We start from the raw sequence: 60,794 nt of genomic DNA, 5'->3' as shown, positions 1-60,794 counted from the left end.
TAACATGACTTAGACAGAAAGTTCTGTCGTTAAACACTACCGAACAACAAGGAAATAAACATCAAATTTTTCGACAAAGAAAAATAGCAATACGAAACACAAGAGAGTACATTTCTGATTCAATTAGGGAGCCGTCATTATTTATGGCCTGGGGGGGTCGGAGGAATCTGAGGGGGGTCACTCAAAAAATCGAAAGCTACAAGGGGGGGGTTGCTCAAAGTGGAGAACAAGAAGGGGGGGGCTACTCAATTTTGTTGACATGTATTGAAGCATTTAGTGGAGTTACGAATTAATACAACAATAATAGTAAAGATATGTATATTCATACCCGGTATTTGTGTACACACACACACATAATATATATATGTGTGTGTATATATATATATATATATATATATATATATATATATATATATATATATATATATATATATATATATATATATAAATCAATAATACAGGTGGTTTCAAGTAGAAACTAAAATCTCATTACACTTTGTGTTTCACGTTATTGTGATCTTCAGACGAGAATGATCAGCTATTCGACGTGGCAAGGCTTATGTTAGAGGCTAGTACTGAGTACATTTTTCAGTATTTCCTGATTAAAGATTGATATACTTGCCTGATCATTAATGAGAAACGTCTGCTTTCTATATTCTACATTGTATAGGTTACCGATAGGGGAAAATGTGTAAAGCAAGCTTATTCTGATGCTATAAAGTTTAAAACCAGTTGAATGCCTTGACAACAATTAAAACCCATCTTTTATTGCAGGAAAATAATAATAAATAATAAATGTGAATAAATGTATGTCTGTCGCTATTTTTTCGGTTTCAAAAAATATGGTTGAAATCAGTGAACTGAAATATAAGTTTTGGAATACTGTCTCAGATTTATTTTCCTTTGAGTTTTTTATACGAAAAAAATACTCCCCAAGTGCCACCAAATAACACCATTTTAATCTCTGTTACTGTTTAGATATTTAATTTTCCCAATTTTTTTGGGGGGAGGGGGATCACTCAAATTTTCTGTAGCAGAGAGGGGGGTTACTCAAACACGTCATGGTTGGCAGGGGGGTTACTCGAAATTTTGGAGTTTCGAAAGCAATTCCTCCGACCCCCCAGGCCGTAAATATTGACGGCTCCCTTAATGCGACATAACAGTCAACTAAACCAACGGAAACTACTGTTTATAGATATACACAGTCGACACAGATATGACGAACGCAAAAGTACACAAATTATGCACCTGCCAAGATACGTCTTCCACGGGACTTTTCAATAGAGGGACATACTTTTTTAGGAATATGGGAGAGGGTCGGACGAAAGCATCCCCTATTCACAAATCAAGGACAGGCACAGTCATATAGTTGCTGAATAGAGTGATCAGATTGTTTTCAATATTAGGACATAAGCGTAGAAAATGATCATATGTTGTCTTTACACTCTAACCTTCATAAAAGCCTGACGCAATTTTATAAGGTTTTGGAAACAGATTGCACATGGTGACGCCATTGTTTAAAACAACGTTAGTTTTCAATTTAGCGCTGGCATGATTGTAGATCTCGGAATATTATTTACCAGGTTACAAGGGGATTCACATTTGAACAGTCGTAAATTTTTATTTTTCTGACCGTTTTGACCGTGATGCCGTACACAAAGACTATTTTTGTGATTAGAAGTAGGTATAGCATCCCAGCAAAGAGAAACATTGACCTAGCCCCCCTGCCCCACACTGGTTTGAAGCAGATCTGAAATAAAAGCCTAATTCTCTTGTCAGTTTTGCGGATTTGATTTTGTAATCCTTTCATGGGTGAGAGTTTAAAAATACCCCTTTTTGTTGGCACTGATGATGAGCAAAAACACAGCCCAAAACAATTTCTGTGAATTTACGAACACTCACATAGACCCGTTTACACGACAAGTTTACGTCAGTGACCTTGACACTGAAGGTGAGTCGTCAGAATCAAATGATCGTAGGCAAAGTGTCACCAACACAAGTGTACATAATAATATACCATTGCATTTGCAGTACGCTTGTTCGTTAAAACTGACCTATTTCTATTCATCCATTGAAACTTCGTAATGGGCTGCATCTGTATTGTTACAGTTTGTGAACCGCTGCAGTTGTATTATGTTCAAATTATATCAAAACATAGATTGTAAAATGCTAAGGATGTATCGTATCATTTCAAACCTGCTTTTGTTTATGCAGAGTTCATACTATGCAACGTGTTATCAGGCCAGTGCATAAGTGCCACAGTAACACCAGACGTCATTATCTGTTATCACATTCGACGTTTTAAAACACTGGCATTTGTTCGGTGGGCTGTATCAGGACAGAGGGCGCCGTTCTGGGTAGAATCCTCATTGTGTTGTTTATAGAAAGGATATTCTACTTATACAGTATTGTCTCATATGGACGTGTAAACCTTTCGGTCAATTTGTTGCCATAGCAATATTTCCCAACAAATTCTGAGTGAAATATAACCTTTCTACAGCCGCTTTATAAAAATCACCCCAACCCCTCGGATTTCCAATAAGGCCTACCTTCACCGTAAAGAATGGGCACAACGACAGTCTAATAAAGGCCACAACTACTAACGTCCTTTTTTGAAGAACAGCGTTGACTATATCAGGTATGTATACATCAAAATAGCTGAGATGATATATGAAATCAGGCTGATGAAGACACTGCATATTGAGTCTCAAAACGCTCATCACAAGGATCATACATTATAAACCTATTTTCACACTACAGTCCCAGGGCGTTCCTCCATGGTATTTAGAAATGCCAGACAAATATACACAATAACAATATACATACGACGTAAAGTGACCGCTTCAAATGAGACTTCCCGCAACGCAAAATTATTTTCAATGTATTTAATGTACTTTAGGTCACAACAGGTCGTAGTCCAGCAACACGCATGTCGCAGTTTGGAAACTTGCAGGTCACGAGGGTTTTTTTCACAACACATATGTCTAATGCCGTATGTATCGGCCATCTGCCATATTTTGCTATATTACAAGCACACCCGGAAATGATGCGTTTATATTAATATATTCAAATTTTATACGACAGGATGTCACTTGATTGGTCACAGTGTACCTGCAATTGCCTAGGGTTAAAACCGCAGAGAGTGTTTTGGTTCGAAAGAATTGCTTTATATACACGCTAAAGAGGACTCTGTGGTCATATAGTTGAGATCTGAAAGTATGAGTTCTACATGTATTTGTTGCCATTTCGATATTGACGAACATAATGAACCTTACTGGCTATGCAGATCCTGTATGAGGAAGTGTCACCGATGGTGCATCATTAAGATGTATATGATGAATGTTGTATCACCAACATGTCCGCACTGTGGCATCCTCATTCCACCAGAGGACAGGCAATGGTTCATAGAGTTCATCCATTTCAATATGTTAATACTTGCAATGTTTCTGTTTCCAAATTCCGTACCAGCCGGTTGACTACGCTATCGCCTTTAGAAAAGAAAGGAACAAAAAAAGGATAAAATAGCAAAAGAACAAAAAAAGCATAAAAACCCAAAAGAACAAAAAACATCATATCTCAACTAACTTTTTACATATCTGTACTTTGACACTTATTTACCGCTAAGTGCCCCCTTCTTAAAATCATTTTATTCAGAAAGCAATGATCACGATTGAAACTAATTTGGGGTAATTTGATTTTTATATTTTGCAAATTTCACAAAAGTGTTAGGTGCCATATAGCTGAATGTTACAATATTGCAAATTACTCTTAAAAACAAGTGTGTAATATAAAAAGAAAAGCAGATGAGATAACATTTGCAGATTAAATCGACATTAATTCACCATCCAATTATCCCAAATTATTTCCAATCGTGTTAATGACTATCTTTTCAGCATTCTTCTTGCTCTCTCAGACTCTCAGCCATGCTAGGAAAGGAGATCGTTGAATAGATTTAAGTCGTCTGATTAAAATGAGATTTACGATGCTGGCGGATTCTTGCCAACAGCTAACAAGAACACTACAAACGAGAAATTTCGCCATCTTTACATCTGATTCAAGATTGAGTCGCAACAAGTAGAGCCACACATAGTTTCAGCCAGGAGTATTTTTAGAGTATGCATCTGCAGAAATCGTTGTCATTTTTAAAGGTTAACCATTTTTGCAAAAAAATATCAGAAGGGCCTGTGAAAATAATGCAAAACTGTATTATATAACGAATATTCTGGGCATCGTGACGAAAAGTTGCGGGTCTCTTTCAGTCCTGCTGCATTGTTTTAAAGTTTCACTTTGAGGCTTCGTGTAATGGCAACTTATTTGAATAAATAAGTTGTCGAGCTGCAACGGGAAAATGGTTTAAACCGGGTATTCGGGCAATGTTCTTGTCAACTAGTCATTTTCGACACCACCATGATCAACCCATGACACGTTCAAACCTTGCAAAACAGACAGAGAGGGTTCGTTTGTTGTAACCTCTTTTGCTTCAAATTTCACACTATGACGTTATAGACCTGCAAGTAATGAGTATATGACGTTGCATTTGACAACCATGGCGCATGACCAATGTCTTTATCAGTGTCATTTGTATTTTTGATATTTTCGATTTTTCCGAGTAGGCTTTGGATGGCATGGTAAATCTAACAATAATAACCAACTAATCCACACTACCGTCATTACCTCAACAAAGTATGAATGCTTACATGCAGAGGTTATTTTGCCAAGCGGCAAGAGCTACATCTTTCGGAACAACACACCAAAACCCAGATATTACATTCTGCATGCGTTGCAGTTCGTTTTTTCTAACATGAACGTTGTGGGCGCTGACAGGCTAGGAACAGACGGGAAGATCGGCAACTTCATCAGCGGGTGGGGAAAATTCATTCCTATCGTGTCAAGTTTCTTGTATATTTTCTTGTATCGTGTCAAGTTTCTTGTATATATCTTGTATATTCTTGTATATTCTTGTATATATCGTGTCAAGTTTCTTATATATTTTTTTCTAACATGAACGTTGTGGGCGCTGACAGGCTGGGAAAAGACGGGAAGATCGGCAACTTCATCAGCGGGTGGGGAAAATTCATTCCTATCGTGTCAAGTTTCTTGTATATTTCCAGAGAAAGTTCTGTTCTGACATTTATCTAATTCAGTCTTCTATTTCGTTTTCCCTGTCACTCATCTGACAACTTGAAAAAAAAACCTTAAGCGTGCTAGAGGTAGGTGGGACAGGACTAGAAATCGGTTGTTTTGGGGAGTTTGCTGATACTAGCAGTGGAAACGTCTACTTGTTAGGGGCAATTTTTCACTTAGGAGAGCGGCTTTCTGACGTCGACGCAGAAGTTGGGAAACTAATAGGCAGGAGGCGATAGTTGTACCTCTGTTGGGTCTCTTTTATAAAATGGCAATCGAGAGGGGTACATTCGCAGTTTTATGAAATACTACATGCATATGCCCAAGTGATTGCATTCACAAACAATAATATAGGAACGTGCAAAATCGATCAGTTCAATCTGCTGTCACGTAGTCGCTTTAAATTTTGGTCCGAAGACTGTGACGTCGGTGAGTTTAAGACCATTTCTAAATCATTCGAGGAGCAGATAGAAAAAAGGTTATTGTTAAACTGTGGATTGATCAACTTTAAATCGCGAGTCACTGCCCTACTCGGGGTATACTGAACACGAAGCAGTCTGCATGGCCCATTCTTTCGATTGCTTTTCTACTGCAATTGTTACCTAACGAATCAAACCCAATTAACGGTCACGTGGTACAACATAAGTTATCATTTAAGCCAGGTATACTTCAAGTCCAAAATGTTTCATGATTAAAGCTGAAACAAAGTGCAATTTTCTTTGCTAAGCAATTTGCAGTTTCGCTCCATTACCATATACACCGTAGAGGTTTCAAAGCTTTACACAAGCGGAGGTACGTGTCAGTTTGTGTTGAATGACCCTTTTTGCCCCTTAGAAAGCACTTTTTACTGAATCTATTGTCCTTCATCACTGAGTAGAAAGGTATGCAATGCCAGGATAGCAAAAGCCGAGGAACTCCCTAGACTTTGAATAAGATGTGTCTCGTCAAATAGTTCGCATGGTAAGGCTAGCCAGACATTTTCGTCTCTGTTATGATTGTGGTCCAGGAATCCAGCGCATGACAAGTATAGTGCTATCAACGACGGTTTTTTCTCGGTGCTTTTGTTACCCAGAAACGAATTATGTATATTTGACATATATGTTCACTGTCCCAATATTATCCGTGACAAAAGTCAGTTATTCCTCCTAAGCATGTTATGCACATTGTTCTATGAGCAACAATGTCAATCAAAATATGCTTAATGTGCAAAAAAGTAACAAATGCTTAGCATTGTTCTACTTCTTCTGGGTTCAAATGTTTGATTTTACCGCAGTGTCAAGCATGGAGGGCTATGGTTTTATTTAAGCATCCAGTAGAGAAGCCTGAGCAACTTCAAGCTACCCAGTTCAAGATTTTTACTCCCAGGTTGAATTCAGTTTTAGCTCAAATGCTAAACTTTATATACCTTCGGGCCACTTATTATTAATGTTTTACCTTATCAAATAACGGATCTCAATTCTGTGTTCACTCGTTATTGTTCTTTAAATTAATTTTCTGTCTTTACAAATTAAGTTGATCGAGAAACCAGTAAGTTTAAACGTTAAGGAGGGAGTGTGATGTTGGTGGGCGTCATCCCGGGAAAGATCATATCAAGAGGGAGTTGTTTTGAAAGTTACCATTACAAGTAGGCATCATCTCGAAAGAAAAGTGCAAGATCATAGCAACATGTCTTTTGTTAACCAAGCATCAATATCAAAGGTATTAGACCTAAAAATGTTCATTGTAGGACTCCTTTATACTGATTGGAGCCATTTGTACCTTAAAAGACTGTGTGCAGATGTATACGTAGATCAACTTTGCTATTATTACTTAAAACCTAAAGCTTGTTACCGTTCGCCTAGTGACAAATAAGTAAAATATCATAAACAAAAGCATTTAATAATGATATTAACGTAGCAGTGTGAGAGGGTCTGATCACGCATGTAAATAACCACTGTATGTAGGAGGTGTCTTTACGAAGAGAAAGACAGAAGGCATAAGGTAGAAAATGGAGGGACAACACCTGACAATATGTAACATTTATGTTTACGAAATAAATGGTGATGTCTATGGTGGAGAATCCGGGTATACAGAGCAAGCTTTTACTGGAAAAGTTAACAACGAGCAGAAGAAAGTACAGAAGGATGGATGCAGCCCAGGACGAAAAGGCAGACTTGCGGTTCAATGGCTGCAAGTCCTCCCGTGAACTACAAACAAAATATTAATGAGTGATGAGGGAATGCGACGGGTACAAAGCAAAATGCGCAAAAGACATCTAGAACCACCAACTACGATGACGACGACCAAAGATCCAAATACAACGAAATGATTCTCAGGCCTTGACTTAAAGTTTAATGGACTGAAGCGAGGTTCTAATATCATCAACTGACAGAGCGGCTTAGAACACCGACGACGTGGCAGTGACAGAATGAGAAATTCGATCGTAAACCAGACAGCGGAGACAAATCCGACACAGCGGGGTGTGTACATCATCGACTTCTTCAATGAAGAAATGAAGATATTTGTAAGTTCTAAGCATTAGGGACTCTGTGTACAAGCAGAATACTGAAAAACTTGCCACAAATTACAGCTTATGTTCCTTTAACGACTACTGTGTTTTTGAAGTCGATAAATATTTACATGTAAGGTAAAAGTAATCATTTCGGGCGTTCAGACGATTGTGGCAGAATAATTGGTATTCCAAGAGAATTATCTTTTCTTTCCGTAATCTATCTTATTGCAAATTTAAAAATGCTTCTTACTTATTTACAAAGCAAATAAGAAATGCCTCAATTAAAGTCATCAGGGGGATGGATTCACGTGTATGAATGTAATGGGGCAGGCTCAGTAGAAATGAGTGTGTGTATGGTGTAATCCTTATTTCTTCGCATGTAAACTGCCATGTTCCTTTAACGTTGATGTAGCGTTTATATTCTACGGAATTATTTCAGAGCGAAACGTATTTCAGTGATTGGTGCATTGTCTGTGTAAACAGAACTGGAAAAGGAAACCAGAAATATGTCTTAGCATTTTCTATTTATTAAGAAACTGAATTTTAAGAGCCTTCAGAGATTCGAAGGGGATTTTATAATCTTTTGTAAAGGTGACCCATTCTGAACCAAGTTTTGGAGAAAATGTTTGAAACACGATTTAATATGTGTTACTTTTATTTGAAGATGTAGATTTTCAAGCATCGACATAGAGCAGCTGAAGCATTGTTGATTTGAGTGTGGTATATAAGAATATATGAACCAAGTAATAAAGACTTTGCCTGACCAGTCATATAGGTATAGAATTATATAACACATTGCCGTCGATAAGTTGTACAGGTATTCACGTGAGTGAACACGCTACTCTAACTGACATGTTCTAGACCATGAGTCTACGTTTCTATCTAGCAAATTTATATAGCATCGAATACCTCAATTAAACAGTGCCCAGTGGCACTCTGAGTGATAATGAAAATGCTCTCTGAAACATGTGCAATTTAAGCCTCTTTTGAAAGTGTTAACATTGGGAAAGGTTTTATGTCCAAGGTTAGAGAGTTCCATGGCACAGGAACTGCTGAGAAGAATGAGTGGCGATCGTAGGAAGTAAAATTTCATCCGGATGTATGCAGGTGGTATTTGCAATAGTCCTGCTTTGAAAGTACCATAGCATAGACGAGAGTGATACAGTAATCCTGAGACGGGTACTTCCTGATGAGGCGATATGTGATGAAGGAAGTGAGCGGTACAGCAGATGGTACTGATATGTTGTTCGAATGTATGATTATCGTCAAAAATAATACCAACGTTCCACGCAATTGAAGCAGGCACGATAACACATAAACGGATGTAGATGTAAGTGATGTGAATGATCAAACTTACAGTTCATGTATTAAAGATGATGTATGGTGTACTCTGAACGTATAATTAAATTTCCTCGCCATGGTAGTATTCATTATTAAAGATATGACATCACACATTTTCCCACCATGATGGCATTCTAGTTGGCTATGCTTGTTTTTCAGCAAATCAACTTTTAAATTCAGAGTAATATTGATAATTTCCTCTGTCATTTGTTTTAATCAGGTGTATTATCACGGTGGGCAACCTTACATGGCAAACCAGCCAATGGCCCCCACTGGACATGTTGCCCATGCGCCAAACCAGCAAGCCGCCAAAACTGGACAATAGTGTCCAGAGACCCACCTGGTGGTGCAAACGGTATGCGGGAAGGACTTTAATCCTTATATTACCTGGGCCGATCTCAGTACCCATGTTTACTGGAAATGGGGTAAAGAGTCACATGGAAATGGGGTAAAGAGTCACATGGAAATGGGGTAAAGAGTCACCTAAATAACCTATAGTCAGATTGATATATGTCATGTGCACTTCTAGGTAGAAGAAGAAATGTAGACCGTGTGACTTCAGTATAATACCCAATCGAGTTACACTTTCAAAGTGGGAACGATGGTCATAGCGCCGCCAGTGTTTGAAGTGTGTTAGTGGTATTCCCACTCACCAGTCACTGTGAGATCATGGGACTCAAATTTCTCATCGGAAACAGAATTGTTCTGTGATGGATGTAGAGGTTGTGTTGTACAGTAGCTCGATGTTTTTGCTAGGGTTGAGGGTCGGACGGCATGATTTCACCGTCCGACCAACAACTCTAAGCAAGCTCGAGCTACTGTACAGCAATCATGTTATGGTACGCTTGCTGTATAGAGTTCAAAAAACAATTGGGGTCAATGGTCATCCATGATTGCGGGAGAGATGTTTGTTTGTTGTTGTTGTTGTTGTTGTTGTTGTTGTTTCATTTAGGCTGATGCCAGTTTTTTTGTACTAAGCTGATACGACGACTGGGTTATCACTATATTAACCCTTTAGTCTGAGCTTCGAACCACAGAGGCAGACCCTCCATGTTCAGATCTGAGCAGCCATAACGTAATTACAGTGCAGTGATGAGGAGAATGATAGATGTATGGTACCGAAAAGGGATATGTTGTTAAAGGTCTCCATGTATACGTATGTATTAATTAATTTGTGTACCGCAGAGTTGCAAGTCAAGAGCTGAACAGATCAGCCGCCAATAGTTGAAAGGTATCATGAAACTGAGAAACGAATCTTGAGAGAAAGTTTACATGGACTTGTGTTTTCAGAACGTAGAGGTAAATGCAACCACACGGATTCATGATCAATAATCGTGCTTACCTCAAAATGAGAAGAAACTTATCCGGGCGAGAAAAGTTCAATACTTTTTTAAAGACAAAAGAAATAAAAGTGATAGAAGTGTGAGCAAATATATATGATTTGGTGGGCCTCTAGGAGCTACTTACCACTTCAACCTTTGTATAGGTGAGGACAAACCGCTCCCTACGGTGACTTTATATTAAAGGTCCTGGAGTAATGATCAGAAGTGAAAAGGCCTACTCTTACACACAGTTAATAACTGTAAAATGTATACATAACCTGGCTGTACTCTACCCAGAGTTTCATTATTTGTTTGAGCAGCAGTTGGCGCTTGCACGAGCATGCTATATGTTTGGGTCATGAGATATAAGATACCACGTGACAGGCATAGTATAGCAATTGTGTGTTACGCCTCATAGACATACACTGAAACGTGCAAAACTTGCAAGTGTGATGTTTTATCTGTAAAGCGAAGACTCTGAGACTTCAATGTAACGAAAAGTCTGCATAGTAAAGCTGCACCTGTGACCTTTAATCATGCTTCTTTGACCGCCTTGGCCTACGTTTTTTTCACTTTTCGTCGCAGACACAGGTAAGCGATTTTGCGCTATTTTGACTATGTTGGAAATATTTTCGCAGTACTCTGAAGTCTCAGAGGCCTCGCTGTCTAGATGGGATGTCTCACTTGTAAGTTTTGCACGTTTTACTGTATATTACTGAGCCTTTACATAATTTTCTATGTCAGGCCTGATCTAGTCTAGATCTCTTTCTTCTTTACCTGTCTTTAAGCCAGGTCAAAGGTATTTTCGTCACATATACTTTCACTGTATTTGACCATGCTTTTTTATCCAATCATGAATAGAAATCAGGAATCGCCAAATGTAGGACAGAGAAACAAACTAAAATATGCATATATTTGACATTCAGAATGACCATCAAGCCCTGTTGTAAATCTATGGGAAAATATCAAATCTTTTTCTAATATCAAATCTACTAGAACAGGACGGTGGAACTTAAGTTACTGAAGAGGCTATCAAAATAATTCCACAAATGTAGCAGACTAGAATAGTTGAGTACAAATTTCACAGTCGAATATCTGTTTCCGATACCTGGTACCTTCCACATGAAAAGGTTGAATGGGCCAATCCACTTACGCCTTCTCCTTCACCCTCGTTGTGTTCGTGAACCCTGTGACACTGATTGCAGTGAAACCGCTTTTCTTCCGTGATTGGACTGCTTTACAGCAATCACTTTCAGAAAAAGGAAATTGAAACCAGTGCCTCGGAAAGGTCACTTAATAGTTCTAAGGTGAACGTGTACTCGTTCGCTTCGAAACGATTTCCATCACTTCACTACAGAAGGGGGTTCATCAATATCGATGTGACTATACAGCTGTAATAACCTGAACTATACCGTGATCGAGCAGAATGCTCAGCAATTAATGGTTAAGAAATACAGACAAACATGATTGGAAATATCTCTTTTTATTCCAGGGTGATCAAGATAATGCATATTAACTGCAATACTGGTAAATTGCTAGTCAACCTGATTCAGTTTCGCTTCTCAATGATGAAGCCGTTAATGTTGGCAAGGTCGACTGTAAATTGCGAATCTTACTCCAAATCCAGAAATGGGCTATTTGTAGGTCTTATGTTTGAGTATCCATTCCGATACACAGGAGTTTTAAAACAGAGAATGTCCACGATAGGATCGAGACATTCGATGACTCCCCTGGTGTTGTTTGGAAATGCACTGAGATAACCAAGGGACAATAATATCTTAATTATTTGTTTCGTGAAAAGTAAATTTGCAGTTTTTACACTTTTTTACATGATTTCATCTAAAAGAGTCAAGTATGAGCACAAGGAATGATACATCATAACAGTTAATGATGATTAAATTTCAAGTAAAAAAAGTCAAACTTGCTGTTATCGACCTATTTACTGTAAAAACACTTTTATTAAAACTGCATACAAATACGCCTGAGAATAACACATGTCCTCGTGTATCGTACAGCGCTAAACACTGTAAATAGAAGAACACATTTCGAGTTGAATTACATCACAAACTCTGATACCTGAAATTGTGATGGGAATATTTAAATTGATCAGACAACAATTCTAGGTATAGTAGTCATCCCTTTCTAAACCCCCTCACGAAAAATTTAAAATCTTCGTCAAAGTCTGTATACACCGTTGAGGGCGTCGAATCACATCGGTACAATAAAGGTACTACATGCACTACGAAAACGTCAGATGACACCGTTCGTTGACGCAGACAAGTTTATTTAACACCAGTTTCTCTACTATCTTAATTATATATGCTATCGTATTGAGTCAGCCTCCGGTTAGAGACAGTATGAGACAGGTTTGCTGTATTTCAAAAGATAAAGATGGCAAAATATTACTCAAAGCATAGTACAATTATCAAGAAAATGATATAGCAGCTTAGTTGAAATTATTAGATATACTCTTGCTATCATAAATGATACCCAATACGTAATACAGAGAAAACGCAGATATAATTCACCTAGGATAACTAGAGCGGATATTTCTCTTTAATGCGACTATTACAGCAGTGGAGTTCGAACGATGTTCGCAGGCGACTACAAGCTAGTTACGACTAGTAATCATGATACGCAGGTCTTTTGCGGGAAAACATAAAATCAGTGCCATACCGCGAGCTGGACAGTTTCGATCTCTGTGTAGTTTGCGAGGATCCTTCCGCACTGAAGAAATACTGTAACTTTTTGTGTTTGCTATATTTATATTTCACACGACGATATGTTGGGAGATCACTCGCTTGTCCCAGTACACATCATATGGCTTGAAGGAATACATTTGGTATAGTCAGTTTCCTGATTGGCTTCGTTCGTTCACTGTGCTCGCTTGCCGACTTTTCAACTTTGTGTTCATATCTCATGTCCCCGAAACCAGAGTCTTGCTGTCCGAGTTTCTGTTTAGACACTTCAGTGATGACTGACTCCTCTTCGGAGACAGGAGTAAGACCCGGGTCATTCTTGCTTTCTCTGTGATTGTTACCGTCGACGTCAACTGGGCTCCTTTCCTCCGACTTTGAATCAGACTCCTCGAGTATCGGCGGAGGCGGTTTCTCGTCTCCTCGGACATTCTTGCCGAAGAGGAAACTGCTGTTGCCGAAGTTGTCTCCGAAGTAGCTGCTGTCCCAAGTCTCCTCCATGTGCACATCTTTCTGGTTGCCAGGCAACACCGACGTCTTATCCAGGACATCACCGAAAAAGAAACGAACCGTCTCCGATGGCGAGGTCGTCGGTCTGGGTGGCGGAAGGGGCGGTCTCGGAGGCAAGGCTGGGGGTTCAATGGCCTGCGGCAATAAAAAAGTAGGTTAATGTCAATAGAAAGAGGACATGTTTTGACCTTTGCGTGGGAGACATAAGATCAATCAGTGTTTAAGAGCTGTCTTGTGTCGTACTAACATTCGATTTTATACTCGACTTACTTTATATAACCACAGCCTGATAGCCGAAGTTATTTATCTAACATCGCGTTACCAGGCGCACTTAACCGATTTCACTCTCAAATTCTACAGTTCAAGATATCGGTGATAGGATATTTATGTCATACTTTTCGGCGAGACGTTCATGAGAAAAGGTGCATGACCTTACCGTTATTGAGAGTAAACATGGCCCGAGCTGAGATTTGTGAACGCAAAATTAAAAGAGTTTTCCTTGGGGGCTCTTTGTATTCTATCCTGAAATCGAAACGCCTTACTCCTCCTTATGTTACAAGGGATTTGTGCAAAATTCTGTGTTTACTTATATTCGCCCTCGCCGACAAAATAAGCGCATATAGAAGTATGTTTATGAGGTTCAGAAAGCGCTTCGGGAACAGAAATTAGGACTCAATTTTTTACAAAACCTTTCTGATCTACCACTTGTGTTGGTTCATGTTGAAGCTCCTGAAGTGAATACAATTTGCGCATCTTATTTATGTGAAAATCGAAAATTTCTGTTATCCCGTACCGATGAATTTCAAATGTCCGTAAAATTCTGGTAACTTCTCTCTCTGGTACCAAAACTTCCACCACACGGATGACCCCTGAGTTCTATTCTCGATTTTGAAAGACAAGAGGTCAAAGTTTTCTTGTTGAGTTGAGCAAAAGTACTTTCGAGGCGCAGATTACCTTTTAAGATTGAACATCTAACCGATATTTGGCGCTTATCACATGAACAAGGACCCTGATCTCTTTTATTACAGAGCACCGTTGCAGATATCGTTTTACAGTTAGGACAACGACCCTTCCTGTCGTCATTCATAGCACTTCATGACCGCGCCAAGGTAACACAAGCCTCGAAACTGTTAGATTCAAACGTTTGCTTGAACTTTTCTGACTGAATATTTAAACCATTCTCTTTTAAAATTAGATCTACACAAATCAAGAACCATGACGCCATGCAACATTTTGAACTTTGAAATGCAAAATGGCCGCTGACCCTGTGTTCACTCCATGGGCAAAATAATCTGAAACATCTTCCCAAGAATGTCATTCTCAGCAAGAAAATACTAAAGTCCTTTCCGCTCAGCCGTATCGAACGCTTTTGAGAAGTCTTGAAGCATACCATAAAAAAGGCCTTCAAGGAAAGTGAGCCAAAACAAGCAGCCTCGTCGACAAGAATATTATGGTTAAAAAAATGAGTCCGTATATTCGTACCTGAGGCACATCGTACCGTAATGTACCTGTCATGAGACTTGATACATGAATGCCTAGAAACACTATTTAAAATAAAATACAACGGTAATCTTCATAGATAAAATTCTTGAGATATCTACAAAGACAACTTATTATTAAAATAACCATATATCGGTCAGGAAAAGGTCAAAATAGCTATGATAAACTATCTCTCGGCTTATCGTCCACACGGATGAAATATTGATTCCTTCATGAACGTGCTATATCATTGTAAAAATGTAAGTCCCAGTGACTTGAAAACGCCAAACAGTGCGAAATATCATTATTTATTGCACAAGCTATGACTTCTCTGTGGTATACACTAATCTTCCCCTATTAATGACGTATTTGCCAGACATCGTTTTATATTAACAATTAAGCGGACAGAAACGCAACTACATATTATAAATATGCTTCCTTGTCCTTTAACCTGTTTTCCAGGTGGAGAATTTTAGCTCTGACGTCTGTGTTTCTGATTTGCTTTATAGCCTATCGCACATAGTAGACGAAGTGGTAAATACGACAGTAATAGGGTGGGTTCAATTATTTTCCTGTCAGTTCTGCTGCAATATATTATGGCAAAAGGTAATAATATATCATTAAAGTGGGTCCGGCAACTTGGCGCTAACCATCTATGTGGGTCAAGACTTTCGTCGCCTGAATGTACACTTTTCCCCAATAGCCCGAATACAAAACGTCGTTTTCATGTGCAATAATATACATGTGCAATTCAGTACAAAGTGGAAGTTTGGGAAGCGAAAACATACCGTCTTATTGCCCATCTTTGTGACGTCCCTAGCTGGGAGATGAACGGTCACTGACTTCCTACAGGTGTCCCGTCTATCACGTGCATTTGAAGAGTCTTCGGCAGGATCGCCTCCGTCGCTCAGTTCCATCTCCTCATCCGACGCTTCTGGTGTGATTAGATCGACGACTTTGTAATCATCAGGATAGAGAGGTTCTGTACTCCCAAGGGGCACGAAGGGGGGATTGAGGGCGGCCTCTAATTCCAGATAGAGCGGCTCTTCCTCGGTTACCTCGACGCTGTTCGTATTTCTCCCACTCAAGAGTGTCCCTTCGGAGCTTTTCGATGCAGTGTCTTCAAGCTGCTTGATGAAGGAGCTCACGAAGCCGTGCTGGATTTCTTGAGGCTTTATTTTCTCGCTCACTTTCTTGTCACCTGCTTTTGACATGACAGACTTCCTCTGTGGTTCAGGCGATGTCATGAGGTCGCACTCAGACTCACAGCCATCGGAATGCTCGCTCATCCCGTCGTCCCTCTCGCACTGGCTTTTCCATTTTGAAACTTGCATCGGGTCGATGTAGATATCCTCATCGTCCGAGTCAGCAAGGTCAGTATCGCTACCGGAGTCGAACCCTCCTTCTTCTGGTTCAAGAACGGCTATTGTCGCCACGGGATCTGACTCGCTGGCAACTTGGTCCGGACTGTGAACATCTGTGCGTTCTTTCACCTTGTCACTGTGTCTGTGTAAGATTCTACCGAGAAATGCCTTCGCCTTGACTTTGATGTCCTTGAGCCTCGTATGGTCATCCTCTGTGGGGTATTCCCTATCCCTTACGAAGTCGTTATTGCATAATTCAGCATCACATGTTGCTGATGGCGTATCGTGGTCGCTTTCTGTACCAGAGTCGACGCTGATTTGATCATCTTTAATTTCAGCTGGGTCAGTCCTGTTGAAGGAAGAGTCACGGTGAACTAGGCAAGCTTCCTCTGAGGTCGAACCCCTCACATCCCCTTCAATGTCAACGCTGCATAAATTGTTCCCGTCTTCTCCTTCCTCTTGTCCGTCCGAATCGCCCTCATTATAAAATTCGCCTGAAACTTTCACTTTGTCAGTATGATTGTCATTTTCCCTGCCAAGTGTTGGGTTCTCGTCGGCATTGACTTTTGAGTTTTGCAAAAGAGGCCTACAGGTTTGTACTTTTGGCTGATCAAGTTCAGTTGCGTCAGTGTCACTTTTGTGTTCCGTTTGTCGACGCAAGGTAAAGCAATCAAGATTCTGGGCAGAGTCTTTTGAATTCATTCTCCTCAGAATCTTTGTTGGCTTGATATGCGACGAGCTTGAAGTTTTCGGCGGCAGATCGGTACTGTGAGCAATCTCTGCAAGTTCACTGGATGGCGGTAGCTCAATGTCTGGTTCAATGTCAGCTATTTCTTTATCTGTGAAGATGCTCTCCTTACATTGGGTTTCAGTTCCCTCCCTGAGATCGTTTCCCGCCGTAAGCCCTGATCTTTGACGCCTTGAAGGGGGCGCGGCTTCCATCATAGCTTCCAGATCGCTCATGATGTCATTCACTGTAATAAAGAAAACATGATATTAGACACTTGTAAGTTAGGATCAGGCATGACTGCAGAAGTCTTGGCCCTCATCGGTCAAGTTTAAAACTTAGCATATCCAGTTGTGGTATAACATCATACCCGTTTTTTTCCCGTAAATGAAGTAGACTGGGCACGGTGCTCAAAAACCAAATCTATGCGTCACAGGCAATTTCGTCCATTAAAGGCACGTGTTTTGTAAAAATGAGTGACAACAGCATCGGTTTCCGTTGTATATTCAGATTGTGCGTACGTCGTTTTGCACACTAGAGGTCAAGCAAATCTAGATTAAAATTTCGAAAGCGATTGCAGTAAAACTGCACACAGGCACAGTCCCTCCGTGATGCAGATACCGTGACACACTGTAAGATACCGTTAAGGGATGGACCATTTGATATCCTGGGGAGTCTGGAAGATTGATGTATTATTTTTGTTACCTGATCAATGCACACTTGTTTTTCCCACTCTCTCACCTTTTTTGTCAAGCCTTCTCTGGCTGATTTCTTTTTCATTGACATTTGCTGGGAATCTTTTTTTTTCGAAAATGTTTCACACCCCCAGGATATCAAATGGATCACCCCTAATGCTCTCTCGTACATCACAATGAACAAATTGGCAACATATATTTACGTAGAATTTACGTTACAATTTAATTGCCGTGCATATACGTCTGTTGTGAAAATTTGTGTGAGTCATTCGACATAAAGTCGGTTCTGTTGACCATTTATTCATTCAGATAACGATCAGGAATCCGAAGAAAAAACCTTAACAAAGACATGAATGAAACACGAAGGCAGTTTGATGAATTGGCTTCTGCACGGGACGATAATATTATTATGATTATATAGAGCAACTTAAAGAGTCTGAAACTGAGACAATTACGTTGCTGATTGGCTGTTCGGAACTGATTCAATAACGACAAGTTTCAACCAATTGGCTAAAAGCTTCCGAGACGCCATACGTTGCCAGAACAAGAATGCCTTTGAAGTTCAAAGTTCGCGTCAGTCTTATTTTCATTTAATAGGAACTTTCCATCTGGTATCTGACTATTCAATGCCTATAATATGTCTACCTTATCGTCCAATAAAGTCTGTCTGTTTCTCCTTTGCGAACTGTCACCCTCTGATGGCTAATTACCCGACCGTACATAAAACTTAGACAGGGCAATTTGCAGACGGTCGTATTTATGTCAGCAATTTAATGGGGAGAAGGTAGGCATGTTTGTTCTGCGGCAATTATCGCGATCACAAATCACATAAGAACAAAGTAAATCCGAGCCGCAAATCATTCAAGGGATGTTAGCCGTGCTAATCTTGTAAATTCGGAAATTTATCTCCTAAATAAAATTTACGTAGCATATCTATCAATGAGATCTGGCAACTTGTGCCGTCAATCGCAATGTCACCGAAGATAAGCCATGCTCTTTTTTAAATTCTGCCTCAGTTCAACAGCTAAATTATTCAGTGTTCATTAACTGTAGGCGTGAGGGCGGACATCACCTGTTGTTCCACTGGCGTTGTGAAACGGCGGCGGTGGCAGGTAGACGCTGTCTCTGTGCCTTGTGCTCGCCTTGGACATGAAGTGGTGTTGGCCGTCGACATTGAACTCGTTGAAACCCGTATTTTCGATTCCAGCATCATCTTGTCTCCTACAGTGTTGGAAAGGAAACTGAAATTAAGTCCCCACTGATAACAAGCCTGACTTGCACACAAAAACTATCTCAACAAAAACACTCAAAATAGGTAAAAACACTACATTTTAATACTTAGTGCAGATAAGAGGAGAAAATCAACCTGGTTTTCACGATTAAAACCGTGAAATAAACAAGGGATTAAAAACACTTGAATGGGTGGAATAAAAACAGAGAGACGTTTCGGGTACAGTAGTCGTCGGTGTGTTATCCCTCGATCACTCGATCACTCACAGAGTTGTACCCGAAACGACAATGTTTTATATTATTGCCACAATTTAAGTGATTTTTTTATCTCGTTTAACACTGATTTAACGATTTTAATTGTTAATCCCCCCTTTCCAAGTGTCCCGGTCTCCCTCTTTGCCGCTTTTCCCCTCCATATCGATGCATGTCCATTTCATCGGAAACAGTAACTTCCCCATCAAGTAATGCGCGTTTGCTTTAAGAAGAGTTTGGGTTAGGACGAGTTCACTACAGCCAAATGACACAAATGGATAATATATTGCGTCTTTATTTATTAATCACACCACAGTCCCTCCCCATCTTGATAAGTCAGTTTATCGTTTATCGTCAGTTTATCATGAGCAAAGTTGTCGGAAGACAACCGTTTATTTGAACAATTTGTAATATGACCATGCGGATCCTGTGTGCGATCCATTCAACCAATCAGGTGCTTCAGTTTCTTTTTACAAATCCACTGTGGACTAGAATCTCCCGCCAAGCTAACCTTCTGTTTGGAATCTTCTATCGCGTTCGGTGCAAGCATAGACCTTAAAAACGGATAGTCTATGGTGCAAGCCACTTTTAGGCGCGTTATAGTTTGTACACTGTGGTTCAGTTTCCACTTTGTCACTGCTCACAGTGGAATGAACCTGCGGAGTTCATCAGAAATAAACAATTCCAGTAGTTAAGGCAGGCTTAAGTTTGATCTAGAACCCCATATCACAACGAAAATAAAAGACACCATGTCCTCGTCAACTTACAAAGATGTGCCATTAATCATTGTTTCCTCGGAATTGTCCCTACCGGGGCCGTTGGGTCTCATATTGTGACGTTTTCGAGATATTACGATATACAAGCAGGTCACCATCAGTGCAGCCAAGATGAGAGAGAGGGCAGCCACGCTGGACACCAAGGCGATTATCTCAGACTTGCTCAGGTCGCCGAATATCCCTTGAATTCAAAGGCAGGAAAAAAGAACCATTAAAACAACAATTGAACACATGTTATATAAAGGTTAAGTGTACTTGAAAGACCAAAAGGTGCCCAGAAATTAAGTCCTGAAAAAAATTCGCAAAACTGCAAATTTGCGCATCGGGTGTTGAAACAACGGAATAAATATTGACCATGAGGTCTGTTTGCATCTAAAAGTCGTCCATTTTGATCCGGTAAAGTAAAGATATTGTGATTTGATAAGGAGACTGAGATTCACCTTGGGTGTAAGGGTCGTGACATGCCGTAAGAAAGCAACATAAAAATGCAAACAAAGCTACAAATAAATAATTTAAAAGCAAAAAACGCGTTCTCAGAATCAGCCGCGAAGCTGTGGATTTTGCGGGCATTAAGCTTGGCATTCTCTACACGACGTTTGTTGGACTGGGCCCAGAGGTGTGCACATAATTGAGTACATTGTGGTTTAATGGACCCAGCACGTACCTTCAGACTTAGGCTTGACTCGGTCGCACTCGGTGACGGTTTCAACCGTCGGACATACACAAGTTTCTGAAGTTGAAGTTGATAGTGAGCCTAGTGTAGTTTCCTCGTTTGTGGTTATCTGGGACGATTCGTTCAAGTGCGGGTTGGTGACGTCAGGCACAGTGACATTCTCGTCGCTGGTATTTGCAATTGAGCCACTGTTAGTTGGAAAGGTTGACGTTCGGTTGTACGGAAGACCAGTGGTTGTCGACGCCTCGCTCTGAAAACTTCCGTTAAATCTCTCTGTCACATTTTGAATTTCAGTTTGTAGATGGCCATCGGACGGTGAAGTAGTGTCCGTATATGATGAATTGTCTGTGGTCCTGAGCACTGTACTGTTTTCATGGGCCGAGCTGTGATTCTGATATGACTGTGTCGCATTGATATCAGGGGACTCGGAGGAAGAACCACTGGGAGCAAAGGCAGTACCAACCGATGGGGATGCCACTGTACTCAGATCTTCCGTTACGTTGTCATATGACGCCGTACTTTGAGATAGGGGAACCTCAGTTGCATTATAGGAAGTCGTGTTCCCAGGATGAACTGTAGTGAAATCGCTCTTTACAGTGTTGCTAAGTGTCGTTGAATTCCCTTTTGTCGCACTGTCGTTGTAGTGTGGAAATGTGCTGTTGAACTCTGCCGTGGCTGGGTGACCATCATTGGGCGTTGCCATGGTTCTTGGAGATGATGTAGATACCGTAGTATTTATGGATGATGCATTGCGTGTTGTTACTGGATAGGTGTTATTTGTGTAGCCTACTGTTTGCAATGACTTTGTTGTTCCATGCGGATACGTTGTCATGCCAGAAAGGGTTGTAGTTTCTAATGTTTGCTTATACCAGTCTGTAGTTGTTCTCGGGATGGCTGACTTCGAATTATGCGTGGTTTCGTTATCCGTGGTTGACGAGGCAATAGCTTCTTTTGTTGAGGATTCGAAAGTCACTGTGGAAGGAGCTGTAGAGAATGGGTATTCAGTAGTTGTGGATTCTTGTGATTTTGTAACCGTGGTAGTCGAAGTATCTGTCGCCGGGATAACCCCTGACGTGGCGCCAGAATGATTGGTGACTGGAATGACCGCTGTATTGTCTGATTCTGCAGTTGTTTGTGGTAGAGATGGCGACACAGAAAGCATGTCTGGCGTCGATGTAGCAGAACTGTCCGTGAACGTCTCGTATGACCCGGTTGTTGAAGTCGAACTCGCAGTCGTTAAGGCTCTCTTCGAAGTTGTCGTTTCCGATACCGAGCTGGTACCATCACTTGTCGTTGTCGATGCGACCTCTGTTAATACACTAGAGTTTGTGGTATTTTCCTGTGTGGGTTGGAAAGAACTGGACGCCGTCTTGGGATTAGTTTGAGTAACAGTATGCACTGTGGTGGCGTTTTTAGTCATCGTCGCAGTTTCTGGCTCAATCGAGTTTCTTTGACTGTTTGTCACAGTTGTGCCATAGGTTGATTCCACGTCAGTGCTGGAAGTGGTCTTTTGCGTTGTCAGTGTGGCGGTTTCGGTTTGTGTTACCGTACCTGCAGCGGCTGTGACTGGTGCAGTGGTTACTACATCACCCGTTGAAATCCAGGGAAACCCGCTCCGAGGCGTGGTTGAATGGGTCGAGTTCTCCAGAATTTGTGTTGCTGAGGTTTCATTCGCTTCGAAAACAGTTGTATTTTCCACGGTACTCGGAGCAGTTGCCATGGTAGAGACATTCAGATCATGGTGTGTGGTGTTGTCCAATGTGCTCTTTGTAAACGCCTGGGTAACTGTGGTATTTCCAGACTCCGTTGTCGATTCTACGGCTTCCATCGTTGGTGTCACAACATCACTGGTATTCTCCGTTGAAAGTGTTTGCAATACTTGCGCAGCATATTGTGTAAAATTACCGCCAAGGGTACCATTTTCGACGGTGTCTGGGAGACGGGTAGTTGTTTCCGTGGTGTTCAATTCGTATGATGTATTCAGGGGTACCTCTGTGAAATATGGCCATCATTAATCATGAATAACACACCGTACTTAAATCATGCAACGCTACACAAGCGATGGCCATGCATACACGATTGCGTCCACTTTATGAATTTCAACAATTCAGCAGGCGGCCGATCCCGACACTGATAAAAAAGATTGCTAGCAGGTGTCTTGCATTACACAACCAATATCAATGAAAGCTCAAGTCGTCGTGACTTCCTATATATGTCTTTTGGGAAATATTCCAAGTCACACAGTTCTGCAAGACATACCTGTGCTAGGTCCCTCGTGAGTCATAATTTAGTATACTCAAGACATGCGTATCTGACGTGTATCGTAATGACCTTGCTATATTCAACGCAACACCTGCTGAGCCGTTGCAAGTCATGGACAGGATGTAGGGTGACGCACTGTCAAGGGATTGGGTGACAAATGGCGCGATCTTGCACATGCGCAAAGGTGTTAAGATGCTAGGGAGGGTTGGCGAGCTGAGCGGTCGCATAAATCTAGGAAGATTTGTACGAGATGCGCATAAGCAATATGTTTTTTTACCTGATGTTAGTTGAGCATGACTGGTATTGGAACTCGCTTCTGCTGGAGAAGAAATAAGAGTATTGTATGAGTATCGTATGAGACTGTACACTTCAGTAAATAAGGCGATAAAAAATTTAACGGAGAGCTGTGAAGTTTGAAACGTATTGGGATCGTCTGTTCTGCCCTTAAGAATAATTAGTCGGGTCGGAAGGTAGGGTTCCCATGCACCCCATGGATGTATTTTTTTAACCTACATTTTTGTAATCCTTAGGGTCTATATTTAATGAATTTTGATGTTCCCAAAATCAAATCGTGTCCCATGGGGTTCATTTGGCGCCATCTTTGCCGCCATCTTTGCCGCCATCTTGGATTTCAACAATGGGGTAGGGGTCACGTATCTACCGCTCGACGGAAACAGAAACAATAAAATACTATAAACGTTACATTTTTAGAAAGCCAAGATCATGGCCTTTTCATTGATATATAACTTAATAGGGATTAATTAATATTCGAACGTCGATTAGACTTTATATCGGCCATTGGCCGTAAATCGTAAAATTTGCTAAATTTCACACCCAATAATTAAGTTCCCGTCCTCCAAACAATTTTTCATAAGGTATTTACATATTTTTTGGAAGAACTCAGTGCAATAAACAAGAAAAACAACATTAAAAGTATGTGTCTTGAGATTTAGTGGGTGCATGAGCTTGTTTTCTTATTAAGCGGTATGCCACATATCCGTGTGTAACATAAGGGGTAGGGGTAATGTTTCCCTTTCTGTTTCGAATCATGAATGATGAAACCATGAAAATGTTACATTTTTTGAAAGTGCTGCATCAGACCTTTCTAAAAATATATAGATTTATGGGGAAAAGTTGCATATTTAAAAGTTACAAAGCTTAAACCTTTCGGTTTGTGTCGATTTTAAGTGATTTTTTAAGAACGAAATTACAACATATGGGGTAGGGGTAATGTTTCCCTTTCTGCCTCGAACCATGAATTACGAAACCATATAAATGTTATACTGTTTGAAAGCTCTGAAATGGGCCTTTCCAAACATGTATAGTTTTATTGGGAAAAGTCCATATTTTAAAGTTACAAAGCTTATGCCTTTCAGTTTGTGTCAATTTTAAGTGATTTTTTAAGGACGAAATTACAACATATGGGGTAGGGGTAATGTTTCCCTTTCTGCCTCGAACCATGAATTACGAAACCATATAAATGTTATACTGTTTGAAAGCTCTGAAGTTGGCCTTTCCAAACATGTATAGTTTTATTGGGAAAAGTCCATATTTGAAAGTTACAAAGCTTAAACCTTTCAGTTTGTGTCAATTTTAAGTCATTTTTTAAACAAAATTTTAATATAAGGGGTAGGGGTAATGTTTCCCGTTCTGCCTTGAACCATGAATTATGAAACCATATAAATGTTATACCGTTTGAAAGCTCTGAAATGGGCCTTTCCAAACATGTATAGTTTTATTGGGAAAAGTCCATATTTTAAAGTTACAAAGCTTATGCCTTTCAGTTTGTGTCAATTTTAAGTGATTTTTTAAACAAAATTATAATATAAGGGGTAGGGGTAATGTTTCCCGTTCTGCCTTGAACCATGAATTATGAAACCATATAAATGTTATACTGTTTGAAAGCTCTGAAATGGGCCTTTCCAAACATGTATAGTTTCATTGGGGAAAGTTGCATATTTGAAAGTTACAAAGCTTAAGCCTTTCAGTTTGTGTCAATTTTAAGTGATTTTTTGAACAATATGCACAAAACAGTTAGTCCGTTGGCCAGGTATCGAAATCATCCGCACTAAGGCATTTTACCCACTATGATTTTCTGTTAGCTAGTATTCTCAGCTGTCATAATCTGCTTATTTTCCATTTAACTGATGGTGTGTGAGAGTGTAACGACTTGTTTGTGAAGGGCTGTCACGCCCTCCGTAGTAAAATAGGAATGGGTTAGGGGTAACATATTTACCGCTAGTCGGAAACAAATACAAAAAAAAACCCATAAACAATACATTCTTAGAAAGCCAAGATATAAGCTTTTTACTTTTTTGATAATTATTCGACTTTAGATGGCGCCAATATTCCGTATGTACATGGCGGTCAGCAGCTGAATCATTCACATAACGAACGTTGATATGGCCTGAAACTTCGGTAAATTCATTCAAGCAAACTCTTGTTTGATTAAGTTGATAGTTTTCCTTTCTTTTTTATTTCGAGTATTTGCCATGGCATGACTGAAACGAACCTTGAAACGAAGGCTGTACGTATCTATATTAGTCCGAGCCTGAGCGTGATCTGAGAGCTAACAGATCCGCAGATAATGCGAACGATCGCAACCGTTACCAACAGACTCATTATGAAGAGCCATGCCCCAAAACGCCAAACCAAACTTGGCACTAATCATGATCCCAGTCCATTTCGAGCCGGGCTTTAAGGGAAGTGCGGTGGCCTTTGAAAGACCCTTTGGTTTGGTTTTGTACCGTAGTATAGGAAGAAAACCCGACCTGTCGTCGTTGCTGTGAATGTTTGTGTTGTTTTTAGCTTCTTTTTTTCCTATTTGAAGAATCGTCTTTGCAGCCTTCCATCCTGCGTTCTGTGTAGCGAGTGTCTTCGATCGCTCTCTTAAGTTTGTGATGTACAACTGTCTTGAGTCCCGGTGCTTTATTGGGTGTAGAGGTAAATAGTTAGAGATCAGGGTGATAAATTGGTTGCCGCAGTGTCTTTCCAGGTGTTGCCACTTTTGAAGGAATTCAACACTCGGTATTTTGGCCTGGTAAGTATTCTTTAAGGTGTACCTGTAGGCTACGTGGTACTGAATAGGGGCCACTTAGGTTTCAACACATTCGATACTCTTGGCTTTCGCTTATACCCCGTTGTATGAGTAACTGGGATCGGAAATGGGAAAGGCTTAATTAATATCAATCTTTGCTAATATTAATTCTCGTTTGGCTTACAGATGGCCACCTCTACTTGTTTCGGTGAAAATTTCACTTTCAATTGGACAAAACATTGAGTATGACTTTCTTCTGTGTGTTATTTAGGCCTATGAAAAATATGAAAATTGCATATATATTGTTGTCAAATATCTCAAATCTTAGATTGTAAGAGATAGGCTTAGGCTTCCCTGTAATCATACAAATGAGTTAAATGGGAATTTATTGGAGTAGATTACAGTAATCGAAGAGAATGGTTGACACTATAGAAAGACTTATCTCGGATTGCGGGGACCTAACTATAAAAGAACAGCACTGAATACTTGCCGGATGTATTGACTGTTCATGTATAGTACAGGCTAGTACAACATGGAATGTAAAACATACAAATCAAAGAAGTGGCAAATTTTCTCAACTTTTCACAAAGTTTATATTCCATCATTACTATCAGGATTAGGATTTTCCCTATCTATAAATAAGCTATTACTTGATTACACCTTGATTCAGCATGACTAACATTTTGCATTTGCCACGCAACCAGCCATGCCCGTCCCTGGGATCGCGAACAATGCCTTTAACGAAGCTTTTGAACGCTTTTTGTGAATTGTGTAAGAATGTCCTCTCTGTGGAGTATAATGTGTGAAGCCGTTGTCTAGCTCGCTTGACTCTGATGATTATGTGACTTATTTTTTCTCAGCTGCTGGTGGCTGATCTAGCTCGAAAGTTAGATCAATCTAGTCTCTCTGATTCGATCATGCTGGTGGGAATGGTATCTTCAAGCATTGACCCTAAAACGTCCGTTTGTAGGGTCTTTGCTTCAAAGACGTCAGGGTCTAACATTGTTAAATGTCATCCATGATAAGAAACTAATGATAGATTCACTCACAAGGCATTTTAAACATTGAGGTGTCAATGGGAATATAAGCCTTTTTAGTCATTTTCTGAGGTTTTGTCTCGCCTTCTTATTGCTTGGTGTAGAGAGTGTTTGTTCGCCTTCTGTTTACTATTTAGTTGCGTAATTTGAATGCGTTCTGTGACATTTGGCTTTTCGGGTTTTAGTTCCAGAATTATTTTGCTATTGAATTTTAGTACCCAGTCGAAAATGTAATCCTCATTGGGAGTATATGTGTTCTGCGTTGTAAAATAATTTCGAAAAATTGGGTATGATCTCTTGTTTTCTGGTAAGGAAGGTAAAGTGTTGTCGATCCATCTTATCTTATTATGGAGAAGCTATATCACATAGTCACATACACGCATGTCATGGAGGTAGGACGCACAGTGAGATCGCTCGTCCAATGTTGCTCTGTTTTTCGCTACCAAATGTCTTCGTATACCTGAAAACCTTTTGTTATACATTCTGAAGCACTGTTTGACAACTTCAACCAGTAAAAGATGCCGAGAAAACCAGCAAAGAAGCATGAAGCTACCAAATTGAGTACAAGTAGCGATCACAGTCCAGAGCCAAAGCAAACCAAGATGGCCGACACTGGAGACTTCTGTCCGCACAGCAAAACAGAGAACAAAGACATTCAAAGTCAGCTGTCTGAAATTCTTCAAACTCTGTATTTTTCGCCTTCAGAAACGGATTGTTCGCTCAATTACCTTTTCTCATTTCATTGCTCATTCCGAACCTCTGTTTTACAAACTGAATATTTTAGATATCTACAAACTGAGTAAATATTGTACTTGTATGTTTGTTTATGATTTGAAACATAACAATCTTCCTCATACAGTTGAACACTATTTTGAGATTCCAAAGCACTCGTATCCAACACGATTAACACAAGTTGAAAATGTTCGTATTCCAGGCTCAAATTTGACAATTTCACGACATAACATTAGGGATGCAGCTGTGAAACACTGGAATTCGCTGCCTGACTATCTCAAACAATTGTCAAGTAGACAAGTTTTCAAGTCTGCATTGAAACATCTCTTACTGAATTTACACTGTGTTTGTTTCTATCCTCCATCACACTTAAGCTTGTACCGAATAGTTATTAGTATACTCACGGGCCATGAACTCGACTAGTCCTTTTAGACTATTTTCATGGCCCCACCAGATTTTACAATATTGCAATGTTCTTTTCTTTTCTTTGACTTTGTACAATTTCAGTAATACACAGTTTTCTGATAATTTTCATTATTGTACATACTGTGAAGCATCTGGTGAAATAAAGCATTCATTCATTCATTCATATTGTGGATTAATGGTGGTTGGTTTTCAGCGATGAAAGATTCTCTCGTGTTCCCGTGTGGTATTAAAAGTAACACTATTAATAGTGAGCTCTGATTTGCCCAGACGGTCACGTGACTGTGCATGTATTTACTATATACTGTAAAGTTGGCCATTCCTATCTCCAAAGTGGGTTTCTTTCACATTGTTTGTATTTTCATCACAAGTTTCAATATACTGATATAATATTGCGATAAACAACCCCTATAAGTTGGGTACACCACTCCACTCGAGCTCGGTTTTGACCATTTCACTCCTTATACACACGACTGAAGTTCGTGCGTATATGTTGTTTACCGGTCGAAACCGTATGGTATCCTCTCAAAGTGGTGCTTTATTGCTTATATATCTTTCGCGATACAATTAAAGAAAAGGGATTGATTGTTGCTGCTGTCATATAAACTTTGCATGACGACCATGACATCCAATTTAGTGTTTGTGGGTTTGGAATATATAATTTTTGACATATTATAGCTGTTAACTTTCTTTCCCTAATTTGAGTTATTGAAATGAGTAAAACGTCTTTTATTAACCACCATTTTAGCTTTTTAGTGCTATTTAATGCCTATAGAGTATTTCTATGTTCCTTTTAACAGGTAAATGTCAGTAAAGTAACACAAACTTTTGAGTTTAGGCATTGTCACTGCATAATTTTTAGTTTACCCCATCAAGCCATATCTTGTTGGAAAAACAACTGCGTTAGTGTTTCAGAGATATGACATTTATGTGGCTTCCTTATTCGCTGCGTTTGGTAGGAGAGGAAACATTACCCATACCCCTATCCCTTAAATGTATATTATAGAGCGATGTACGGCATACCATATATTAGGTAAACAATCGACGCACCCCATAAGTCTCAAGAAGATACACTCTTTTAATGTTTTTTACTTCTCTATTGCATTAAGTTCTTTCAAATGATATATAAATACCTTGTAAAAATTGTTTGGAGGAACATGAACTTAATTATTGGGTTTGAAATTAAGCAAATTTTACAATTTACATTTCATGTCCGTTATAAAATCTAATCGATGTTTGAATATCGATTTATCCCCATTTAGTTGTATACCAATGGTAAGGGGATTATCTGGGCTTTCTAAGAATGTATTGTTTATGGTACTTTTTTGTTTTTGTTTCCGACTAGCGGTAAATATGTTACCCCTAACCCATTCCTATTTTACTACGGAGGGCGTGACAGCCCTTCACAAACAAGTCGTTACACTCTCACACACCATCAGTTAAATGGAAAATAAGCAGATTATGACAGCTGAGAATACTAGCTAACAGAAAATCATAGTGGGTAAAATGCCTAAGAGCGGATGATTTCGATACCTGGCCAACGGACTAACTGTTTTGTGCATATTGTTCAAAAAATCACTTAAAATTGACACAAACTGAAAGGCTTAAGTTTTGTAACTTTCAAATATGCAACTTTCCCCAATGAAACTATACATGTTTGGAAAGGCCCATTTCAGAGCTTTCAAACAGTATAACATTTATATGGTTTCATAATTCATGGTTCAAGGCAGAACGGGAAACATTACCCCTACCCCTTATATTATAATTTTGTTTAAAAAATCACTTAAAATTGACACAAACTGAAAGGCATAAGCTTTGTAACTTTAAAATATGGACTTTTCCCAATAAAACTATACATGTTTGGAAAGGCCCATTTCAGAGCTTTTAAACAGTATAAAATTTATATGGTTTCATAATTCATGGTTCGAGGCAGAAAGGGAAACATTACCCCTACCCCATATGTTGTAATTTCGTTCTTAAAAATGACTTAAAATTGACACAAACTGAAAGGTTTAAGCTTTGTAACTTTCAAATATGGACTTTTCCCAATAAAATTATACATGTTTGGAAAGGCCAACTTCAGAGCTTTCAAACAGTATAACATTTATATGGTTTCATAATTCATGGTTCGAGGCAGAAAGGGAAACATTACCCCTACCCCATATGTTGTAATTTCGTTCTTAAAAAATCACTTAAAATTGACACAAGCTGAAAGGCATAAGCTTTGTAACTTTAAAATGTGGACTTTTCCCAATAAAACTATACATGTTTGGAAAGGCCCATTTCAGAGCTTTCAAACAGTATAACATTTATATGGTTTCGTAATTCATGGTTCGAGGCAGAAAGGGAAACATTACCCCTACCCCATATGTTGTAATTTCGTTCTTAAAAAATCACTTAAAATCGACACAAACCGAAAGGTTTAAGCTTTGCAACTTTTAAATATGCAACTTTTCCCCATAAATCTATATATTTTTAGAAAGGTCTGATGCAGCACTTTCAAAAAATGTAACATTTTCATGGTTTCATCATTCATGATTCGAAACAGAAAGGGAAACATTACCCCTACCCCTTATGTTACACACGGATATGTGGCATACCGCGTAATAAGAAAACAAGCTCATGCACCCACTAAATCTCAAGACACATACTTTTAATGTTGTTTTTCTTGTTTATTGCACTGAGTTCTTCCAAAAATATATAAATACCTCATGAAAATTGTTTGGAGGAACGGGAACTTAATTATTGGGTGTGAAATTTAGCAAATTTTACGATTTACGGCCAATGGCCGATATAAAGTCTAATCGACGTTCGAATATTAATTAATCCCTATTAAGTTATATATCAATGAAAAGGCCATGATCTTGGCTTTCTAAAAATGTAACGTTTATAGTATTTTATTGTTTCTGTTTCCGTCGAGCGGTAGATACGTGACCCCTACCCCATTGTTGAAATCCAAGATGGCGGCCAAGATGGCGGCAAAGATGGCGCCAAATGAACCCCATGGGACACGATTTGATTTTGGGAACATCAAAATTCATTAAATATAGACCCTAAGGATTACAAAAATGTAGGTTAAAAAAATACATCCATGGGGTGCATGGGAACCCTACCTTCCGACTAGACTAAATGGTACAAGACATTATAATGGACAGCTGAAAAATTACTCTAAACCAATCAGGGCACTGAAGTATATATGAGGCGATTTGATGCCATCTGCTTTAAGGTTAACTGCGCTAAGATAGAACACTTATGTCGCGAATGTTTTTATTTGATTGAAGAATAATTTGTTCATTGGAATTTCTCGATAATTCTAGAGTCAAGATTTCAATGGTAAAGTTGTCTTATTGACCTCAAAGGAAGAAATTATAGCCAGCTTTTCATATAAGAAAAACAAGCACAACTTTTGTGAACTTAAACCATAGACCTTTGACGTAACTCTCACTTTATGCATGACTTATTCCTTCTGGATGGAATATGAAACTTTCTCGCACTAAAATGACTTAAGTAACGCACCTTGGTTTCTACTTGATAAAGTTATTGATGTCAACGATGCTTTTGATACATGGATTTCGATTTTCAATTAGATTTGTAACTTACATTGTCCTTTTGTCAAAAGACGTGTTAAACGTTTCAAACAGCCAGAATGGTTTTCTAGAGAGATTTCAGATGTTATGAAAATGCGTGACAAGACTCTTAAATGCGCTAAATCATGTGATTCTCATAATCTTTGGTCTGAGTATAAGGTTTTAAGGAACATAGTCGTTCACCTTATTATCCAAGCTAAAAGGAAGTATTATGTGAATACCCTATGTAGTAAGAGTTCTAATCCTGCTGTTATTTGGCGAAAGTATGATAGTATCATGAACTCAAAATGCTTGTAAGAGCCCAATTTTTTCTAAAGATGGATTGTCCTTGAGTAAACCAACTGACATTGCCACAATTTCATGAGTTATTTTACAAATATTAATAGTCATCTCGACTGTTCCTCTGTTTCTGGTAATTTTGTAAAGTTACAGGAATTTGTTGATGATTTACTCAGAAATCAGCATGTTTTTAGAATCCCTCCTATTTCAAGTAACTTTGTCTTTTCTTCGTTATTGAAGGCGAAATGTACTGGTTTAGATAATGTCCACGTTGCTCTGTATGATTATTTGTCATGTAATGATTTGCTGTTAGATAACCAGTCAGGTTTTAGAAAAAAATTATCGTGCCAAAGTGCTTTGTTACGCCTTACAGATGGTATTTTATGTAATAGTGATAAGGGATACTTAAATGGCGTACTCTTGCTTGACCTCTCAAAGGCTTTTGATGTAATCGACCACAAAATTCTTTTGAAGAAATTGTCAGTTTATCGTGTATGTGATGAAGCTCTCAGTTGGTTCAAATCTTATCTTTCCAATCGTCATTTAAATTGTTAGCTATGTGGGCGGTATGTCTGAGAGAGCTCTCGTTCAAGCGGGCGTTCCACAAGGCTCTATTTTAGGACCGCTCTTATTCACACTTTTTATTAATGATTTATCATTATCTGTAGTTTCTTCTCATTTACATATGTACGCAGACGATCAGACGTTACTTGCACGTGGGAAATCCATAGATGATTTAAACAATACTATAAATAATGATGCTGTACCTATCAAGAGCTGGATTTCTGCAAATTCTATGCGCCTTAATGTTAGGAAAACAAAGAGTCTTTTGATTACAACTCCTTATAGGTTAAATCGTTTAAATGATCGTGATGTATCGTTATCTGTAAACATTCATGGATTTTCTGTACCATGTGTTTCATCTGCAAAGGTTTTAGGTGTAACTCTTGATGAAAGCTTATCTTGGAATGATCATATAAATTGCATGTGTACATCGTTGAGCAAAAGAATTGGTCTTTTACGCAGGGTACGTTCTTTTATACCCATTGATTATCGTATCATTTTATACTATGGTTTAATTCAAAGCACATTAGATTATTGTTGCGTAGTATGGGGTAACACGACTGAGAAAAATCTAGAGAAACTTTTTACACTGCAGAAGAGAGCTTTGCGTGTACTTTTTGAATTGCCCTATGATTTTCCTTCTGTAGAATTGTTTTCTGTTTTTAATGTTATGTCAGTAAGACAAAGAATTTATTATTTCCTTGCAATTTTAACATTTAACTGTGTGACAGGTAATGCTCCGCAATATCTTTCAGATATGTTAATCTTCCGAAGTAGAATTCATCAATATTATACACGTTCTGCAGAAAAAATGGATTTTAATATTCCAAAAGCAAATATATGTATGGGTCAGACAAGTTTGAAATATCGATCATCGCAAGTCTGGAATTCTTTACCCAGTGCATTAAGACATGCTCCAAATATAACAACGTTTAAGGTGAAAGTGAAACAATTTATAAAAGAAAATGTTCCTCTGTAACTAGTAATTAGTTTTGTTCGTTTTTGAGATTTTTGCTCTTTATTTGAGCCCCCTACGAAAATTACTCCTTGAGTAACTCTGTCGCTCAGTAAAAGTGTAAATAAAAAAATAAAACTAAAAACTAAAAAAGGACCAAATGGGTATTAAATCCTTGTCCGTGTTTACTTTCAGCTGATGAATTCAACGTCGTGACGGTCAAAAGGTTGATGTAAATGTATGTTCTACGATATCCGACACCATTATCGACATTAGACTGCGTGTAAATGACATGGATTCGCGATGAAACCTTGCATTATACTTAAAATAAAATCAATGGCTCCAATCTTGGACGTCTAATACTCAGCTCGAGACAAATTTATGTCGATATCTCCAAGGTTTTGATGATGTAGAGCAGGTCACGGGGATATGGTGCCTGACGTCAAGCGTGTGTTGTCATGTCGGCTGAAAATGTGAGCTTACCGAAGCATCGATCTAGGCGGTTTGCTTAATCCTGCCAAAGCCCACATCAGAGAAGTATAAATAGGCCTTACCCACGGCTAAAATGTGAGCATTCTGTTCGCGATCTCATCACACTCCCTGGACGATAAGTCACGACTCCAAAGCCAAACGCCGCGGGTTTAGAAAGCCATGAAAACGAATTGGAATGCCAGACAAACCGTTGTTCGACAGTGTATGCGTGACATAAAGGATTGAGTGAATCAGGGTAAAGTTACGAGACGGTCGAAACCCTATAAATAATTGTCCAGACCACACGGATCTTACTGCAGCAACTGAACGCAGATTATGCGTTGGCGCGCACGCTAATGATATCGGCGTAACAAAGTTGACACAACGTGCATGTGCGTTATCAGTGCAAAAAAATATCAGGGTTGGCCAAAGAACGTGTTAAATGGAAAGATAAATTTCTAGGGTAAGCTCGAAAGGGGACTTGAAACTATCAACTTTGTTCATTTTTCCATTAAAGAATACGCCGTAAAAAATCGGTAAATTTAAAAATTATTTCGTATGTCCAGCTGGTAGTTAAATTAAAGGGTCAGTAGCTGTTCTTTTTGATGACTTTTTCAATATTTTTTATTTTTTAATGTCAAATTATTTTCTTATTCCCACAAGTCATTGACAATGACATAGTCCCCACTTGTAATAGGAGTATTAGTCTTGATGGGGTAGGGAAATGAGGTCATTAAGAAGTATCACTGCATGGAGTGTATATGTTCAGATCTATGGACACATAGGTCTATGTCATTGTTCCCAATTTAAAACAGGAGGCATGTCTAAGTTATGGTTCTAAATCGAGAAAAAAGACCAGACCTCTAGCTGTATTGGCCAGCCAAGAAATATATATGTGCATAATAAATGAGGTACAAGATGTGACATCTTAAGATCTATTATCCTATCAAAATTGAAGCGTAAAGAACTTGTGGTTACTGAGTTATGCATATATATGCATATTCAACGTCAAAGGTCATCAAGGTCACGTGACATTTTGAGAAAAACCCATTGTATTGCTAATTAATCCATATATGCCAAAATTCAGACCTCTAGCTCTATTGGCTTGCCCACAATTATATATGGGCATAATGAACGAGGTAAAGCATGTGTTGTCATAAGGTCTCCCATCCTACTAAATATAAAGGACATAGCACTTGTGGTTACTTATTTATTGACGTAATCGGGTATTTTAGGTAAGAGGTTATCAAGGTCACATGACATTTTGTCAAAAACATTCTATCCTATAGTCTATCCCTATATACTAAAAATCATACATTTACCTCTATTGGCTTGCTCAAAATTAGTTATGCACATAATTAATGAGGTACAATATGTGGCGTCATAAGGTGTCCCATCATACCAAATATGAAGGGTGTAGCATTAGTGATTACTGAGTTATGGACAAATATGTATATTTGAGGTGAAAGGTCACCAAGGTCACGTGACATTTTATCAAAAAAATTGTTTTGCTAAGTTATCCCTACATACCAAAAATCAGACCTCTAGCTCTATTGGCTCGCTCAAAATTAGATATGCACATAATTAATGAGGTACAATATGTGGCGTCATAGGGTGTCCCATCATACCATATATGAAAGGTTTAGCACTTGTGGTTACTGAGTTATGGACAAATATGTAAATTCGAGGTCAAAGGTCACCAAGGTCACGTGACATTTTGTCAAAGTGTCTGAGATATCTGCGTGAACGGGTGGATTCACATGGATGGACTCACGGACTGACATGACCCAATCTATGAGCCCCCTGGACTTTATCTGTGGGGACTAAAAACTATCACTGCACCCTTTTCGCAATATGAATACGATGAGAAACTAAATTTTTATTTTTCTTGGCCTTATACATGGGAGTCTATGGACTGCCTTATACATGGGAGTCTATGGACTGCCTTATACATGGGAGTCTATGGACTTCCTTATGGAGTCTATGGACTTCCTTATACATGGGAGTCTATGGACTGCCTTATACATGGGAGTCTATGGACTGCCTTATACATGGGAGTCTATGGAGGTGAAAACTAATAAGTCCTCTAACACGGCCAAATTTGATTGCATTGTGAAACAAATTGACGTGCATCTGTATGAGGTAGGGTACTATCCTTGTACCAAGTTTGAACGAAATCCCTCCAGGCGTCTCTGAGATATCTGCGTGAACGGACGGACGCACGCACGCACGCACGGACAGATGCACGGACGGACGGACGGACGCATGGACATGACCAAACCTATAAGTCCCCCCGGATGGTGTCCGTGGGGACTAAAAGGCATGTTGAGATACACAGTATCCAGTTTGTCAATAGCGACTGTACATGTGTAAACGACATTGTTATTGTTGACATGTGAATTCTGGTCCGGACTAGAATTCAAATGTAAACAATAACAGACTGCATTTTGCATGTATAGACGCTATGTTAACAAGTTAACTAACGTTTTTATATAGTTCGGGGAGTAGAACAAGAACGTGCAATTGAAACGAAATAAAACAAAGAGAAAACAAAATTATCACAAATTACAGCTACTGGGCTAGTAAGTAAGTAAGTAAGTAAGTAAGTAAGTAAGTAAGTAAGTAAGTAAGTAAGTAAGTAAGTAAGTAAGTAAGTAAATAAGTAAGTAAGTAAGTAAATAAGTCAGTCAGTCAGTCAGTCAGTCAGTCAGTCAGTCAGTCAGTCAGTCAGTCAGTCAGTCAGTCAGTCAGTCATTCAGTAAGCAAGCGAGCCAGCCAGCAAGCAAGCAGGCAGACAAGCAAGTATGTATTGAGAAAGAAAGTAAATAAGTATTCAAGCAGGCAAGCAGACAGACATGCAGCAAGGCTGGTAGGCAGATAGGTAGGTAGGTGGCTCGGTAGGTCGAACTGGATAAACTATATAATATGTAAATTGATATTTCCAATTTGTGTGCGAATCATCTGCAGTAAATCGTTCAAAGATGATGTATGCCATCAAATCAGAAACAAACGCCGAAGAAACTATTTCACATCAGGCGTAAGGCTCGAAAGTCAGCAGTCGTAGCACAACGTATCTGGGCTTGTTTGTTTGTTTTTGTTTGCATTTTTATAAATTTACCATGGTAACCCCTCAACACAGAGAGCAAAAACTGAACTGACTGATTTGATCCTCCACATTTTGCTACCCACCACATTAAAATTCAGACACTGCATCGATCTCGTGTATTAAGCCATTGCAATCAATGGTAAAATGGTTGAGCTCCTGAGGGAGGAGCTGTTCCCAGGACACAAGCCTTGGGGGGGAGTTTCCAAAAATACCCCTACACAATCTCATTAATCGTTCTGCGACCACTTCACATAATGAACTCTCGGCATGGGGTACACAGAATCTACCGTCTCCACAGATTTGTAGTTTTACGTTGGGAATTTTTCCTTACCCTGGCTAAAAAGATCCGATGGAAGATAACGGTTTGATAAAGACGGGCTCTGCTTACTGAAGGAGACAGCGCTTTAATCTTAACGCTCCATTAGCCGTTACTTCTGATGCTGTAACATTTTCTGTCTGTAAAATACGGTCTCTTGTTCCATTGCCACCATTATTTCGATGAGCTCTTTTATCCTTAACTTGTAAACAGACTCTATGGTCTTGCAATACAAAACTGTTATTGCTGACGACCGAATTTTTTTCCAGACTAGAATTCTCCAAACGCAGAATTTCGTACGAAATGAATTGTGTTTGTATTTCAACATGCTTTAGGCAGAAGAATAAGAAATGTCAATTTCGATGTCTTTTTCTTCCTCTCTTGAACTTCTTAAGCAATAAGATTTTGTATGATATTATTCGTGTGTCGGTTTATTTGATGTTCACTGACCGTTGATTTTTACTACGCAGTGTGTTATCGTGGACTATAAAACGTGATATTTTGAAACAATCACATTTAATATTTGTCTTTCATATGCGCCTTAAGCTATACGTATCCCAAACAGTAGTCCAAAACATATTACAGACACTTATAAACGTCAGCGACTTCGATTCCAAAATTTTCGAACGCAATCTCGTTTCAACAGAAATGTGATATAAATCTTCAGATGTTTGGGACAGTAAGAACGCGCTTCGACAAGTCTCCAATCTGCGCATGACCGACATAGATTACCAATCAAAAAGAGGAGTCCGTCTAACCAATCACAGATTTGAAGCGGGTGGCGACTTTTAAAAACAGCTCCCTCACATGGGCATTTTGAATATCAATAAACGCCCCCTTGACTATATATGGGCATATTTAGATTACAGGTGTCTGTATACCTTTAATCACAAACCCTTATAAAGAATGGTGTTTTCGTGATCAGATACCCCTTGTGTGATTTCACTATCGTAGTTTGAACTATTCTACTTGAAAAGTAGAACACGTCTAACAAAGGCGATGATGGCCTCTTTAGCTTTAACATCACTGGTAAACAGAATATCATCATTGCGTGCGACATTCTGTCAGAAATTGGGACGCATTCCGCCTTTTTTGCGCTTGTGTTCATGCAGATTCTGATTTCATCCCCTTACTTGTGAGTTTTTATTGTTTCAGCCAGTCGCCGGCCGTAGCGAAGTGCCAATATCGCCATTCCTCGTAACACTGAGCAATTTCCGAAAGCTTTGTTAAAACTTGAAATTTCCGGTAAAAAATATCAGCTTGATTCATGTTAGCAGTGGAACGTCACAAGGAGTAAGCGTCATTCTTTATCTTTTTAACATGTAATAACCGATTCACTCCCTTTGGTTTTTCCGGTCAGGTCACCGATCTTTCGCCAGCCGCGACAGCGTAACTTCGCGTTTCGTTCGTCCACGATGCAGTGTATGACAATGTTCAGGGAACAAGTTTAGAGTCGCCGTTATTTTCGTGGCGTCAAGTTTGAACAAGCGAAAATTGAAAGAGTTAAACTTGCTAAATCACTTCCTCCCGAAATCAACAATGAGAATCAGCGTATTATCGTGCAAACTTTGGTACCAGAGAAACAAATTATTAAATGTTTATCGACAATTGAAATTCAAAACGGCCGACATCCCTGTATTAACTCTATGAGATAAAAAAGTAAATTTTCGTTCTCTCACAACGTTAAGCATTAAAATATAGTCACTCCATGAGCTCCAAAATGAGCCCCCACAACTGATGGATCAAAATGAAATATAAAAGTTGAGGGTCCGATTATCTGTCCCTGCCCCAGGGCCATTCTCCCTTAAATGAAAAAGTCCACACATCACAGTCACTCCATCGTGGAGAGACTGTGCTGGTATGCTGCCCGTTGATTACGACAAATCGCTGTGTGTTCACACTACGGCTGCATTTTTAGGGCAACTTTTGCTTAATTAGCACATATGTCTTGGGGTGTCCTTGTGTTTTTTCACTATGAAAGGCACCCCTAGACAAGCACTGATTTCCAACCACAAGGCGGATTATGGCCCAGCGTCATTCAGAAGCGCCGTCGTGCAAGTTCGGCTTTCTGGAATTTCGAAAGGTGACGCTTACCTGATATGAACGGCTGTAACGTCGTCGGTGGCATTGCCGGGGATGTGTACACTATCTGATACAGACTCGCTGCAACAACCTTGCCTACTCGTCTACCATCCTCCTCAACTTCTCTCACCTTGATAAACGCTAAATACCACGCTTCTGGTCTCAAGGGCCAATTTGTTGTGTTAGCCTTGGGAGAGAAAAAAAATGTTATCACTCCGTTTCGGTCTCTTAACACGAAACCGTTTTACGTTAACATCTCATAAAATCTTTTAGGCGGTATAAATTGAATCGTTCTCAATCAACGCGGGAATTCAACCGTTGCATTGATTTACTATCCCAGTTTGAGTTGTTTTTCAAAGTCGCTTTTGCGTGTCGTAATGTTTGGCACGCAAGCTCACGGTGTTGCGGAAAGAACGCAAAGGCGACCGGACGCGTAACACCAAAGCACATTCCCTGTGACCAAAGCAACACGCGGCGCAATTTCTGTTCTGCTCAGTGCAGACGAAAATTACAGCTTCAGATTGCGCCAAAAAAATAATTCTGAGGCGTCATGCCAACAGTGCATTAACCCAACACGTCATTCACCGCGCTTTCTGCACAAAGACACGCACACGATGGACACAAAAGATACGAAATTACCAAGCGATCAGTGAGGAAGGAGCGAGGTCAGGTGGAATAAAAAAGCAGAGAGCACGCCAGGAAGATTTCAGAATCGCTCGTTACTGGGTGTCTTGCTGGAGCGATGAAAAGGTCTAGAGCTGTGATGGGATTTGTTGACGTCTGGAGACCACAACTGTCTAAATATAAATGTCTACTGCATGCACTTACCGGGGTTGGTAACTTTCGCCGTGAGAATTCATAAAGTAATCGTATTCTAGGATTAAGTGCTTCAAAAGGCCACATGTCCGCCATTTTGTTCCCTGGACTGTTGGGTCCTGCCTATCTAGTTCATAAAACATACTTCTCATGCACGCAAACGAAGCAGAATAATAGCATCTCAAGTATGGTCATGACATTGAGCCGAGCGCAGGTCACTAATTTCAAATTTCAGATGAAAAAAGGTACTTCTACTTCCTCAATGCCAGCTGTCTTCACTTAAGATCGCTTTATCAAACCAGTCTGATGTTCTGATGAACGTCATAAGTAACGCACAGCTCTGCCCGATCTGACCTGCTCATTAAAATTCTCGGCAAGGAAGAACTAACCAATTATTATGTCGAACATCAGTTAGGAATTGAAGGCTGTTGAGAAAATTTGGCTGGTAATTGCAGAGGACAAAGAAATAATCTTTGTGCGTTTCGTGGAGGAACTTCCGCGATTCGTGCGCGCGATTTGGATGAAAGGTTGACTAATATTCCTAAACAATCAATGGTTATGGTACGTGTCGTTATTGTTGTGTGCATTGCTCAAAGAAAGAGGCAAGAAATGATTAAAGATGTCGTTTTCTCACTTGTCGGAAATTGAAGACAAGGCTGCGTATCTATTCAAGGAATAATTTCACTCGAGGGGAAACAATCTTGGAAGAATGTGTAGTAGCAATCAAAATCTCGCCGAGCTTTATGGCGAGCAGCGCTGTCACAATCGAGGTTGGAATTACATCTCAAGGACGCTACGCACTGCTATAGAGATATGATCCTCATTCACAGCAGTGACTTTTGATGCCCATTTTTGATGTTTTGATGTTTTGTTTTGATGTCTGCTTGTCTTAAGCTTTGTCTGTTGCATAGGCAGTTTAAACTTTAAAACTAAGTTTGATCGTTAACCCTTTTGTGAGAGAAACGATAGCCAAAATTGCAGTTCAAGTTTGACTACAAAAATACAGAAAACACATCTGTGAACTTGAACGCATTGCCTAAGCCCATATACAATACAGATCTTTGTAAAACTCAGCATCGTGGCGCATCAAACTTGAGTCTTGAAAAACAGTGACAAAAAACACGATTTGGTATTCAATAAGCACAGATCGAGTCACCCGCCTCGATAATGTTTTTTTCATTTTTAGCCGCTCTTACATTGCGCTTAAAACGCCACTGTACTGGCAGGGGTTGTGTGTGTTGGAAAATAAAAAAGCTCCCTGCGGGATAAACATTCGTGATTTTCGCAAAATCGAATATTAATATTGACATTTCACCTTCGGGTTACGATGAAACGATGGTTTCACCCAAGCACCGAGTCAACCAAATCAATTTTGAATTAATAACGCAACAACGGTAGTTACAGATAAATCAATTCTTACTACTGCCAAATATCGTTTTCGTGTTAAGGTATTATGCGCCTTGAAAGTATAAGACTTAAACTTTAGCTCAAACTTTCCTTAATGAATCTTTCGACTATTTCCGAATATCTATCCCCGAGGCGCGATCTACCTTAAGGTATTACGCGCCATGAAAGTGAAAAACTTAAACTTTCATTCAAATTTGCCTCGATATAACTTTCAACAATTCTCTTACCAAATAAAGAAGGAAAATCAGGGCTAACGGTGCAAATTTTGGAATTAGAGAAACAGACCACGTGATATTAACCGAAATTTGAAATTCAAAATGGCGCAACTTCTGTTTAAAGTCAGTCGGGAAAATAAAGTTTGCGATTATCAAAACATAAGCGGGTGTAGTCTTTATCGACTCCATAAGCTTTAAAATTAGCGCCGACTAAAACTGTACTGTAAAAGTTAGAGATGTTCCGGGCCCGAGGCACAGTTTATCTTCAACAGGGCATTTTAAATGCGCAATATGAAAGAGTTTTTAAATGTACCCTTGCCACATTTTTCCAACTGCTCCTTCAAGATATCTTAATAGACTTTGTGCAACTTTATAACACGATTGGAACTAATTTGGGATAATTGGATGGTGAAGTAATGTCGATTTAATCTGCCAATGTAATCTCATCTGCTTTTCTTTTTAAGTTACACACTTGTGTTCATGAGTTTGCAACATTCAGCTATAGAGCACCTAACACTTTTGTGAAACTTAAACAATATGAAGATCCAATTATCCCAAATTAGTTCCAATTGTGTTTTTTTAGTTATTGGAATATTGGATATTTGCTGTATTTTCCGGTTAAAAACTGCGCTTGTGTCACAGTTTCGCCAGATGGTTCAATATATGACCCTGTGATTTATAATTTTATGTTGCAGCTATGATGATGAGGTGCATCAAGATATCGTGCACGAACTACATCGTTTGTAAACAAGAAACTTGCACAGGCGCAGTTCCGACGACGGTTTCCTTTTAACTTTTCTTGTTCAAAAAATCGCCACGAAGAGTTACAATATGATAGAGAAGCACGTTTGCAAATTACGACAGTTTTTATTTTGGCTGGAATCGATAACGATACTCATTACTACGGAATGATGCTATTTCTGGGTTTCAAAATGATTTCACACAAGCCATAATGTTATCCCAAAAAATGGTAAGATTCTATGAACTAGCGTCGTCCGGAAAATATGTGCTCTATATGCCGGGCGTGTTCTCTCTTCAAAGTCAAGCCTTGCAAACTTTATCTTCCAAAGATTGGCCATAGTTATAAAACGCTTCATCACAGCTATGTTTACAAGCTCGTGCACAAAGGACATTAAAATGTTCTTCGAAGACAAAGGGAACGTTAGCTGATGTTCATTTTTCGAAATGGCAACAAATAAACCAAAACCAACCACTTTAAGTTACTTTTAAACTCGATCCGGACATTGTGCATTTTAGGAAACTGTCATTTTTTTATTATAGGCCATATGACCAAATCACTTGCCGGTGAATTACAGACTCGATAAGTAGCTTATCATTTGAAACGTTAATACTATCGTTATTCGAAAAGGATGTCACTTAACCAAGGCTGTTCTAAAGGCAAACCTTCATCACATGTTTCCTATTTTGAGGATAATTGGTGTTGGCCGGGCCGTGAAATCGATTTTCACGCTATGGATGGAAGCGCGTTAGCGTTCCTGTCACGTGGCCGTCGTTATGAGCGATTCACCCGGCCGACCCTGTACAAATTGACGGATTTATTCGATAATATCATATGTTATAAAAAACTGATAGGATTCCTTCAAAGCTATAGTAATTCAACAGGTGTCCGTTTCACGGCCGAAAACATACACAATGTTTGTGATCGAAGGATTTTTTAAGGTAGAACGCGCCTCGGGGATAGATATTCGGGATTTCAAATTTTATCAATTCTCTTCTGACCTATCACTTGGGGGGGGGGGGTTCATTTTAAAGCTCTTGGTGTAAGAAAAGTTTTCACTGTCTTAGTTTTTTTTGAAATCGAAAATTTTATTTTTCTCTATGGAGTTATCACAGTGATGTCGGCCATTTTGAATTAAAATATCGGGAAATCATGCGTAATTTGTCTCTCTAGTACCAAATTTTGCACTGTGATCAATGATTTTTATTGTTATTTTGGTAATGGTCGAACGTTTCATTGAGCAAAGTTTAAGAACAAGTTTAAGGCCTTCACTTTCGAGGCGCATACTACCTTAAGCAGATATTAGTACGACGTTTGCATAAAGCGCGACGCAGCTTTTTCGTTGCTCTCAGAACGAAGATAGACCCGAGTGTGTGTATTGCATTGAATGGAATTTGTGATCGCAGCAAACACAGGAATGGCAATCGTGTAACAGCTCTGTATTTTAGGGTAGTATGCTCCCCGAAACTGACTGACTTAAACTTTTGCTCAAGCTTTCCTCGCGAAGAAACTTTGAACCATTCTCCTAAAAATCAAAAAACATCAAGGGTCACAGTGCAAAGTTTGGCAAAAGAAGAGGAACGGGTTACCTAAACATTTACCTACACATGAACTCGATGGCCGCCATTCCTCCGTTGCGGAAATTTCATTTTCGGTTTTCACAAATACAAGACGAAGAAACGTCACTTACTCCACGAGCATTAAAATGAGCGCACAAGACCAGTAAAACTAAAAAGGAAGTATCGAGTCCGAATATGTGTCCCTAGGTGTATTCTAACTTAAGCTCCCGGGTCAGACCTTTCAGGTGAACCCGTCGCTCCCGGTATCTGACCTTTGACTCCTGATTATCTGACGTTAACAAAAATAAAACTCCCTGTCGAACGGCTTGATTTAGTTCCGAAGGCAAATGCACTGAATCTCCGTGTTTAGTCTCGGTACGTTCTTGATCCCTGCACGTTTACAGTCGATCTGTGGTTCAACATTTCGCGGTTGAATTCACGCAAGAGCGCCCGAAAAGATATACGTCTCTTCACGGGTACACACGGAGTGACAGTTTGATAATTATCCTATCGTCTCTATTTGCTCAAAGTAACTATATTCCCAAACAGTGGTTGGCGAGAATGTAATTTGACAGTGTACGTCCTCAGACTTCGATATTAATTTCTGGAACTGTCAGTGAATCAGTGATTTAACAGTTCGCCGAACCAAGCGAAGCGTTCAGACGTTCGGTGCGCCAAATTGAGGATAAATATACGCTAAGAAACGTCTGTTTTCTTCAGAATCAATTATTTTACCAATATCTGATTATAAATTGAGCGTAGGATAAATACAAGGACACGGGAATCAACTGCAATAACAGATTAACAATGTGCATAGAAACTTAAAATGATGAATTGACGGCTCCCATTGTCGGAACGATGAAGAACCTTGAGCAGGCAGAATCATTATTTTTGAAACCAGTAACAAGCACGCTTACCGAGATCTGAAAATATGCAAAACCGATCGCAAATAGCCATTACATGCGTTGCCTTTTATATTTCACGTGATGTTCATAGTAGTGGGTTCACAAATTATGCAATTCGCCTGGGCATACAGGTTTTGAATAAGGCAAATTAATCAGGAATTGTGAAACCATTCCAGAACTCCATGGCGCCCTGACACGGTACTGCATGGAAATATTTTGCTAAATTTGAAGAAATTATTTATTGATTAATTTCGGTCATCCAACCAGTTTTTAAGTAAAGTCAATATGCAAATGTTGTATGTTAATTTTGAGATTTGGACAGACACGTTCGATTGGGAAACGTCGTTTTAACTTATTACTACGGTCTAAAATAATTTCCGAAACTAAATCTATATTATGCGGTTTGGCAAAGCTAATGAATAGACTTCCTTTGTAGGCATTTCTGTTTTCGACAGAATTTTTTCTTAGTTATCAGTCAGCAACAAAGACAGCGTCCATCTACTATAGAGAGTTTTTGTGACAGGGTTCTATAGCCTTTTCACATTAGAAAGTTTGCAAAGTCAGTCAAGATGAGTTATTCGTCCGCATCCGCCATATCGTGTAACCGGCTAACGTTGCTGAATTTTTGTGCTCCGTCTTGACGTCAAGTTGTACAATCGAAGTTGAGTGTAAGAAGTGCGATCTTATTTCATTTGAGTGAGATTACAGAAGCAAACAAAAAATGTGGTCGATTGACAAACGTCAGGGACACAGCTGGCACCCGTCCCGCGAGATCTCGTCGTTGCGACAGGTTTCGGAGTCCACCGGGACGTAATGCCGCCATACTGTGCAAGCCTCTGATCGATTCCGAAGTCTTCTCTCAAGTGTTTGCAATGTGCATTGCTCGCAGTCAAAACGCGAATGTAATGACAAATTGGCTCGCAGCTCGAGGGGTTGGCTACTGCTAAACAAACACTGGCCACAATTACACCGAGTATCGCATCCACTTTACGGAACTCAACGATCGAAATTATTCGGCAACAAGCTCAGAATATGCCGCGCATTAATCATTTTATAAGTTTCGAAATCTCGTGAGACCGATCCATATATATGTATCTCAATTATTCTGTCTGTCTTCCAAGGCCTATCAATCATATTTTATTATCTCAAGAATCAGTAATACCTGAGCTTTCAATTGCTCATGCATTTCATATTTTTCTCAAGAGACATACGTCAATTTCCTTCGGCGTGTTATTTTTACTCTCGGTCTTAGTGCAATATTTTCCCAGGTTGCATTGAGTATTTCAGTTTGCCTCTACGCTAAGAACTGCACTGAATTTTTTATTGTTTTTTGATAATGTCTGTAAAGGTTGAGGGACCCTCGAAAGCTGTTGGACCGGTCCGCAACGATTTGGTTGAAGCGTTGAAGGTTCAAAGCCCCTGTAGCTGTGACTTTTAATGTAGCTTATACTGTAAGTTTCTCTCCTGTTTGTCAAATAGTTTTTTGTTTTACTCCCTAATTCACTTCAAAATGCCTATGTTACAAATTGTAACACAGCCTCTATGTGGGACATGTCAAAGGTCATCTTCAACAACTGAATTTTACAGCCAACCTTATTTCATTTGTCAATTATCATAGAATTGCATGACGTTCACGTTCGATGCGTTGTGCTTGCGAGGCTATAACTGATGTATATCAACGTGTCTTTGGGCGAAAGAGGTTGAAAATTGACTCGTTTTGGAGAAGAAGATTAATGAAATTTTATCAAAAGTTACTGTTATTGTCCCTTCATTTTTCTAACGTGCGTTTCTTTTGTGAATGTTAAGCGGGTACAAGTAAACTTTGCCGCCTTAACGTTCATATGAATTATTGTAGCTGTTGTTGATTTCAAAAGCTGTAAGGGCATGGGGAATCACCGTTATTTGTTAATCCAGAAAAGGTTTACAAATAACAAAAATATCATTCTCCTCTCGAAAATGGGTTTACATAGTGATGTTTTGAGGCTGCAAATAAACAAAAATCATGCGTGATGACGTCATCCCTAGAAACGAGTTACAATTTCGAGATAGGAACTATTTTTTTCTTAGATGTTATGCAAAAGAAATCGACTATATTGATTGGTCCTCGTTATCGTGTAATAAAAAACAGCGAAGGAAAGCGTCGCGTCGAAAGAAGGATCAATTCTAAGCGATAATTATTTACCAAGAATACTATAGTATTTGCGATTCAATATGCCTTCTGCGAAAGACCTATGTTTCTGCTACTTATTTCAGCAAGATGAGTTTCAAGTTCCCCGTGCGTAGGCGATCCCCTGATTCGAATTCGCCAAAATAGGTGTGTGTCCCCCCGGACAGTATGAGAATGACAATCGTGACGTCATCTCGTTTGCAACAGAACCAAAAAGATTCAATCCGCACCACTTCCTGTAACTAATTGAAACGTCAAATAAAATTTCATGCCGGACGGGTCAGTCGATGTACACACCTAGAACAGATATCGGAAATCGTAGCAGACGTCGGAAACGATCTGGTTCTTCCCTGCCTCGTTGAAGATTTCTTGAAATTAGGAATAATGGGAGAGACAAATCGAAACGGTGGCTTGCAGCCAACTGAAAATTTACATTTAACCCCGGAGTGTACTATTTGATCTCCTTTTGTCGATCTCTGCTCCAAAAAAAACCGTCTGAATCAGAACAAGAGAATTTCAAGACAATATTTCACATCGAATAGAGGATAGCTTAATAGATAAAGCGGGGAGGCATCTCTTACCATTAATGAAAATTTAACCCTTCTTTCAGAACACTTAAATCAATCACTTAGCTATATTCCTCTTATGCCACAGATATCGTTATGTTTACCTGGCCCAGATGATGCAACGCGGTCATTCGTGACGTCACATATTTTGAGGCGCAATCTGCCGTCGCCTGGTAAAATTGTCTCGCATGCATACCACCTTGGAGCTTTGGATGGGTCAACGAGCGCGTACAATACTTTAATCTGTGGCAGTTTCCATAGCAGTGAGCGTGCAGTTCTTGCCAAAGAGACTCGGATCGGGGACAGACAGTCACATACGGAATTCTCTATCCCTTTTACAGAGAAGTGCTGTTGTACTTATTCACAGGCACGAACCCCTCCGGTAAAAAAAATCTATGCTTTTGTCTGGAATCCGGATATACTGAAGTAAAAAGCAATTGCCGTGTGCCAGGTGTAATTTGTGTCCAAACCCCAGAGCTTCGTTAGTCTGCGCGCGTAAATCACGTCTGATTGTTTGACGTGATCGTTGCGAAATCACGGCCGATGTTTTCAATCAATATCTTGAAACCACATCATGTGCCACTCGGCTTTAATTTGCAATTAGTTTTTTTCCCAGCGCCTGTAAGTTGACGATTTGCGAAATATATTTTTTTCCCTCTTACAAATTCCATCAAAAAAGTCGATCCGGGTATACGCATGGAATAACAAGCGCTCCACGCGTTCTTAGTTCACCCGATCGAAGTTTTTAACAGGCTAATCGGTGGAGAGACTCGCGGAAGTCATCCCAGATTAACTCACGGCTCAGCGGCGATTTTCACAAAAGTACACCGATCACTTCGAGAACACTTAATTTCACGAAGTACGTCTCGCACAAGTAGGGCAACCTGTACTACGAACACGCACATCGAGGTGAATTTGCGAAACGAGAATTTGTTTGGCGCCGCAAAGTAACAGCCCCTGTTGAAATAAGGCGCTCACAGTAAGGCTGTATTTAGGAAGCTTTCAAGATGATACATCATAAATTGAAAATGTGATTTCCATACAATCACACTTGAAAGATGTATTGTGTTAGATATTAAAGGGTCGAGAGAAGCACCCTCATTTCTGTGCCTATCGATTACATGGCAAGTAGTATCAGACAGGTCGGCTCGGCTCCTACAGACGTCGATATGCATAATTTACTAAAAAAAAACCTACTTTGGCAATTTGCCGTTTGTACAGGGCGATTTAAATAAAACATAGTGACACAGTTAGCCAGTCAAAACAAATTAGGCGATCAGTCTGCTGTCAAAGGGAAAGATTCACCAACCTATCAACTATATGCTTCGCCATAAATCATAACTGATACATGTTCTCCAACTACAAGCAGTTCCGATGTGATCGTAGTGAGCGGCAGGAGAATTGCTCACTTTTGTGCAATACAGTGTGCTTTATGCATGCACGGATGAGAGGGGTGGGGGATATATGTTGGTTGATGGATGGTCGGACTTTTAAGCACATAGATACACACTAACAGCACATTAAAAACGTGGCGCACCGGCGAGACATTTTCATGACAGTTGTCCAGCATTTGACAACGGTCGAAAAAAGGGCACTCAGTATAGAACACACGCGGTAAACTTCTTCGAGTCGCATTTTTCAAGAGAGCGTGAAAACAAATCCGGTCAGTAAACCAATCTATCATCAAGTTGTCATTGACTGATACATTGACTGCAATTTATTTCAGCTTCCAATCATTAAAAAACAAACAAAACGCACTTGAAAGATGAAGAATTGAAATCAAATACATTTCCATAAGTCTTCACTCATAATTGAAACTCGACGTACTGTAGAAAGCATTTTAACGTGAAACGATTGCCTTGTTAAGTTGCCCGATGTTCTTTATCAACCAAAACATCGATCGTCTCCTCCAAATCCGTTCATACGACAAGGAAAGTATGAAATAAAATTTTAAATACTCACCTTTCTATTCAATCGCTTGACACGATTTCAACAATCGCATTGAGCAAAAGATGTAGAATATGCGAATCGTTGCAAGAACTCACTCGACACAACGTGCATGTGTCTTGTAAGTCTTGCGCGCGTACTGTGACGGGACTAGTGGAGGGTCGGCGAACGCAATGTAAAGAATTGTCGTCATTTTTTAATCAGAGTGATTTTTGCTACAGAAAATGGTTTTAACAAATCACTCACCTGAAGTCTGTGGCTGCTGTACACTCGTCCATCTCCGACGGTAATTCTCTCGGGTAGATCGTCGAGCGCCACGCTCACATACCCGACGACTCCCGTTTCCATGGAGCTGATGGGGGTGTCCACGGTGACGCGTTCGGTCAGCATTAAGGATAAATTATGACAGGGAGGGAAAAAAAACGCGGGGAAAAAAGTTAAAGCAAATTGAACTGTGTGTATATCAACGTGTCGAGGAACACAGCGGCGAGGGACGGAAGCCGTCTTTTGTGTGGTTGATTGGAGTAAATTTACAGTGGCGTTGACGTCCTTTGTTGCCATCGCTCAGGAGCTCGCTCTATTTACTGAACTCGTGACGGGCGGGGGCAGCTCAGGTCAGCGCCTTTGGAATTCAATCTTAATCTGGTCAAAGTCCCTTCAGAAGATCTGAAATCTGGTACCTTGTACGTCTGCTACGCTAAGCAATATCAATGATACATTGTACAGCTCACCTTTACGATCACCCTATAAAATTGATACGCATTCGGCCACCGAAGAAAATGAATAATGTCTTTCTTAGCTTAAAAATTTACGACGGGCTTTATAAGGTATATCTTTAAGATTACGACAACTTATAGAAAATCCTTGAAAATAATTTATCGGCCAATACTTTACTGTCTTTACGTAGGAACGCGCTCAGTTGCCTGTAATATTTTTAAATAACGACACACACATAAATAAGATAGTGATATTATTGCACAATGACTACAGAACGCTTGTCTGGGGCCACACAACTTCATATTCTAATTTTAGAACGAGACCGAGGTTGTGGGTCATCGGGAAGACTTTCTTTGCCTAAATAAGACGTGAAAAATGTCCCAAAGTTGGTCTTAACTTGCAATAGCAAATTATTCGTCAATTTATGAGTTCAACTGCCCCAATTGGAAGGCACGACATCAGTATGTGGACACCGTGGGCGATGATATTGTCGGCGCTCTGGACGTCAGGGCTCCTGAAGTCTACACGAAAGGTACGCGAAAGCCAGTTTCTCCTACTAGAGACTATCACCCGCCTATAATGGCAGATGCCATAGGCAGTTCTTGGGCTCCCCTCTGTCGCAAAAGACAAACCGAACGAGAGCATTAATGGACGCACCGGGGAAAATTTAATCTCTGTACACCATTCTGGTAAATTTTGTCCGCAACTTCACTATTTAAATGTCCCAAGGCATAATTAAATTTCAACTTGAATGACAAGTATGAACAAATGTGTAGGTTATGTGCTTTAAGTTGAATTAACCCCAAAAACCGCCGCGGGAAATCAAAACCGACTGCTAAACAATGCAGATCGTATTAATTAACTTTGACAACCAGGACAGACAAGCTAATATATATTATTGGCAAGATCCACTAGCACTGCTGCAATCTACGGTGTTCATTGTTGTAAAATATGGATATCCATTCCCCACCACGCATATGTATACTTTACATCCACGAATACATAGGACGGAAATTTTGATTTGGAAGTTGTCTGTGTCTCTTTCAGGTCTCTGATCTATGGGCTTCCAGGCAGTGAGCTATTTACCCGTTTGATTTATCCTAATTAGCCAATTTTCATAGCTGTTACACCGATCTGTACAATTTGCGAACGTATCATCGCAAGGGATTTTAAGTGTTAGGGTACTGTTTAGATTTCAAGCACTTATAAGGCATTTTTTACTAATGAGCGAATTAAGCCAGAGAACCCCTGAGAGCGTTCGTATCATCACATTCCACTTGCTGTGAGCACACATTTGTTTACTTCGCTGACGGGTAGTTTTGAATCCTGGCGAGGTCTCAGTCACTGACCGTGACAACGTATGATTGATTTAACTGAGTGTTTCTTGTCATCATTATCATGGAACCCATCCATTAGTTTAAAAAGTTGCTCTGTTTCTACTCTGATGAAGTGATTATCACTTGGCAACGGGAAGCTTCCGATGATGTGCCGACAGCAATATGCCTTGATGGGTAGGCCTGGTCTTGAGTTTGTCGTGTCGGTTACAAAAACCTCAAACACCAAGCATGATTACATATCAGATACATCTTACACTCAGCCTATGTGGCAGATGTGGTTACCTCGCAGCCATTTTGTATTCATAAGACCCGCCTTCGTCTATAAGGTTGTACGCACCTCTAAATTGAAAGACTTTAAACTTTTGCTCAAACTTGCCTCAGGGAAACTGTCAACCATTTTCTTTCAAAATCAAGAATGAAAGTCGAAGGTTACAGTGCAAATGTTGGAATTAGATATTTGCTGAAATTGAAAATAGACGCTATCCCCAAAAAATGGTTTTTTTTTTTAATTTTCACAAAACTAAGACGGTGCAAATTTTTCTTACTCAAAGAGCTTTAAAATAAGCCCAACCATCGATAGATCAGAAACGAATATTCAGAGTCCGAATGTATGTCTCCTAGGCGCATTCTGCGTGAACGCTAAGTGTGAATGCCAGCAGAACACACGGAAAATACTTTGTTCTTTTTCACGTTTACTGCATTCATAAAGTGCCGCCCGGCTAAGTACTTCTTATCCCATCCGAGCAACAATTGGCGTCGTGAAGACGTTGCTTAATTTTTAATTGCTTTTAGATGCAACTCGGAACATGCAAATGTTGAATGAGGTCACAAAATACGAATGGCTCTGATGACTGTGGAAAAGACGGGTCTTCTGAAATTTCATTAAATAATTGTAAAGGTTTTCGAAGGATGCTTCAAATCCTTCATATACAGTACGGGTTACGGCAACGCTTAAGACGGCACATTCTCTATGGATGTCAGGTTGTAATAAAATACACACGTGTGTGGCATGTTTAGTCTGCGTAATGAGTCATAAACTGCAGCCCATATATCAAAAAATCTAATCACAACTTTTGCGACTAACGGCTTACGGGCGTCAGCATTGCAAAAGATATTACAAGAAATGATGTCAGGTGTTTCGAAAAGTGTGAACACATCCTTCTCCGCGATGACATACACGCTTCGGCCAAATAAAAAATACATGTGTTTCCGGTAAAACCGACCTATTATGTTAAAAACTCTTCGACCCGACACTCTGTTTTCTCACTTTCAAAATTCACACATGATTTTGCAAAACGTTGCTGTTTTTGATGGGTTACACTGAAATCGAAAAAAAATGTTCCCGCCCGACCTACCCTATTTCCTGAGGACTTGTTAACGGACACACACACAATATTTTTCTTACGCCTTATTTACATCATGACGAAGCCGTAAAGGGATATGTGTTTCAAAATACTTCTAAAGCCATTGACATTTGTGACTCAAATGACATTTTCTCTCGTAAATTGTCGCAAAACTGTTCATAAGAAAGCCCTATAATAAAACGGCATGTCCAGCAGATGGTGATTATCATGCCGGCCGTACTTCCATGATCGTGTTGATCGGCGGCGTGTGACGCAGCCGATCTAATCTACGTATGGACACGATGATATGCAATTCACCTCAGTGAACTTTATCCCAAGAGTACAGAACAAGGTCTATGATGACGGAAGCCATATTGACACAAACTTATAAATCAATTATCGCAATAATGGTGGGCCATAAAACATAGTGATACAAGCTGTGTGTGAACTCTATAAGCGCGGGATGATAAAACTGAACCAGAGTATGTGTCTGGATTTTGTCTTAGCCACGATCGAGTGCTTCCGTTACACAGGACTAGGGACATGAAATGACGTCATTGGTAGCCTATCCTTCATACATCTTGTCTGATATCTTTTAACAAAATTTCCAATAAACGATATTTTTTTACATTTACGAAAAATCGAATACTTAAGCGTGATTCTAAATTATTTATGATAAGAGTTGTCGTCAGCTCAAGACTTGTCGTCAGCTCAAGTCTTGTCAATATTATATGGCATCAACACACAGGAACCGCATCTACAACTTTAAACATGGTTACGACAGAGCTTCACACCCAGGTTTTCCATTCACTCAACAATATATTGAAGTTCTACGTCAGTAGAATTAGACTAGCAATATTACCCGTTAAGAAAAAATGAGTTTTCGCCATAACACGTTGCTTTGACCACTTTAGCGGTTAATATCGACCGATACAGAATCTAAGTCCACTAATGGGTTACCCTCGTCTCTCTCCGTTCGTAAAATGTCCACGGTAATTGAATGATTCGAATCGGCATAATACAAAGCGATTGAGTCGGCTTTAAACTCAATCACATTTATGTACAAGTATTGCCAAAGAGCGGAAGTTCAACTTCCCTTTCATCTCTGCCGTAAAACCGCTGTAAGAAGCCGTATGTATGTATGTATGTATGTATGTATGTATGCATGCATGCATGTATGTATGTATGTATGTATGTATGTATGTATGTATGTATGTATGTATGTATGTATGTATGTATGTATGTATGTATGTATGTATGTATGTATGTATGTATGTATGTATGTATGTATGTATGTATGTATGTATGTATGTATGTATGTATGTATGACATTGTATGTATGTATGTATGTATGTATGTATGTATGTATGTATGTATGTATGTATGTATGTATGTATGTATGTATGTATGTATGTATGTATGTATGTATGTATGTATGTATGTATGTATGTATGTATGTATGTATGTACATACATACCAGCGTTAACTCTATTCACAAAAGAAATCGATTTTCAAAATATAAGCCTGCGAAAACCTTATTTATTCCATTAGCTTCAAAATAAGCCACTACAAATGGTAGGCCAATTCAGTGTTGCATGAGTTTAAGAATTCGAATATCTGTCCCCAAGCACATTCTACATGAACTTTTAATTAGAATACTGCACAGCAATTTACATGATCACCATGACAACATGACCGAAACGGCTTTGACCGCGTGCGTAAATTATCTTAATTCAACGTCAATTTCTTATGACAAGGTTAAAATGTAAGTGAAGGTGTAATTACCTCCACTTGTTATCGTTTCGATTTATAATTATTGGAAGCAGCACAAATGGGTTCGCTTGTGTTTAATTAAACTTCGATCTGATATCGCAACGATAAAAAAAATTGAAAGAGCACGTTAAGACAGCTTCGTCAATCAAGACATGTTCGTGAAGGTTAAAGGGAAAAGAACAATTATTGAGTTTGGAATCGACAAAGGAAAGTCGATGTAATAGATCGTGAAGAGATGAACTTCCCTTTCATTAAATTCGCCGAGTTTTGCAAAAAATCGAAAGAAGCATTTGCATTGGACTAGACTTGGCTAGTCTCATCGAACCGTAACCTGATCAAGGTAGTATGCGCCTCTAAAGTAAAATACTTAAACTTTCGCTAAAACTTTCTTCAATGAATGTTTCAACTGTTCACTTTCAAAATCACGAATAAAAATAGGGGGTCACAGTGCAAATTTTGGTACTAGAGAAACAAATTACCCAAGATTTACCGATATCTGAAATTCAAAATGGCCGCCATTACTCGAAAGGCTTCAAAATGAACCCCACAAGTGGTGGATCAGGAATGAATTGAAAAAGCTTGAGAGTCCAATATCTGTCTCCGAGACGCATTCTACCGTAAGACGACATTCACCGAATCAATGGATGATTGCGTGCGGGAAAGCATATTTCTATAAGAGATATACCTTTCTACGTAACCAGTTAGTTTGAAAAACTTTCAAGTAACCCTTTGCCTTTAGTTTTAACACAGTGAGCGTTAACGCGATGTATGCCCTGCATTCGAACTTGTACTGTTTGTTCGGACGCTAAAAATGTTTTAGATAGACGACTTTTCATATATCCGAAATAATCTCCTTCAAGGTTGTCTCCTTTCAGGTAGTCTTCAAAGTGAACGACTTAAACTTTTGCTCCGACTTTCCTCGATGAAACTGTCAAGCATTCTCTTGACAAGTTAACAATAACATTTTGGGTCGACGTGCAAAGGTTGGTACTAAAGACAAAGATTACCCGACTTCTAACGTTAATTGAAATTCAAAATGGCCGCCATCCCTGTGTATACTGTGTGGGAAAAAAAGAAATTTGATATTTTCAAAAACAAAACTAAGCTAATTTTTTTAATAACTTCTGTTACCGAAAGAGCTTTAATATGAATCCCTATAAGTGGTTGATCAGAAAATAATTTGTAAAACTTGAGAGTCAAATATCAGTCATCGAGGTACATCCTACCTGAACGTAAATTTTGTTAATATTATGGTGCAGTCCATTCCGATTTTTTTTCACATTACGGACAACACTAAGAGTCGATACATTGCTTTAGTACCTTAGCCTACGACAGTAAACTATGAATATGTCACCAGTCCGAATTTTTCTTTCGCTGTGACCTTATATTTCGGATGACCTGAATGTTTATATAAAAGCCGTTTGCAAATGACAAGTAAAACAAAACAATTCTCTTTCTTTTATTTGTATTTTTATGTGAAACACAGTCATAATAATTTACTGTGAAAATAATTTTTTTTACAATCTATTGACTACGAAAACTGAATGTTTCTGGAGGCTTAAATATAACGATGTACCTATTTCGATAAAAGCATTCCTCGGGTGCTGTAACCTCGCTGAAATCTGAGTCGCAAAGATTGTCTGAAGATTTAGTTTTCTTTTTAAGATTTAGAGTGGAGGTTCTGCTCACGAGAAGGGATTCTAAACTTGTGTAAGATGGTGGTCAATAACTGCAAATCCCATCTTCAAGGCAGTAAGTGCAGGTCGAGAGGGGTTTTAACAGAAATGAAAAGTCGTAAACACATTCTGATGCTATTACTTCAAGCATAATGCTCATATGCCCCCAAACAAAGATGAACAGCACGAACGGTTCAAAGGGTCGTGAGCTAGATATATGAAACGTTACAAAAACAGTAAATCGAGTGGCATAGCTCGGCGCTAACGGAAAGTAATCCATTGTTCGGTTTAAAGTGGTTTTTTCCATATGTGTATTCACTGACGTTAAATTGCACCATTCAAGAAATTAGGAACACCTGATATGCACAGAAGCTCATAAACAAGGTCACCAATTCACAGGGTTTCCCCATGTTTTCACTCTGGTCCTCAAAATGTGTAAAATTTGAGTTACGCTCATCTTGCACTTGGCCATCGAGAGTCCCCTGGAGACGTATAGTTATGCTTTCCATTTTGAGAGCATTCCCCTTATTGCATCGTCTTCTCACTAAAGATTTTGTTTAAACATTATAGAAGCTTTTAAATTGTCACTTCGTGGGCCATTAAATTCGACTGAACGGAATCTGAATTGGCGAGTGTCACAGCACATCATGCAGAATACTAGCAAGGGTCGCTTGCAGACCTCATTTTCCAACTCGGTAAACCAGAAACCTCCATACAAATTGTAATCTGCTCAAATCTGGCCACGATTCCATACCTGTTTTTAGGGGGGGGGGGTATTTGTTTGTTTGGTGTTTATTGTTTGGGCGACTCGGGAATAAATTCTAGTATTTTTTCACCTTTAACTTACAGGAGTAGACAGCAAAGCGTGCAACAAATGAACACAACATGCAAAAAAACGTCGACACAATCCTTAAACACCGAATACAGGTCAAATGCCACACGTTACTCAAATACTTGAATTGCCCGAGCTTCAGACTAATTTTGGAAAGCTAAACACAAATGACGTTCGGCCATTGAGTGTAATTTGTTTTCAAAATTAGACAAATTGTGTGTCGCTCGGCTACCTATTCAAACACAATGTGAGTCGGTCGCCCATGAGACTCGACAGTAGCAAGATGTTTGGTTTGCTTAGCCAGTCAGAGTGAATTTACTTTTACTTGAGTACGGTGTTAACTAACATGGTTTAGATTGGATTATCAAGGCAAACACATCAGGCTCAAACATGTCGACCTGAAACCATATGTGTATAATACATACTCGGTGTTTCCTAACGACAAGAAACTGCAACCTCAGTTGATACAGGTAACATTTCGCCTGTCACCTGATTTTCGCATACTTTTCTCGAGTTTCGGCGCACTGAAGGGAGTTTTGACACTGTTCGCCCCTTAAAACCAACATTTTATCGCAATAACTTTTCGGGATAGGGTGTAAATATAATGAGATATATTTGTAGTGGCAAATGACTCTAAGAGGAAAGAATACCTTCTTTCTTGGTTTTAAAATAGTTTGCATACATTTGTGCTTCCATGAAGGAACATTTCTCACCGTACCCTATGAGTTTTAATCAGTTCCTTTCAAAATGTTCACTGTTTCAAATGTTTTGAATTTTGCCGTATTATGCCATTCATTACACTTGAACACCTTTTATAACATTTGTCAAGGTAGTTTGCGCCTCGGGGACAGATATTCGCACATACAATTGTTTTGCAATACTTTCGTGGTCTACTTCTTTCACTATAAATATTTGTAGAAGATTGGACATTTAATTTTTCAGTAGAGTTAACACAGCGATGGTGGCCATTTTCAATTTCGAGAGTCGGCAAACATAGGGTAATTTGCCCTCCGGCACCACCATTTGCACGGCGATATCCCTAACTTTTATTCTTGATTTCCTAAGAGAATGGTTGGAAGTTTTCTTGGAGAACGTTTAAGAAAAGTTTGGGGCTTTCAATTTTGAGGCGCATAACACCTTAAGCTTTCTCATGAACGTGTCAAGCGTATCTGTCTTTTACGTCGTCGTTAGCATCAGACACGTGACTGTATTTTAATCCTTTAGGATACTCGATCATCTATACTTTACAATGAGGCATATTTTTTTTCTTTCATCGTCAATAATTTGTGGTGTATTCTGTAAATATGGAAAACACTTATGTTACTTTATACAAGACTAGTTCAATCGACTTCCAACCAGTCGGCATCGATGACATAAGCATTATTGCGACATGAAATTCGCCGGAGTAAAGGTGCAATACATTTTCTTGAAAACGCATCAAACATGACCGCGGTAATTCTCTTGAAAGTGAATGAGGCAGCATTCTCTTGGCAGGGAAATCATCCTAATTTATCGGTTGTTTACATTGAGAAAAGTGATCGATCCAAAGATGACTCCACAGTCCCCCTGAGTAAGGAAGATATCGATTCGAGCTACAGCAACAATATCGTCGGGTCAAGGTTAAGAGACACTGAACCCGCGATAAAGCTTGATTGTATGTGTGGTCTGGCATTTGCAATAACGTTGAAAGTGACAACTGAGTTGAAGAGCTCATCTCTGATGGGAAAAAAGCAATCAGCGGGCCCGTGCTGTTATCTGATCTAAACTTTTATCATCACCATTTTTCTTCTTTCATATGAGCGCCTTGTCTCACGATGTGGAGAAGTGGGCCAAGGACTGTGGGTGGATTAGAATAATCACACGTTGAAAACAAAGTCGGTGATCGTTGGATAACATATGTGAGGCTTAATGTTAAGTCCAAGCAATCCTCTGACAACACAATTTCTGCAATGTTACGCGCGTCCCCACACATATCATACCGGCTTAAGTGAAAGCCTGCTGACCTTCTGGGCAGGATCAGAAGCGATATGCAATTTAAGCACGTGCTGCATATTAATAAGAGTATCGTACTTTCATACATCATGTCAGAGAGGTCAGGATTAATATCCTAAACGTCAAGTTTATGATTGATAGTTCTAAGCTATTTACGATGAATATGCTACCCCGTTTATATTAATCCCAGTGTGTGGTTGTTTTTACCCTTTCTTACAATTTGAAGGAGACTTTACAATACATCATGTGCCATTTTTACTGCTATCTGAATACTGAATAGCGTACAATTGAAGGTTTAGATCGAGAAGCGTGTCACACATTTGAATGGCAGTTTAAATTGCGGCATTATACCTTACAATTAACAACGTGTCACAAATGTGAGACGCGAAGTTAGCGAAGTTATACAAAGCAGAAGGAAAGAAGAAGAAAGGGACTTGTTAACGTATCCGTATACATCAAGGGGAGTACAGCTTACGTAGCAGTCGTGACCTACTTCGAGATGTGTTTGTCACCATGGTTACACGTCCGTATAGTTCCCGTAAGGCGTAGTTAGGTGATACGTGAAACTATCGTGTAACGACGTCATAAAATATGGTAACGTCATAGATACAATATTGGTTTTATTAGAATTAGTCCTTCCTTCGAATTAGATGTGATCTTCTCTTAGCTATCAGTGTAAGCATTGCACCTATTGCATCCCTTATGGAAAACCAACGTTCTACAAGCTTTGCATTTATGAAGGTCAATTTTCCTTCATTTCACGCGTTGCATTACAAGTGACGGTCTGTCCTGATGGTGAATTGGAGGAAACGACCAAAATAGTCAATTTTTTTTTACCTTTCCTATCGGAACACTAATGGCATACCATGATAAAAAATCAAAGGAGCGTTTGCCTTGTAGGATTATATAGCGTAATAGACTAGACTAGACTCGACTATGCCTCACAACGCAAACACAACATAACACAACACAACACCTAAAAATACAATAATACAACATAACACATCAACACAACAACACAACACAACACAACACAACACAACACAACACAACACAACACAACACAACACAACACAACACAACACAACACAACACAACGCAACGCAACACAACACAACACAACACAACAACACAACACAACACAATGCAACACAACACAACACAAATAATAGAATAGAATAGAATAGAATAGAATAGAATAGAATAGAATAGAATAGAATAGAATAGAATAGAATAGAATAGAATAATACCTGCTAAAAGCTACTGATAAAA

General features: G+C 39.3%; 1 protein-coding gene across 1 annotated transcript; it reads right to left on the bottom strand.

Annotated features, from left to right (window-relative positions):
• Positions 1 to 11,747: 11,747 nt before the first annotated feature.
• On the bottom strand, positions 11,748 to 50,242 carry LOC139115012 (serine-rich adhesin for platelets-like). Its single transcript, XM_070676921.1, has 8 exons — positions 50,099 to 50,242; positions 39,544 to 39,718; positions 23,220 to 23,258; positions 20,672 to 22,672; positions 19,999 to 20,188; positions 18,822 to 18,970; positions 15,752 to 17,301; positions 11,748 to 13,619 (listed from the first exon to the last, which is right to left on the bottom strand). The coding sequence occupies exons 1-8, from the start codon at positions 50,240 to 50,242 to the stop codon at positions 13,095 to 13,097; spliced, it is 4,773 nt and encodes a 1,590-aa protein (XP_070533022.1). The 3' UTR covers positions 11,748 to 13,094.
• Between the last annotated feature and the right edge of the window lie 10,552 nt (positions 50,243 to 60,794).

This window comes from Ptychodera flava, chromosome 16 (genome assembly GCF_041260155.1).
Source record: "Ptychodera flava strain L36383 chromosome 16, AS_Pfla_20210202, whole genome shotgun sequence".
Taxonomy (NCBI): Eukaryota; Metazoa; Hemichordata; class Enteropneusta; family Ptychoderidae; genus Ptychodera; species Ptychodera flava.
Note: the sequence above shows the minus strand (reverse complement) of the source record. Positions and strands in the feature narration are given on the sequence as shown.

Excerpts from the sequence above, each read along its gene's own strand:
- LOC139115012 (XM_070676921.1), bottom strand. The coding sequence starts at position 50,242 with ATGCTGACCGAACGCGTCACCGTGGACACCCCCATCAGCTCCATGGAA. Across the intron at positions 22,673-23,219 it reads TCATGCTCAACTAACATCAG|AGGTACCCCTGAATACATCA; the intron begins GTAAAAAAACAT and ends CATATTTCACAG. Across the intron at positions 13,620-15,751 it reads CAAAGATGGGCAATAAGACG|GCCATTGAACCCCCAGCCTT; the intron begins GTATGTTTTCGC and ends TTATTGCCGCAG.